Source organism: Periplaneta americana, chromosome 15 (genome assembly GCF_040183065.1).
Source record: "Periplaneta americana isolate PAMFEO1 chromosome 15, P.americana_PAMFEO1_priV1, whole genome shotgun sequence".
Taxonomy (NCBI): Eukaryota; Metazoa; Arthropoda; class Insecta; order Blattodea; family Blattidae; genus Periplaneta; species Periplaneta americana.
The window spans coordinates 13266659-13338747 of record NC_091131.1 but is presented as its reverse complement, the minus strand read 5'-3'; the positions used below and the strand labels follow the sequence as shown (position 1 = coordinate 13338747).

At 35.9% G+C, this 72089-nt stretch overlaps 2 protein-coding genes and 1 non-coding gene across 3 annotated transcripts; all 3 read right to left on the bottom strand.

Annotated features, from left to right (window-relative positions):
• Positions 1-20058: 20058 nt before the first annotated feature.
• Positions 20059-40532, bottom strand: LOC138714653 (ionotropic receptor 75a-like). The gene is made up of 4 exons (XM_069846716.1): positions 40142-40532; positions 35642-35850; positions 30502-30773; positions 20059-24785 (listed from the first exon to the last, which is right to left on the bottom strand). Exons 1-4 carry the CDS (start codon positions 40356-40358, stop codon positions 24485-24487), a joined length of 999 nt encoding a protein of 332 aa, XP_069702817.1. The 5' UTR covers positions 40359-40532; the 3' UTR covers positions 20059-24484.
• A 4237-nt stretch (positions 40533-44769) lies between these two features.
• LOC138715602 (ionotropic receptor 75a-like) lies at positions 44770-60528 on the bottom strand. The gene is made up of 5 exons (XM_069848677.1): positions 60334-60528; positions 54481-54652; positions 51457-51620; positions 46639-46932; positions 44770-45078 (listed from the first exon to the last, which is right to left on the bottom strand). Exons 1-5 carry the CDS (start codon positions 60526-60528, stop codon positions 44770-44772), a joined length of 1134 nt encoding a protein of 377 aa, XP_069704778.1.
• Positions 57004-57076, bottom strand: TRNAA-AGC (transfer RNA alanine (anticodon AGC)). The gene has a single exon. It is a non-coding gene; the product is annotated as a tRNA-Ala (tRNA).
• Positions 60529-72089: the final 11561 nt, after the last annotated feature.

The window sequence follows — 72089 nt, the reverse complement described above, 5'->3', positions numbered from 1 at the left end:
AATTTAAAAAATGGTGAACATAAACAAATGCTTAATAATAATATTAAACTGCCCCCCATTGAGGGTAGCCCTTACGGACTCAGTATATCCCCCCAAAAAAAATTATTATACATATGTAAACATAGATATTAAATTTTAAACAAGGGAAACAAAGAGAAGGGCGTGAAAAATTACAATTGCTATTAATGTGGCACCATGTGATTAATTAGGATTTTGCAGGATTTTTTAACACAGTTATCACATCCTCAGAGATGTTGGCAGAACAAACTGCCGTCGAAATTCTTCGAAAAAAGCTGGTATAGTCCCTCGAGCACCTATGAGCAAGCCGAATACCTCAACGTGAATTAAGGCATATTTCAGTTTGAAATAGTTGACTGTAGGCTCACAGATCGACTTCTTCTCAAGGTGGACCTCGGCTGACTGATGACATTCTACTGGATAAGAGAGGAAAGAACGAGATAAGCAAGATGGACGAAATGGATAACAAACAGAAGAAGGAAGGAAGGAAATAAATAAGAAAATAGAGGCAGCATGAGAGGAAATAGAAACAATATAAACGAACGAAAAAAAAAACAGAAAAGGGAACAAATATACGAAGGGAAAAAAAAAAAACAAAAAAAAGTTGAAAAATACAAGCAAAGAAGTCGAGGGAGAACCAGATGACACCCCAAAACCACCCTTATTCTAACAGAAATATTGAAATCTCAAAAATCATGTTTTAAATATACGTCAATTTGCCTCTACTGTTAGAAATTTTTTGGAGAAAATCTCTGTCTTTCCCTCTCTCATGAGTACGTTGTGAGTTGGTTGAAATGTATGGAGAAATTCGGGTTTTACTTTTTTTTTATTTTATTTAGCCTTTATTTTTTTATTTAGATCCAATTTTTGTTTTGGAATTTATTTAATGAGTTTTATTCTTGCTTATTTATTTGCTTTTAAATTATTTTATATGTAAGTTTTTGGTGAAATCATTTAATTATGCCTGTTATTGTTACTATTGCTCCAGGCTTCGAGACTTTGAACACGATACAATACGTTTACTGTGCATGTACTATAGGTTGACTCGCTGCAGGTAGTGAAAGGTAGAGATGTATTGAGGTAACAACGTTGCTATTTAGAGTATAGTACGGTAGTATTGGGAAACACACACATATGTACATTCTGAAAGTAAATATACATTACACAATGACAATGTCAAAAGAATGTGAAAAGCATTTATTCGCCTGTCTTTTATAAGCATTTGTGTTTAATTATACACAGTGTCAATGGTGGAAATAAACATGTAGCAATTTTAATTTCTTCATTTATCCTATTGGTCATATTTAGGAAGTGCAGTTACAGTACCGAATTGCAATGTACTACAAGATACATTTTTGGTAGGTTATTTTACAACGCTTAATCAACATCTGAGATTATTTAGCGTCTGAATGAGATGAAGGTGATAATGCCGGTCCGGGGTCTAACACCGATAGTTACCCAGCATTTGCTCGTATTGGGTTGAGGGAAAACCCCGGAAAAAACCTCAACCAGGTAACTTGTCCCGACCGGGATTCGAATCCGGGCCACCTGGTTTCGAGGCCAGACGCGCTAATCGCTACTCCACAGGTGTGGACACTACGAGATACATTTTCAGTGTCTCAAACGTAAATCTTTTTCGGTTATCTGCCAAACACAGTTTGTACTGTAGAAAGCTGCGCTCTACGCCGCATGACGTGATAGGAGCAAAACGAAAAAAACCAAACATCATTGCAGTCTCTAAGAGACAGTCCTTTATTCTCGGGTGACTCTATGTCCACTAATTTGCTGTTTATGTTACACAATGCTCCATATCCGTTATCTATACTAATAATAAATCTGTAGCCAAAATTTTTCTGGTAATTTTCGATTTTCCAAAAATAATTGGTCCTAACATATATAATTAACCACCCTGAAACCGAAAATCGCTTTTTTGAAATTTTTGTTTGTATGTCTGTCTGTATGTTTGTTACCTTTTCACGCGATAATGGCTGAACCGATTTATATGAAAATTGGAATATAAATTAAGTTCGTTGTAACTTAGATTTTAGGCTATATAGCATTCAAAATACTTTATTTAAAAGGGGGGCTATAAGGGGGCCTGAATTAAATAAATCGAAATATCTCGCTTATTATTGATTTTTGTGCAAAATGTTACATAACAAAAGTTTCTTTAAAAATAATTTTCGATAAGTTTTACTCTTTACAAAATTTTGATAGGACTGATATTTAATGAGATAAATGAGTTTTAAAATTAAAATAACGCCATCTAAGACGGTGCAATGAATTAAGAACAAATGACTTCGTCTATAAAGGGCCTTGGACAACAACAATCGAAACAGGGGCCTTGGACATCAACAATCGAAAGCAATTAAACATAGCCTACAGAGAATGTTTCTGTGTTTGTATGAAGTAATATCAGAAGCTAAATTAACCAATTTGTATAATTAATTATTATTTCACCATTGGAAAGTGTAGTTTCTCTAGATGGACATAATACTATAATGTTATTACAGTAACGTCTGAGTAAATCGAGGACAGGTAAGATTAAAATAGCTTCTTATGCACAGAAAATTTGATAGGCTATTTTGTACATTCGTTTTCTGTATTTCTTAAAATAATATTTATGTACACTCATTTTAATCTCAGAGAATTAACGAACAACTAGAGTGTATTGATTTAGTATGCAGTAATAGTACGTTAGCTTAGCAATCCATTATTTTATAATTGAAATTTTAACTATGCTCAATTGAATCGTGTTAAAATACATAAAATATATATGCAATAAATGCAATGCAGAAAAAAATGGGTAATGAGCGAAGCAGATTATCTTGCGCTGTTGTAAAAGTTGTTCCCTGGTTCAAACATCCTATTTTAATTATGTAATTACTTTATATTTATTTCTAACAGGTGCAGCGGAGCGCACGGGTACGGCTAGTTTAACATAAAATTGATTTCCACTTCTGTTTTACAAGTTCAGTAACCGGTGTACTTGGTGCCTCATTAATTCTCTGGGTCATTTCCTCAACTAATTTGAGGGCTTCCGGCATCTCTTGCTCTGACTTTTCTAACCGTGTAATAGTTTCAACAAAGTTTGAAAATAAGTTTGTATGAAAACCGAATTATTCGTCAAAACTTTCAAATTCAGAGCGTTTTCCTTTGCGTATTTGTTGGCATTCATTCTACAGTACCCCCACCCACTGTACGCTTTACCACTATACTCAGTACGCCGTTATGCTGATTTCCCACTAAACTGCTCTATCGGGTCCGAAGTCTCGAAGCCTGCTCATGACACAGCCTACGACAAGTGAGTGATGTTGTACAGGGACATCACTTTATTTTTACCAACATTTTTAACATTAACCTGGCTATACTCGGAAACACTGTTGCCCCCTTCCATTACAGGAGTTTGATGTTACTAGTGCAATATGTAAACAAATCATTTTACTGGGTATAGGAGGAGAGAAAAGTAGTGTATCCATTTATGTTGTAGGGAAATACGATATTACGATTTTCAGTTTCATCATCACTTTTACGGAATTTATCAAAATACAGTAGAGTAGTAACATTTTTTTTTTCAAAAACTCAACTTTTCAGGCGGCTATATTCGTTATGTAATGTCTACTTTATTTAGCATATTAATTATTGATGTTAACATACAATATAGAGAGTGCATTTAAATTGAGGGGGGTCATAAGTAAAGGGCTGTAAGTACACTTAAGTTATTTTTGAGAAAATGGGGTTTAAATATTTAAGCTTTCGTAAAATCGGTGAAATTTTTATTTAAATTTTAATGTGTGATGCGATTAAACTATCTCTTTGCAACTAAAATTTTAGATACTTTTGCTTACACTGGATGCACTTAACTCATGTTATTACAAATGTCACTAGCATTCCTTTGCTTCTAGCCACCTCAATTCAAAATAAGCTAATCTGAATTTTTAAACAAGTTGCTGAAAATTGTTGCCGCTCATTACAATGCAGGCTTCAATTCAGTACGCATATTATTAAAAACATTTTGAAGCATATTCTCTGAAATTGAATTTATCGTTTCTTGAATATAATTTTTTAGTACGATATTATTAATGTAGGTTCTTTCTTCTATAGAAAACGCAATCATATTTATGAAACACACTATACACTGCAGTGTTTACTTCACTGCTTGAAGACTTCGAATGCAACAGCGGCCGTAAGTTTGTGTGTCTGACGGGAGCAAGGACATTAGTGAAGGGGTGAGAGTGAAGTACATTCAGAAATGCAGGTACAATAAAAATGCAAGTAAAAATAAAATGATGTCCCTGTACTTGCACGAAGGGGAAGGCCTCGGCAGCGTAGTCGAGGACGTCTAGCCGCGCCGGCTTGATGAGCAGCGTGGTGGCGCCCAGCTCCACTACGCCACGCTGCAGCTGCCCGGCGATGCCCGCGTACCACTGGGTGCCGTTGATGGGGAACCCCCACGCGTCCGTGAACACCGCGCGCAACCGGAAGTTGAGCATCTCGGCGATGTAGCTGGTGAGAGCGAAGCTGCACTTGCTCATGGTGTTGAGGTGGCGGTAGCGCAGGTCCGTGAAGTGCTCCCAGGGATCGTCGATCACCTGCGACATCAGCGTTTGCCTAATCCTTCACCTTCAGCTTCATTACGATCCTAAGTCCATCTACAACTATAATCCTCATGATTCTCTTCTTAATCCTAAGTTTGAAAATAGCTATACTCTCTTCTTCACCATAATTCTAACATTCTTATTCCAGTTTTAAATCCCATCTTACTTTTACTACCCATCACATAATTCTAATTATATAATTGAATGGTGAATTTGCAAAACGACTTAAGTCCCTAGAAGTAGTTTTGAAAAACTTAAAGAAAACTTATATATTATTATAATTTACCGAAGTACATATGATATTTCATGCAGATATTCTGCGTGATCATACGATGAAAAAGTAATGGAACGGAGAAAAATTCTCTCCGGCGCCGGGATTTGAACCCGGGTTTTCAGCTCTACGTGCTGACGCTTTATCCACTAAGCCACACCGGATTCCACCCCGGCGTCGGAAGAATCGTCTCGGTATTAAGTTCCAAATCTTGGGTTCCCTCTAGTGGCCGCCCTCTGCACTACGTCATAGATAACTATGAACCTAGGACCGAAGTCCACACATGTGCTGAGTGCAATATCATACGTACTTCGGTAAATTATAATAATATATATGATATGCGTAAATCACTTCGTGATTTAAGACGGCACTAATTCCGTCGGATCCCGGCCAACTAGTCACTCATTACGAGTGCACCTCAGCACATGTGTGGACTTCGGTCCTAGATTCATAGTTATCTATGATGTAGTGCAGAGGGCGGCCACTAGAGGGAACCCAAGAGTTGGAACTTAATACCGAGACGATTCTTCCGACGCCGGGGTGGAATCCGGTGTGGCTTAGTGGATAAAGCGTCAGCACGTAGAGCTGAAAACCCAGGTTCAAATCCCGGCGCCGGAGAGAATTTTTCTCCGTTCCATTACTCTTTCATCGTATTAAAGAAAACTTATTTTAGTCTCGCTGAACCAGATATTGATACAATATAATTTTTTATATGTAAGAGAAATAGTTTTATTATAAAAATTCATACTTTTGTATTCTTCTTCAGGTCGTAAAAATTTAATTATCTTCAGGACTTAAGTTGTTCTGCAAATTAACTTCAATCCTTCATCATAATTATTAGGTTACTGACACATAACTTAAACATGTTTAACTAAATGTATTTATACGAAAATCATAAAATAACCTTATTGAAATTGTTGAACAACAATATTTTGAACAATTTGTTAATCACAAAAGCACAAACAACTCTTAGGATTGTTATAACGAGACCACAGCTTAGTTTCATCTTTCAATTCTTTGTTGTCTCCCATTCTATAATGTTTTCGTAAAATGTATGCACGTCTTCTTCATCACGATTGTACTTAAGCATTTTACGAATATCTTGAATTTTGGTTTCATTGATCGGGGATAAACAACTGTGTTGAAAAGTGTAGAGAAAGAATGATGCTGAAAATGATCAAGAAGTAGAAAGGGAATTGGTTGTGTCACTGGCTGAATAGAACTGCCTACTGAAGGATGCACTGGAAGGAATGGTAAACGTGAGATAAGTTCGGAAAGAATTACCAATGACAACAGACAAAAAAACAATTTGTCAGCTGAGTGTATGATTAAAATTACATATTATGTAAGTTTATTCAGTACTTGAGAGGAAAAACAACTTAAGTCCAGGGCATAAGTCGTTTTACCCCTTAACCAAACATTCTGCTGCTAAGAAAAACTATACAAAAGTCGTGGATTAAAGTCATTCTGCTACTAAACGATGCTCCTTGCATACAGTAGCATAATCATGTTCTCAACTCAAAACTCCCAAAATGTGGACTTAAGTCGTTTTGCAAATTCATCATTCAATTTTTTTCTTGAGTCTAATCCTAAATTTGTGAATACAGTTGAACCTGACTTATGTGTATATCAAGGGAAGATGATAAGAATACTTGTAATTCATAATTACTTAGAAATCAGAGAAAATATTGTACAGTATTACTATTTTGAACTTGACTGCTTCAAAGGAATCATAATTTGGCTCGTTTCTCTTTTCTTGTCGTCCGCTCTACTTGCACACTTTCTCTTTTGTTTCTGCGACGAAAGCTGCCCGTTCTACTTGCATCTTAGTCGACAGATATAAGGAAAATTCGCTAGGAGTTTCTTTAAAAGCAGCATATTTATAATCATTACAGTTTCGCAGAATTTAATTGCATTTTACTGAAATTTAGTACGTATAACAGCAAATTACGTATAAATGCATTACGTATACATAAGATTTAATTAACACGTTTATAAATTATTTTTGCCGGAACCTACAAAAATGTACGTTTAAATACGAATTACACAGAACAGAGTTACGTACAAAGCTGGTTCAACTGTAATTTTACTACTCGTCATCTTCATCAAAATTCTAATATTCTTATTTCTAACTAGCCGTACCCGTGCGCTCCGCTGCACCCGTTAGAATTAAATATAAAATAATGGGACATTTGATCCAGGAAACATTCGTGTTTGATATAAGGATAAATCGTTTATTATGTTACTTAATTTAAATTGTATTTGCATAATTAAAATGCGATCATTTTGATCCAGAGATCACTCATTTGGTCATAAAAATTATTTTAGGAAATACAGGAAACGAATGTACAGAATAGCCTATCAAGTTTTCTGTGCATAAGAAGCTATTTTAATCTTACCTGTCCTCGATTCACTCAGAAGTTACTGTAATGACATTATAGCATTATGTCCATCTAGAGAAACTACACTTTCCAATGGTGAATTAATAATTAATTATATAAATCGGTTAATTTAGCTTCCGATATTACTTCATACAAACACAGAAACATTATCTGGAGGCTATCTTTCATAGCTTTCGATTGTTGCTGTCCAAGGCCCCTTATAGACGAAGTCATTTGTTTTTTTAATTCATTACACGGCCTTAGATGGCAGTTATTTTAATTTTAAAACTCATTTATCTCATTAAATATCAGTCCTATCAAACTTTTTCAAGGCATAAAACTTATCGGAAATTATTTTTAAAGAAACTTTTGTTATGTAATATTTTTCACAAATATCAATAATAAGCGAGATATTTCGATTTATTTAATTCAGGCCCCCTTATAACCCCCCTTTTAAATAATGTATTTTGAATGCCACATAGCCTAAAATCTAAGTTACAACGAACTTAATTTACATTCCAATTTTCATCGAAATCCGTTCAGCCATTATCGCGTGAAAAGGTAGCAAACATACAGACAGACAGACAGACAGACAGACAGACAGACAGACAGACATACAAACAAAAATTTCAAATAATCGATTTTTGGTTTCAGGGTGATTAATTATATATGTTAGGACCAATTAGTTTTGGAAAATCGAAAATTACCAGAAAAATTTCGGCTACAGATTTATTATTAGCAGGGAACGGATTTATATGGACTAAAAATATATGAAATATGTAAATATATATGTAGTTATTTTTACCAAAATATGGAATTAAATATGGATTTTTACCAAAATATGGAATTAAATATGGACTTAAAATTATAAAAAAATGACTATGTACGTTAAATATTGGTACATTTTAATCAAACTAAACAAAAAATATAATGGACGTACCTTATCTTCCAATGTAGTTTCAACAAAACACAATTTTTATTGTCTGTTACCATAACAATAGGTTACAAACATTTCTTTCAAGTGCTGAAAAGTGAATCTTCTTCTATTGTCTCTGAGGATAGATTTATACTGACTAAAAGAGCGTTCGACGTCACAAGAAGTAACTGGTACATAATTCAATTTCACAATGTCTGCTGGGGATAAGTCCAAGTTAATCTTCACTGTTGATTCACCACTCATCACAGCAACAACCTTTTGTAGTTCTTCATATCCAGGGTTTTTTGAAAGTACAGTGTCCACCTTAGCTCTTACTGCATCTGCAACTTTACCTCTACCACGATTCAGTTGTTCCACAGTACTATTTATAATTTCAAAACTTTCAGATAGTGAAAGGTGCCTATTTTGGAGACTTTTGAGCGTTTTTATGATGCATGAAAATGTATGCTGAATGTGAGCCAAGTCATTCTTCACACTTATGTCACAGGTAACTGTTTTCGCAGTATCAATTGAGACTGCATCTTCAGAGTCCAATGCAAGGAGAACATTGTTAATAGAGTCTATATGTTCGGCATAATATTCAACTGCTTCTAGCCATGTACCCCATCTAGTTAAAATTGGCTTTGGTGGCAATGGAATTTCAGGGTACATTTCTTTCAACACGTTAACTCTACTGGGAGCTTTGAGAAATACTTTTTTCACTGATGAAATCAACAAATCTACTTTAGGGAAATTGTCTCTGACCACTTCTGCCACACGATGAAATGCATGCGCCACACAAGTAAAATGAGTCAATTTAGGATATACAACAGATAATGCTTGTCCAGCTTTGACCATATAAGGGGCAGCATCGCTAATAAAGAATAACACATTATCGTACATAATACCCTTTGGCCACAGGATACCCATAGCTTCGTTGAACAGTTTAACTATAGTTTTGTTATTGCACTTTTCTAGAACATCACAATGTAAAAGAATTCGTTCAGAATATTGTTCACTTAACAAACCGATAACTACATTACCAACAAGTCTACCTTCTTTGTCGGGAGTCTCATCAATGGAAACCCAAATTGAACTATCTTTAATTTCATCTCTTATCTTCTGTATTGTCTCATCGTAGATGGATGGAGCATACGTCTTCCTAAGTGTTGACTCATCCGGGATTGTATGTTGAGTATATTTTTCAAGGAATTCCCTGAAGACCTTATTCTTTAGTTTGTAGAGAGGAATATCAGCAGAGATGAGAGAACGGCACAGGTCGATGTTAAACTCAGATCTTACATTCGATGTTGTTGGTTGTGTTAAAAACAATTGTCTCTGCTTGGAATTTAGTTGTTTGTTGGCCTGATGTTTACTAGTTGTAATGTGTTGTTGCACCAGGAACTTTTGTGTAGATGATACTGCACACTGACACAAATTACAAAATAATATTTTATTGTCAGTTGATAAACCATCTTCTTTAAATTCTGAAATGTAACTTGTTAGTTTTGATTTTAAATTGACTGAATGACGTACTTTTGGCATATTTACCGTCTTTATAGTATGATTTACAAAACTGAACCTATGTGTACTCTGACTGGCATTTAACTGTTGAGCTGCACAACTGAAGTCTGTTAAAAATTTTAAATTAAATTAATACAGTTTTGTAACTTACTTTCCCATTGTTGATAGGACTGCTAATTTTGAAATAACTCTGATGTTAAAGGGATTACTGAACATGTGTTTAAATCTCTATTGTTGAAATGTATTTTTAAAAGTTAATGGAATTTTGTTTTGTTTTATTGTTAAACCTAATATAATATGGACTGTTTTATATGAAATATGGAAAATATATGGAAATTAACGAAAATATGTACTAAACTCTAAAATATGGAAAAATATGGAAAATAAAAGTAGGATTTTTCAACCCTACACATTGTGAAACATAAAGATAATGCAAAATATAAATTATATTAGCTTTATAAGTAAATATGTATTTACATATAAATCCTTTCCCTGATTATTAGTATAGATTGATTAAATGGCGATCTTACTTGTGTTAGTTATGTAAGCATGTGTGGCTTACAGCTGTTTCGGTGTTACTTGACACCATCCTCAGAGCCTACTAGCCTACACGAGGAAGATCGCCATTTAATCAATTATTCAAGTGTTAAAAGTAGTGTACGAAAGATTCAACATGGATTCTTATTTCAATTTCAATCTCAAATTTTATCTTATTTCTATTATCAATCATTATTATCACTCCAATTCCAAGCCTGAACAATCTCAATTTAATCCTAAAATATTTCTATTACTAGTCATTTTGAAAGGAATCTAATATATTTATCGTTCTTATTCCAATCCAAAATTTTATTCTTTTTTTATTATCCATCACCATTATCCCTCTAATTATAAACATTATCTAACTTAACTTAATCCTAAGTCTGAAAAGAGTTCCACTACTCCGCTTAAGCAAAATCCTAACACCCTTATTATTCCTACTGCTCATTCCCACTACTATTCAAAATCTTATCCTACATCTTCCTAATGCTATCATCATCTATAATGAAATCCCAAATCATATGCCACTTCTATTACATATAATCATTTCTACTGTGCTGTAATTCCAAACCTGATCAAACTAGCACGTGTCAAAATAGTTCTACTACCCGTCATCTTCACCAAAATCCTAATGCTCTCATCACCTCTAAAGAAATCCCAAATCATATCCCACTTCTATTACATGTAATCATTTGTACTGTGCTGTAATTCCAAACCTGATCAAACTAGCACGTGTCAAAATAGTTCTACTACCCGTCATCTTCACCAAAATCCTAATGCTCTCATCACCTCTAAAGAAATCCCAAATCATATCCCACTTCTATTACATGTAATCATTTGTACTGTGCTGTAATTCCAAACCTGATCAAACTAGCACATGTCAAAATAGTTCTACTACCCGTCATCTTCACCAAAATCCTAATGCTCTCATCACCTCTAAAGAAATCCCAAATCATATCCCACTTCTATTACATGTAATCATTTGTACTGTGCTGTAATTCCAAACCTGATCAAACTAGCACATGTCAAAATAGTTCTACTACCCGTCATCCTCACCAAAATCCTAAAAACCAAGATTCACCCACAATCTCCCTCAGTACCACTTACCGTGACGCCCGTATTGATCTCCATGTTGTTGAAGTTATCTCTTCGAGGCTCGGGAGGTAGAGACTCCCCAACTCTCCAATAACGGGGAGGCGTCACTGTGAGAGAGTTGTTACCCAGGCGGTACACGTCTCGAAGCAGGAACCGACTCTGATCGGTCTCGAATCCCGCTACGATTACCTGGCTGTCCAGAGGCAGCGTCAGTAATTCCAGGTCCTTCATCAGAGGGTCTATCTCAGGAAAGGCCGAGAGTAACAGCCAGAAGTGCAGCCCTTTGAAGAAACTGTATCTGGAAGCCTGCGAGAAACAGATGCAACCATTAGAGTTCAACATATAATCTGTTCAAGAAATATCAGGGAGAAGCAAGATATTTTAGGCCCGTAACACACTTGAAGAGTTTTCGCTAGCGAGAAATGTGTTGCAAGAAAATAAAAAAATTGATAACATGGATTCAAATGGACGTCCACACACTGGAAGAGATTCTCGTTCGAGGCAAAAACCTCGCGCGAGTTTCTCGCTAGAATCGGTATCTCAGCGAATTTTCTTGACACTTTTATCAAAGATGTTTGACATTTATACTCTTTATGACGATTGAATGTAGAAAAAGATATCACAGGTGGCGATGAATTGTATTGTTTTTATTTGAAAATGAGGAAAGATGGCTGATAATTGCAGTCAGAAACTTATCGAACTTGTACGATGTCACCCGTAGGCCTATTTATATGATACACGGGACGAAAACTATAAAAACACGAAACTTAAAGAAGAAATGTGGAGACAAATATCAGTTTATCTCAAAATAAATAGAGCTATATTTTATTTTGAAGAGATTTAATGGTATTAATTAAACATTTGAAATAATGTATCTATATGTCTTAACAGTTTACATAATTTTAATCACATCATAGCAAAGAATCCTCTATCATATCATGAATGGCAAAAAACTGTGGTTCACTGAACCTGAAATAACACCTAAACGTATCATCATTCAAATCGAAACCTGTGTCCAAAACTCGCCCTTATTTTCGTAAGATACAATGTGATTTTCAGATATTTATGACTTTAATTTTAGGCCTACTTTTTCTTTGTTCATGTAACTCCATTTCCTCATCACCTGAATACTCAGATTCAACATAGCGTTCGTACGTAATTTGTAAAGTACGACAATATACTTACAGGTTATATATTTAAGTACGACAATATACGTAAATACATAACCTATAATATTTCCCCCAACGAGTGATTACTATAATCAGATAAATGCTTTCTGCATGAAGGCAGTGCATAGATGATCATAGCGGGGTGTGATCTGTGATAGCGAGAACTCGCCAAGTGTGTGGAGGAAGGCTCTTCGCCTCTTTCTAGCAACACATTTCTCGCTAGCGAAAACTCTTCAAGTGTGTTACGGGCCTTAGGGAAGAACTTATGGTGTATATCGTGTGGCTCACTCCTTCCCAAATTTACTTCAATAGTGTATATCTGGAACACGTGTTCCAGAGAAATGTGACAGAGGTTCGAGAAGTATTGTGGGAATATACTTTGATGTACGATCTCAGCAAACAATGTGTGTGCCGGAAGATGATTATTCAATTATGTTAGATTACTACGAAAAGACTAAGGGTAATTCAGAAGCAAGTGATGCCGAATGAGTGACTTGAGGAGAAAAAGGTGTGCACATGAATAGGCCACTATAAACACCAAAAATATAGTTGCGATAACAAAAAATCACCAATATGCATGAACTTACCCCCACATCTTTCCACAAGTAATTTTGCCCCAACGGAAGTTGTGACGAAAAATAAAACGAGTCTACTTGCCTGGCCCAAGATTCCGAAGGCTCCCTCGCACTGCAGATCAACCACCACTCCCAGATGGCTGTACTTGACTTCCAGTAAAGAGTAGTTGGCGGTTTCTTCGTAATGGTCAATGACATTTAACTTTACGTGTCTAGCCGTCAAATATTTCATCAGTTCCAACTCATCTGAGGAAAATGGGAAAATCAAATTAAGAAATTACTATAATTTTTTACTTTAAGGAGTCTCATATTCCTCAGTTTTATGAAATTTACTATAATTATTGTAAATGTAGCTCATATTATATGAATCGGTGAGTTGGAAAAGGGGTCAAGTCCATCATTTTTCAAACTGGCATTTATTGGCGATACCTGACTGCTATGTCTGTACGCATCGTTTGGTATAACAAGAAGTCATGTCCCGTCCACAGGAGTGTGCGTTAGATTAGTATTGAGTTGGAGAAGGGGTCATGTCCAGAGTTTTTTGTCTCTCCTGAACAATTTACTTTTCAGGACGTGACCCCTTTTCCAACTCAACGATTCATATATACATAAATTAAAAACAATAGTTCATCCTTAGCCGCTATATAACTAGAGTAGTATAAACTACTATAATGTTGCTAATGTCGTCTTCAATTCTCTTGTACAATAAATTGCTGTACCTGTCTTCTTCCAGCAGGTGAAGGCCACTGCATCTCTCAGCTTGTAATGGCTTAAAAATTCACTGATAAGTGGAAACGTTGTCTCAGTGTCTATACAGAGGACATGGCTATTCAGTAAAGACAACAGAATAACGGACAACAGCCCCGCCTCTATGTTTCTCGATGAGCGCACCTGTAATAGAAGCCGAGATTATGACATTCTTGCGAGATGACATCTTTCAGATGCTGTAGATGTTGTTTGATGTGCCACGAAAATTCGTTCTTGACTATCAATGTAGATATTTATCTAAAACAGTGTAGAAAACTAGTCGAGGGAAAAATACTCGTTCAAATGGATACTTAAAGAACCATTTTAATTTTCGTCATTATAATATGTCATATGTCCTCATTAGATGGGCAGGGCATGTAGCACGTATGGGCGAATTCAGAAATGCATATAGAGTGTTACTTGGGAGGGCGGAGGGAAAAAGACCTTTGGGGAGGCCGAGATGTAGATGGGAAGATAAAATTAAACTGGATTTGAGGGAGGTGGGATATGATGGTAGAGAATGGATTAATCTTGCTCAGGATAGGGACCAATGGCGGGCTTATGTGAGGGCGGCAATGAATCTCCGGGTTCCTTAAAAGCCAGTAAGTAAGTATAATATGTCCTCATTGTACGAGCTACAAAGAATATACTCGTATGCCCCCTGGATCAACTAATGAAAAACCGAAAGTGCTTATAAAAGCTTTAGTTCAAGTCAATTTATTTGAATGTAATTTAAGATAAGTTATTTCTTTAATTTGTGCTGCTTAGAGCAGAAACGGCTTAAAGGAGAGACATATTCTGTTAAATTACCTAAATCTGGAGATCGTGGAGGTCATATTATTGGAAAGCGTTTACTGGTGATACGATAGCCAAAGAACTGTGTATTTGCTTACAGAAGTTTAGCAGTGCTCTATCTTGCATGAAGATTATATTTTCTAGATCGCGATTTCTGAGTCTTGGGGTAACGGAAGTTATGTAGCATACAAATACTGTAGTAGCAATCCCCACTTACTGACACAGTCTCTATTATTGCTATTATTGCACAGTTTTCTTCTTCGAAGAAATATAGAACAAGTATGTATTGAAAAGTGAAGCTATATATAGAGTGACTTACAAATCATGAAAACCTTTATGACTTAAAACCGGGAGGTCATTTTCACATCAAATTCTGCAATCACGTCTGTCGACTACATCATTAAGAAAGAAATGTGCTTCGTCCATCCAGAAAACTTTGTCGAGCTAAATCTCTGGCAGCAAAAATAAAGCAATATCATGTATAGTAGTGGCAAAAAAAACCGGACCGACCCTTGTAGCTGATACAAAAGAATCCTGTCCCGTGTATTGTGTCAAACTGTGGTAATTTCAATATGGATAGTGAAGCCAGAGGTATGTACTGCTATTTAATGTAAAAATACGCAGTTATCTTTGCCGAATAGAGGTAGAAATGTAATTTTGATGCCAGATGAAAATAAAACTCTCAAAGTTTTTTCGTCTGTAAGTTTCAGGCATTGAAGGAAACAAAAGACGGTAAGAATCGAATAAATGCAATAAATTTCATTGTTGCAATTAATTATACAAGATGGATGTGTTTTGTGACTAGCAAAATTTGAATCCGTGACTCTGAAATCAGCTACAAGGGTCGATCCGGTTTTTATTTGCCACTACTGTATTTTGTGCTTCTCACTTTTTTTTTTTTTAGAAAAACACTGGTGTTAGTTTAACTTATATGTGTAAAGGCAAAGATTTTTCTTTAGAATTCTCCAAATTGTACTACAACTCAACTGAAGATGCATGGACATCTTTTTAACAATACTCACTCCATAATAATTATTACTATTTATTTCATTACTTGTCAGAAGTACCTCAGCAGCAATGACATCATTTATTACTTTTGGCCTTCCTGATTTATTATTATTAGCAATAGAACCAGTTTCCTCAAACCTCCAGATTGTATCCTCTTAACTTCAAATGGAACTTGGGCCTTCTATCAAATTGTTAAGAGTTCTAAATTTCCTCACACCTGAAGGAAGACTTACATTGCTTTCGTAATAGCATTAAATCGGCTGTGTCCTAACAATTTTAAAACCATGACTTCAAACACCAAAATTCTTGTAGCAGCACTAATAAAATCATTAATTTTTTTTCATCAATAAAATGGTAACAAAATACGTGTTTTCTATAGCATACGACAATAAAGATTTTTTTTACGGAAAAAGTGGACAAATGATATAATTTTCAGAGGGAATGTAGTTTGGATTGTGAATAGTTCATATAGTACGTCAATTGCCTTGAAAACATAGTTTTTTTTTATTTTTAATTGGTTATTTTAGGACGCTTTAACAACTGCTGTGATTATCTAGCGTCTGAATGAGATGAAGGTGATAATGCCAGTGAAATGAGTCCAGGGTCCAGCGTTTATTTTAGTTGGTTATTTAACGACGCTGTATCAACTAGTAGGTTATTTAGCGTCGATGAGATTGGTGATAGCGAGATGATATTTGGCGAGATGAGGCCGAGGATTCGCCATAGATTACCTGGCATCCACATTACGGTTGGAGAAAACCTCGGAAAAAACCCAACCAGGTAATCAGCCCAAGCGGGGATCGAACTCGCGCCCGAACGCAACTTCAGACCGGCAGGAAAGCGCCTTTACCGACTGAGCCACGCCGGTGGCTCCCAGCTTTGAAAGTTACCCAGCATTTACTCTTAATGAGTTTAGGGAAAACCCCGGAAAAAACCTCAATCAAGTAACTTGTCCCAATCAGGATTTGAACCCGGACCCGCTCGTTCACGGTCAGGAATGCTAACCGTTACTTCACAGCGGTAGACTTGAAACTAATTTTAAAAGAAGATTAAAATTCGAAAGGATTTATCGATGTAGGTAACCTAAAAGCGATTATTTAACACATGAAATAAAGAAGTAGAATACTTCAAAATTAACGCAAAACGCATATTTCACTTCACTTTGTGTATGCAAGGCATACCGAAAGCCTAAACTGTCTTAACCTTATCTGTCACAGTTTCGATATGCAAGATATACCAAAAGCTTAACTAACCTTACCTGTCACAAATTCCCGCACCGTAGAAGATAGAAAAATGCAAGTTGGAAGTTTGCGTGTCGCGTGCTATAGAAAGGACCAATATTATAATAATAATAATAATAATAATAATAATAATAATAATAATAATAACAATAATAATAATAATAATAATAATAATAATTTTATCCTTCGAAGAGGTAGAAAAATTCAAATACCTTCGAGCAACAGTAACAAATATAAATGACACTCGGGAGGAAATTAAACACAGAATAAATATGGGAAATCCCTGTTATTATTCGGTTGAGAAGCTTTTGTCATCTAGTCTGCTGTCAAAAAATCTGAAAGTTAGAATTTATAAAACAGTTATATTACCGGTTGTTCTGTATTGCTGTGAAACTTGGACTCTCACTTTGAGAGAGGAGCAGAGGTTAAGGGTATTTCACAATAAGGTTCTTAGGAACATATTTGGGGCTAAGAGGGATGAAGTTACAGGAGAATGGAGAAAGTTACACAACACAGAACTGCACGCATTATATTCTTCACCTGACCTAATTAGGAACATTAAATCCAGACGTTTGCGATAGGCAGGGCATGTAGCACGTATAGGCGAATCCAGAAATGCATATAGAGTGTTAGTTAGGAGGCCGGAGGGAAAAAGACCTTTGGGGAGGCCGAGACGTAGATGGGAAGATAATATTAAAATGGATTTGAGGGAGGTAGGGTATGATGATAGAGACTGGATTAATCTTGCTCAGGATAGGGACCAATGGCGGGCTTATGTGAGGGCGGCAATGAACCTCCGGGTTCCTTAAAAGCCAGTAAGTAAGTAAGTAATTAATAATAATAATAATAATAATAATAATAAATTAATAATAAATTAATTATAGTAATAATAATAATAATCGTCATCATCATCATCAGTGGTGCTACAGCCCTTAAGGGTCCAAGATCGACCAGCATTCTGCTGACCTCACGGCCACATATCGAAGCAGAGGTGGACGATCAAAATGGTAACTATGGAAATGCAAAAACTAACATATGAAAACGTCCCGCGCCGTGGCGTCGCGATCTAAGGCATCCTGCCTAGGACTCGCGTTACGGAATGCGCGCTGGTTCGAGTCCTCATGGGGGAAGAAATTTTCTCATGAAATTTCGGCCAGTGTATGGGACCGGTGCCCATCCAGCATCGTGATGCACTTGGGGAGCTACAATAGGTAACGAAATCCGGTTGCGAATACCAGCTATAACGCCTGGGGGGATCATCGTGCCAACCACACGAACCTCCATTCTGGTTGGATGATCGTCCACCTCTGCTTCGGCATTTGGGCGTGAGGCCAGCAGCCGGCTGGTCGGTCTAGGCCCTTCACGGGCTGTAGCGCCACGGATTATTATTAAAGTTTTAAGTGATTTCGGAATGAAATTAGCCTACATATTTCATAACAAAACATAGAAAACAACAGACACACAAATTACAGTAAAATGAAACGTCACTCACGTCTGTCACTGTTACAACTTTTCCTTCCATCACAATTTCAGAAGAAGAAATAGCATCGCACCGTAAGAATGATATAACTTCGTCGAATGGCAAAGGTATTTATTCTTTCTTCTTACATTAATCTCAGGTCGGTCATATGATCCAGATTTTTGTGGGGGGGGGTGATAGATTGTATCTGTCTTGTCGTCTTGGATCATTTGTCAAACACCCCCGCTATTAATAATGAAACCAAATACATACCGAGAATACGAGGCAATGTCAAATGTAGCAACTCTTTCTAAGTTCGAGAAATAAAAAAATAAACGTTACATGATTGCTAGAAAATATCACGATTTTTTTTTTGCAAATATTGTGAAGTCATATTTTTTTTATTTATTTATAATTTACTCTTGATGGCCTCATTTCTTCTCTCTCTTTCTATCTTTCTATCTTTCTATCTTTCTATCTCTATCATTTTCTCTTTCTCCCGATGTTTACACACCATTAAATGGGACTAACTTCAATATCTGTTTACAAAACCGTACATGTCTCTCATAATTTATAAATTTATAAAAAATCTTTTTCCGATAAATCAAAGACCCTCTTATCCTCTTTGAGGACCGGTTATAAAGAGGATCTAACATAAGATTGACGGAGTTGATTCATGTGGCTCTTGTCATCTGAAGAAAGTATTTTTGAAATCACCTCTCAGACTGCGAACCTTGAGGGAAATGGTACAAAACTTTCTTTACCGTCAAAGCCTATTCTGACTAGATGGGGGCTTGGTTGTGTGCTGTCATGTACTATGAGAAATATAATAAAATCTACCACCTATAGAAATATCAACTAGTGAGAAATCCAGACACGTCACGAAAAATATTAGCACAGTAACTTGACAATCTTAAAAGCATAGGGACCTCCAACACTGGGGAGCCTTATACTTACTTATTTACTTACTTACTGGCTTTAAAGAACCCGGAGGTTCATTGCCGCCCTCACATAAGCCCGCCAATGGTCCCTATCCTGAGCAAGATTAATCCAGTCTCTATCATCATATCTCACCTCCCTCAAATCCATTTTAATATTATCTTCCCATCTATGTCTCGGCCTCCCCAAAGTTCTTTTTTCCCTCCGGTCTCTCAACTAACACTCTATATGCATTTCTGGATTCACCCATACTTGTTACATACCCTACCTATCTTAAACGTCTGGATTTAATGTTCCTAATTATGTCAGGTGAAGAATACAATGCGTGCAGTTCTGTGTTGTGTAACTTTCTCCATTCTCCTGTAACTTCATCCCTCTTAGCCCCAAATGTTTTCCTAAGCACTTAATTCTCAAACGCCCTTAGCCTCTTAGCATGCAGGCTTTCACGGCCGGTGTCTAGTTGAAACAGAGCTTCCGGGCTAAGATGCCGGTATGAAGATGTCTGCCGTAGAAGTAGACGAAACGTCTGGTAACGTCAGCACCAGTAGACCACGGCATCTTAGCCCGGAAGCTCTGTTTCAGCCCTTAGCCTCTGTTTCTCTCTCAAAGTGAAATTTAAGTTTCACAACCATACAGAACTACCAGTAGTATAAATTCTAACTTCCAGCTTTCTTGAGAGCAGACTAATCACCCATAATCACCACTGTTAGTGTATTTCAGTTCCTTTGCTCATTGGATAAGTGCATAGGTGGTAGTTGTGTTAGTAATAATAAAATACTGAATGCTAGAGTTCAAATTACAATTTATTCAGAAGTTAGTTACAGACTACAACTAAGTTTAAATTAAGTTAGTCTTATTCTAATCTCATTATTCTTAGTTACAGCTTCATGATTGTCATGTGACAAAATGAAATGTGTGACCAAAACCTCTTGTGACAAAAATGTAATGTGTGACCAAAACCTCATGTGACAAAAATGTAATGTGTGACCAAAACACTCCGAGAAAAATATAATATATGACCAAAACCCAGTCTAGTATATACAGTCACGAAGCTTGAGTTGTGAGGGTACTAGGAACTAACTGTGCCGGTACTATTTCGTATTGTCTGTGATGAGACGATAGTAGCGATCCTAGTGGTTAGCAACTAACTATGGATGCATATTTACTATGTATTGACCTTCGTGACTGTATATACTAGACTGTGCCAAAACCTCAAGGTACAAAAATGTAATGTGTGACCAAAACACCATATGGAAAAACTATAATGTGTGACCAAAACCCCATGTGACAAAAATTTAATATTGACCAAAGCACTATGTGACAAAAATTTGTGTGACAAAAACTCGGTTCCGAACAATTCGTCACAGAAAATTAGTCGCAGACACAATTCGTAACATTCAATTCGTCACAGATAGACAATTCGTCATAATTCGACACAGAGGTACAAAAATTAAATCATGATTGCCTGAAGAACTCTATATTACGTGAATTTAAATTGGTTTCAAAATCTGTAAATTGCAATTGGTTTCAAAAATGTTCTGCCTATAGCTCTTAGGTACCGGATGATGGTGCCTTCTGCCTTTTATTGCGGGTAATTTTCAACTATACGTAAAGTTCTTCCGTCTATGTCAACGCAATTCCGCTTATTTTGGGTAGTAGAGTGGCCGCCTTTCAATCTATCAATGTTCCTGTGCACTTCAACTTCAACTGTTTTCTTTTGTAATTTTCTTATTGGCTTCAATTGTAATCCGCTCCAATTCATTTTGAACAATGATAACACTTCGCGAATTTCTTCTGTATCTCGTGAACATATAGATTAGTCTATTAGTTTGTCATGGTATCTTTTAGATTTTGTGAAACGAATTTCATAGTTCCAAATTACTTCCAGGCTACTGGCCTGATGTAGGCCTACTGGCAACCATAGAAATTAATTATTGGTTGTTATACATTGTTTGAAAAACAAATTGAGCTGTAAAGGTGTCTGTACACAATGACTAACATATCAATACAACATACACTTTTATGTTTATTTTATTATTGCCAATATTACCAAATTTTTCTTCTGGCCAATATTAGCATATGAACAATTGTACACTGTTACGAATTTCAATTATATGACGAATTCTCTCTGTGACCAATATTTTGTGACGAGTTGTCCCCAACCCACCAAAACCCTATGTGACAAAAATGTGACAAAGCTTCCGCATAGAGAGCAAAACCACCTTCTTATTATCACCGATGCCGAAAATTTTACTTGCGTTAAAGTCTCCAAATATAATTTGTGCTGCATAACTCCTTTTATATAATGAGAATTTAAAAATACATTAAAATATTTAAATGTCGTAAATTTAGCGAATCTTCAAATAAGAATCATATCTGTCTCTGCTTAGCAAGAGATATCGCGATGACAATGAAAGTTCTGGATCCCTTTGCTGACGTCATCACTGATGTATGTATGCTGTATTTGTAAGGAACTTTGCACCGTGTTTTAGGAACTATTTACGACAGTAGCATTAATAATGGGATGGAAGATGGAAGTTCACATGCTTTGAGAAACTACCTCAGAAAACCTCCACAAAACTATAAAAATCTTCTACTTACATTTAACTACTGCAAACATCAAATAAAACTTATATAAAACTTAAATTAAGAAACAAATGGGATCTGTTACCTATAAGACCAGAAGCTAAGGAGATTCAAATACGTAGGAGTCGCATCTCAGAGGTGTGATGTCGTTCTGTAGACCTGAAATTAGGAAATGTATTCTTTCCAATAATCTTTTTCCCGCGAACTTATGTAACATCCTCAACATATTGCATCGAACATACTGTCTCTCACGTGACAATTTCGTCTGGGACAGTTCGACACAGGATAAGACTGTTTCAGTGTGTCCCAGACAGTCTGGAACAGAATTCCACCACGACAAACAGTCTGGTGAAGAGGGAAGGAAAATGTTGTGCGCTTCTGTCTTGTTTACTAGTGAGCTTGATTGATTTAAATATGCACTTATAACGATCACTGTTCCTGAATGTATGACCCAACTGCTGTATCCATGGCAACAATACGCAGAAAATTTCTGCCTTAGATTCGTGTGTATTCATAAACGAGACTTTGGAGGAAGACTTCCCAAAGTCGACTTTCGTAATAAAATTTAACTTTGTTAAAAGTCCTATTCATAGACAATACTTCTGAGACTTTGACTTTGACGATCATGTTCTAATGTTGGTAATCAAAATCACTGCCTTCTAAACGAATTACATTAATAGATAGTTGAAACAGAGTAGGCATTTCCACAATCAAAGCCATCTTTTGAGTCACAAATCAATGAAACAATTAAACATCGGTACATGTTAAGCAATTGTTAATAGTTCTTGCAGTTTTACATATGAATAATATTATTCGAGGGCTTATTGTGAAACTAACGTAAGTACAAAAATTGACATTTTTAGGTCTTTACACCAATCGATAATAATTTGTTCTTCTACCTGGCCACAAAAAATCGTAACTCAGTTCGAACAGTCTTGTATATAACACAATTCATAACTACAAAACGTGATGGTATAGTTTATCTGAAACAGTATTGCCTGTTAAGAATTTTGTTGTGAATAAAACATCTATTGCAGTTATGTTAGTTTCACATTAAGCTCTGAAATTATTCCATTGTAAAATAATTTTGTTATGAAGATATGGAAGGTAAGATTCTACCAATAACAGACTATGAAAGAGACATATTATCGTGCTGACAGTTGGCAGAGCTACTCCCTACATGTCTGCATAAACTACTTGAAAATTATCTGAAATCAATATGCAGAAAACATTATGACGACCGCAAGGATTATAAATTAACTGCATTTCCACTGTATAACCTATCCTCTTACTTACTTACTTACTTACTTACTTACTTACTTACTTACTTACTGGCTTTTAAGGATCCCGGAGGTTCATTGCCGCCCTCACATAAGCCCGCCATTGGTCCCTATCCTGAGCAAGATTAATCCAGTCTCTATCATCATATCCCACCTCCCTCAAATCCATTTTAATATTATCCTCCCATCTACGTCTCGGCCTTCCCAAAGGTCTTTTTCCCTCGGTCTCCCAACTAACACTCTATATGCATTTCTGGATTTGTCCATATGTGCTACATGCCCTGCCTATCTCAAACGTCTGTATTTAATGTTCCTAATTATGTCAGGTGAAGAATACAATGCGTGCAGTTCTGTGTTGTGTAACTTTCTCCATTCTCCTGTAACTTCATCCCCCTTAGCCCCAAATATTTTCCTAAGCACCTTAATCTCAAACATCCTTAACCTATGTTCCTCTCCCAAAGTGAGAGTCCAAGTTTCACAACCATAAAGAACAACCGGTAATATAACTGTTTTATAAATTCTAACTTTCAGATTTTTGGACAGGAGACTGGATGATAAAAGCTTCTCAACCGAATAATAACAGGCATTTCCCATATTTATTCTGTGTTTAATTTCCTCCCGAATATAATTTATATTTGTTACTGTTGCTCCAAGATATTTGAACTTCTCCACCTCTTCAAAAGATAAATTTCCAATTTTTATATTTCCATTTCGTACAATATTCTGGTCACGAGACATAATCATATACTTAGTCTTTACGGGATTTACTTCCAAACCTATCTCTTTACTTGCTTCCAGTAAAATAATCCTTCAAACCTAGCCTCTATAGAATTAAATAGTAAGAATCAATATTAAGCTATTAATCCTTACCTATAGCGTAAAATCGCGATCAAATAAGTTGTATTATTTAATGGTGGAACAGATAATCCTCTTTGATTATTCATCAATGAAAGTTGAAACATGACGAGGATATTTAATACTGTCTGTTTATGAAATTTATACCTCGATTTGAATTTATAATCTATAATAATACGCTAAGGAACATGAACAGCTTTAATAATCTCTTAGATGTCTTCAATATTCTCGGCAAATTCAACAATTTCCCAAATATCAGCCATTTTCCTTTCGTCACGAACGAAAGTCAAAGTCAAAGTCTAGATTTTCGGCGACTTCGAAGTAAAGTCACCATTGAAGTTTACTTTCTCAAAGTGTCGTCTGTGAATAGGGAAATGGTGACTTCGTACTTTCCAAAGTCTACTTTGGTCCAAAGCCTCGTCTATGAATACGACCCTAAATCAAACTGAACTCTTTCTCGCAACAAGAGAAACAAATGAAGGCGTCCTCTTCAGTTAAGCCACTTGTGCTGCACGTCCTGCACTGCTATGACTCTCCTCTCCTTCCGCGGTGGAGGAACAGTGCGTCCCTCCCCTCGATGCAACCTGCTCTGCGCCTTGTGGTGCAATACTTCGAAGAAGAGAACCACGAAAGAGAGCAGGATGCCGTAGGCGAGTACCACTAGAGTCGGGTAGAAGTCCTGGATGCGCACGCTCACGAACCCCTGACTGTTGTCCACGCACTTGGGCTTCTGGTTGTACCAGCGCTTGTACTCGAAGTCAGTGAATCCTACCTCAGTCAGCCAGCGACCCCTGAAAACATCGACAAAACGTTCATGCCTCAGTTTTGTGACCATTACTATTATCATCTTTTCTACCATCACAACTATACTATTGCTACCACCATCACCGTCATCTTCCATATCAAACCATATCATCATCATCATCATTATCATCATCATCAGCACTAAAATCATCAACATTATAATTTTATGTTAAATGAAGTGTCTCAGAAAGAAACCGATAAAATTTCATGGAATGTTCTTCAAATGGAAAAAAAAGTTTCATTCTTTTAACACATAAAGTTCTCGAGATATCAAATAAACATGATTACTGATTAGGCAGTGCGTTTCTGTACATCAATGATGTCAATTGATGCCCACAGGAGCAAGCGCGCGCTTTAGAGCCCAGGAGAGCCTGAGCGCTTTACAGCTGAAAGGAAAGAGACAGACGAAAGAGGTAGTATATGCCGCTTGGTCGAGCTATATTCAGGGATGGCCAGCACTGATTCAATAGATAAAGGGAAGAGAACTTATTAAAACTGTATCCATGTTAATTTTTAGATTTGTCTGATAAGTATGTAAGTTTTAATTTTAATGCTCATTTTTCACAAGTTTACTTTTTTATTCAAAAGGAATAGTTTCTCAAATTTTTTACAGAAAAATGACTTTTTCAGATATGTTTGTTTAGTAGCCTTACAGCTACTAAAACAATGTTTTTGTAAATCTAATATATCGTAAATACGTATTACTGAACATAGTGTATTAAAATGTTTGAAAATATTCGCATGGAAAATGTTTGTAAGGAAATGAATTAACAAAGCAAAAATACAGTTACACCACAAACAAAAGATATGTGCCTATGTGTTGGTAAAACGTCAGCTCTATAGCTTCAGCAGATTTCGAGATAATTTAATATTCTCATAACAGAAAGTTGCTCACCAATATCACCTAAAAGCATAATGCGATAAGAGTTTTATTATGTAATATTAGTTACAGTTAAAACATAGCCTATACCTAGACAACTTTACTTTGTACTCTAATATTGTTTTGATTAGTTTTATAAGGCTAAAGATACCATCAATGTCAATTTCAATTTATCATGTAATATTCAGTGTCTTTCTTTGGGATAACACTTTCTTTATGAATGATGTGTTTAATTCACTTAGTACAATATAGTTGTAGATATTATGGAATTTGTGTGAATGTTCCTTCTTTACTCTTTGTTATGTTATTAACGTTTAAAACACAACTGCAATATTAGGCTAAGAAGTAGGTGTTAGTATTTTTGTTTTACAGACAATATATAAAATAACAAACAGAAAGAAGTCATATAAAAATAACGACATAAAATTTCACGTTCCGTTTGAAGTTTGTGCACCACTGTTTTCTTAATCCAACAGGCTGCATATTCCTCCTAGCATACCTAGCGCCTAATGCCTACGCACGACGTCAAGGTCAGAAAAATCGCTTGCTTTGGCATCACTGCTGTACATCATACGTATTGGACATTTATTTAAGAGCTGGCATCGAACTGTTCAATTAAAGGCTGGTCCACAATTCACTGGTCACTTGTGGTAGTGTGGAAGAGAAGGCCTCATGGCCTTAACTCTATCAGAATAAATGAATTAATAAATATTTCGTACCAAATTTTAAACCAATACGAGTAAAAGAGTTACAAAATGAAAATCGAAAACTACATTAATATTGAAGAATTTTCACATTTCTCGCTGATGGAAAAAGCCACCTATTATAGAAATTCACAAGTCACATTGCTATATTGATCATGAATTGGAGATCATACTAGTGAATGACAACATATACTCGCGATATAAAACTTGTATACGAGAAGAAGAAGGGCAATTTCTACACCTGCTGTAAGTTTCATATCTATGGTTCAAGAATTAAAACAGAATCAATATCCCGAATTTAAAAGAAAACTTACAAATTAAACCAACCCTTTATAGTACATTATGCAACGAGCCTATAATGGCAGTAATTAAGACGGGAGGATGTTTATGAAACGAGCGCAAGCGAGTTTCATAATTTTCATACGAGCGTCTTAATTACCATTATAGGCAAGTTTCATACAACTTTTTATGCTCGACCATATTTCTAACTTGAAATTATTCATAAGTATTCATGTTATTGTTATGCGAGTGAGTGCAATAGCCTACCTCATAAATTGTGAGATGTGCGCAGACGCGAAAGTATTGATTTTTTTCCGGGAAACGAATGTCGACGACCTTGATATAATCTAGAGAGTAAGATAAAAATTAATCTTGATATAACGTTGAAATTGAATTCGACATTGAAAAACGAGATGACAAATTGAATTTATATGAATATTATTTACAATTAACGCTAATTATTATAGTAACAGAACATAACCTTCTGCGACAGTATTGGATTTCCAGCCTTCGTGACGTTTCCCTAGTTGTCTTTCGATTGCATATCCGAGAATAATCGAAAACCTGAACTTTAATGAATAGGTATACTTTAATGACATGCATTAAAGGACTGCTACCAGGTGTATAATTACTACATTTCGGCATGGTCGAGCATAAACATTATTAAATATAGAATATAATCTAAATTTAACAGAATAAATTCTGAAATCAGAAGTAAACAGTGAAATAATGAAACAATTGTCTTTAGAGACAATTAATATTAGGTACTCTCCACAAAACTGGCTTCATTTATACACCGAAGGATCCTTGATCTCCAGAGAACAAGGTGCCAGTGCAGGTGTTACGTGCTGTCTCTTCTCACTTTATAGATCTCATGGATATGGAACAACAAGTTTTGATGGAGAAATCATTGCAATAAGTGAAAGTCTCAGGAATCTTCTATGCCACATCAATAAATTTAAGAGTGTAGTTATATTGTCAGACTCCAAAGCAGCTATTCTATCAATAGTCTCTAAACACACACCTTCATCTCAAACAGCAGAAATAACTAAAATGCTCTCTCAATTAATATCACTCAATAAAAGAATTGTATTCCAATGGATACCATCCCATAGTGGAATCCTGGGAAACGAGAATGCGGATGCTTTAGCAAAGAAGGGCAGCACTGCTACTTACAGACCTGTTACTAAATCTACGTATTACTCTATGAAAAGATTTATTAAATCTACATACTTAGACTTCAACAAACAAAATTTGATAACACAATCTCAAAGGAAAAAATGGAACTCTCTGCATCAAAATCCACAGTTAATTCCCGATTTACCACGAAAATCGACTGTAGCTGCATTTAGAATGGCAACAGGCCACGATTGTTTGACCAAACACCTGCATAGAATTGGAATATATCAGTCCCCTAACTGCCCATTGTGCAACTCAAACCAAGAAATGGATTCGGAACATCTCAAAATCTGTGCTTCAGTGGCTGGTCATGATAATATCTTTGAAAAATATTGGAGTGCAAGAAGTCAAATGACTTTATTGTCAAACGCTTGGCATTAGAAAACAACAACAACATCTGCTGTAAGGTAAGATACACAATGCATCTCTGACTCCGCCGTTGTAGGCAGCATTTTACCGGGTCATGCTTGACTGACGCCCCGGAGCCAGACGCCGTGCTACGGCAGCCATTTATTATATTAAGGACTCTATGTAAACCCACCTCCGTGCCTACAGAGTGATTACTGGTCCTGAACTGTCCACGAAAACGCCGTGATTGTTCGGCAATTTCTCTGTCTCCCTCGCTGTGCGTGCTATCGAAACACATTACTGCAGGCGTTAAAACTATCATGCATACTTTTGTGTCGTCCATCTGGACTATTCCATCTCAAATCGACCGAGATATAGAGAAAATTGACCTTGCAATTTTTAAAAACAATGAAACTTTTTCTGTCCGTTGACAACTGTAATACAGTGCTTTGTATAAAGTTTGAGGCATCAGAACTTCATAGTGTTTAAATTAAAAATATTTTAATTCATCGTATTTTCATAAAATTAGCAACTTTAAACTGTTGTGGCTCCGAAACCCTTTGACCCAATGATCAAAATCATGGTTTATTTTGATGCTGAGAAATTAAAGTTTATATTCACATATAAACAGTTTTTCTTACTTTTTATGGAAATGGAGAAATTTAGATTTTTCCTCATTAAGACACCTTTAGCCAGGAAAAAATATTTTTAAAATATATGGTTAAATTCCGCATTGAATTATTCATGTATAACAGTCTTCAATGCACTGCAATGGGCTGCTGTTCCGGAGCTGCGTTCGGGCTTGGGTTGGATCCCCCTTTGGACTTTGGTTTCTTCGGAGGTTTTCCACAGCCGTGGTACTCAAGCCGGATGGTCTATGGCGAGTCCTTGGCATCAACACCTTTGATTTGATTACCCCCTTTGATTTGATTACCTGGTTGGGTTTTTCCGAGGTTTCCCCCACCGAAAAGGCAAATGCCGGGTAATATTTTGGCGAATCCTCGGACCTCATCTCATCTCACTACATCTCGCCAAAATGTAAAAAAATTGTACAACATTGTAAAAATTGTAGAAAATTACTAAATTGTAAAACTATAAAAATTTGTAAAAATTGTAATTGTAATATTGTAAAATGTTGACATGTTCCACATCTTAAAGCTTCATTGCTCATGTAAGATCTATGGAATAAAATAAATGAATGAATGAATGAATGAATGAATGAATGAATGAATGAATGAATGAATGAATGAATGAATGAATGAATGAATTGAAAGTACAAATAAACATATTTTTTACTGGTGCAACGTTAATAAGGAAGTATTGAAAATATCAAATAAAGAAAATAAATAATACGCGCGTGAGCTAACCAGCTGACTGTGAGGCAGGAGCTAGCCTAGGCAAGCAAGGCCAGGAGACAAACACGTGATGTTTCGTCTAGTAGCGCATAGCAGGGCTAGCTTTACCACAGGTTTTCATAAACACAGGAGTAAAATGACGCCCAATGCTCGCTTATCTCGCTTATCTCATCTCTCGGCAAGTGCGTGCTGTACTGCGCCGTTCAAGTCCAGGCGTGTGAAAATAATTTATTTAATACCCTCGAAACTTATTGCCGTGACACTAAGCAAACAATGCCGAATCCCTCTTAATAATGCAAGGTTTTTTTCTCAATATTTTTCCCATTTTTACAAATGGGCAAAGAGCCTAAAAGTAAGTAAAATCAGATTATCTGTCTCTCTGTATACAATAAAAGTAAGTATTACTTCTTATCATAACCTACCAAATGTCAGCTTCAAAATGAGCTCCCGTTCAATGTTCTGCAGTAAATGGTTCCAGAGTTCTGAGTACTGAAAGAGGCTTGTTTTTCTAAAATACGCTAAATCTGTCGCTCAACAACACGAAAACCGTTTGACTTTCATAGTATGTTTTTGCAAATGCACTGTCCTCAGCACCTTGTATAAATAGGGAAAAAAGTAGAATATAAAAAAATGCGAGGTTTTTTACTGATCGATTTCATATGGAATAGCCCATTAAGGACTATGTAAACCCACCTCCGTGCGTACAGAGTGACTACTGGTCCTGCACTGTACACGAAAACGCCGTGATTGTGCGGCAACTTCTCTGCCTCCCTCGCTGTGCGTGCAGTCGAAACACATTACTGCAGGCGTTAAAACTATTATGCATACTTTTGTGCTGTGCGGGCAAAGACGTAGGAAATATCACATCACAACGTATGTGAAGAGAGTTAGACCAATAACAGACTATGGCAAAGACTAAACTTGGACATTAATGTCCCCGTCCATCTGTTGCACTCACTTCCTGGCGATGAGCTCCTTGTAGGGCGAGCCCTTCCTGACGGGATAGCCCAGCGAGTTGGTGACGAAGAACACGATCTCCTTGAAGCGACACTTCTCGTGCTCCTCCATGGTGTCGCTTATGAACTTGTACGCATCCGCGTCTCCTTGGAACGCGTGCAGGCCTTTGCGGATGTTGGCCACCCCTACCTCCAGCGTCGTGAATGCTTTTTCAGGCGGCTGCGTGTACAGCTTCTCGAAGTACAGCCTCTTCACATCCGGGTCGTTCGTATCCTGCAACAACAGACAGTTCTCAAGCACTATCATCATAGTTTGCATTGGTGCCGTCATCGTAAATAACCTTCATTATGATCTCGTTCATATCATTAATCGTTTTCATCGGCATTGTCATCGGAGTTAGTATCGTAAAATTATTATTATTATTATTATTATTATTATTATTATTATTATTATCATCATCATCTGTCATCATTATAATCTTCGTTATCATAATTCGTCATCGTCATGTCATCGGAGTTGGTATCATCATCTGTCATCATTATAATCTTCGTTATCATAATTCGTCATCGTCATTGCCATCTGAGTTGCTATCGTCATCATCTGTCATCATTATAATCTTCGTTATCATAATTCGTCATCGTCATGTCATCGGAGTTGGTATCATCATCTCTCATCATTATAATCTTCGTTACCATAATTCGTCATCGTCATTGCCATCTGAGTTGCTATCGTCATCATCTGTCATCATTATAATCTTCGTTATCATAATTCGTCATCGTCATGTCATCGGAGTTGGTATCATCATCTCTCATCATTATAATCTTCGTTACCATAATTCGTCATCGTCATTGCCATCTGAGTTGCTATCGTCATCATCTGTCATCATTATAATCTTCGTTATCATAATTCGTCATCGTCATTGTCATCGGAGTTGGTATCGTCATCATCTGTCATAATATTCGTTATCATAATTTGTCATCGTCATTGTCTTCGGAGTTGATATCACAATCAGTCGTCATTATTATCTTCTTCTCTAGTATTATTATCCGTCGTCATCGTTATCACCTATCGTAGCCATCGTCATAATCATCGGCATTCGTATCGTCATCGTCAGTCATCATTATGATCGTTGGTATCATTCTTCATCATCTTCATTACCATGGGCGTTTATATTATCACGATTTATCGTCAGCTGTAGTTGCAATCATCATTATCATCGACGTTAGTATCATCAATCGTTCCCACAGTCATAATCATCGGCGTTGGCATAGCATATCATCGTCAGTCGTCATCGCCATCATCATTATTAGTCGTCGTCATCAGTTACCATCATCGTCATTGTCATCGGCGTTGATATCATCATGAGTGGATGTCACAATGGTTATCAATTTTGTCATCGACATTATCAGTCGTTCACATTGTTATAATCATTGCTATTTCTATAGTCGTAATCAGTTGTCATTGTCGTCATCAGTACTGTCATCGTCGTCATCAGTATTGTCATTGTCATCAGTTTTGTCATCGTCGTCATCAGTACTGTCGTCGTCATCAGTTGTCATCGTCGTCATCAGTTTTGTCATCGTCGTCATCAGTTATCATCGTCATCAGTTTTGTCATCGTCGTCATCAGTTATCATCGTCATCAGTTGTCATCGTCATCAGTTTTGTCATCGTCGTCATCAGTACTGCCATCGTCATCAGTTTTGTCATCGTCGTCATCAGTTATCATCGTCATCAGTTGTCATCGTCGTCATCAGTTTTGTCATCGTCATCAGTTATCATCGTCATCAGTTGTCATCGTCATCAGTTTTGTCATCGTCGTCATCAGTACTGCCATCGTCATCAGTTTTGTCATCGTCGTCATCAGTTATCATCGTCATCAGTTGTCATCGTCGTCATCAGTTTTGTCATCGTCGTCATCAGTTATCATCGTCATCAGTTGTCATCGTCGTCATCAGTTTTGTCATTGTCATCAGTTCTGTTATCGTCGTCATCAGTACTATCATCGTCGTCATCAGTATTATCATCATTAGTTTTGTCATCGTCATCAGTTTTGTTATCGTCGTCATCAGTATTGTCATCGTCGTCATTAGTTTTGTCATCGTCGTCATCAGTTTTGTCATCGTCATTAGTTGTCATCGTTGTCATCAGTATTGTCATCGTCATCAGTTTTGTCATCGTCGTCATCAGTATTGTCATCGTCATCAGTATTGTCACCGTCGTCATCAGTTTTGTCACCGTCGTCATCAGTATTGTCATCGTCATCAGTTTTGTCATCATCGTCATCAGTACTGTCATCGTCATCAGTTTTGTCATCGTCGTCATTAGTTTTGTCATCGTCATCATCAGTTTTGTCATCGACATTGTGAATCGCCGTTGTATCTTCATCATTTTTTCATCAGTTATCATCGCCATTATCATTGTCGTTATCATCAGCCGTCATCGTTATTATCAGTTGTCATCGTCATCAGTTGGATGGTCATCATTGGTAGTTACATTCATTATCATCGCCGTCGTCATCGTCATACCATACTCATCGTCATCAACATCATCCTCGCTGTCATTCCTCACCCTCATTATTATTACTGCAATCATTATAATTTTATTCTCACCATGAAGGTGGACGACAGTACTGCAATTACAAAACTCTGCCCGTCTTTTCTTACACGTTGTCTACGGATTTAAAGCGCTTTCAGAATAAGAAGGCATATAAGGCGGAGCTAGTTCAGGCCGGTCTATGTCGACTAGCCAGTGACAGTGAAGCGGTGTTGCCTAGTTAAATCGTCGCGAAGTCTCGCTGAAGCGTCGCGTATTAGTTTATTTCTTGCGCGCACAATACTTATGGCTAGGAATGAATTTTAAGCTATGGCATTCGATAGAGCTCCGAATTCTGAATCCAACAGTATAAGAATGGCAATTGTATGTCAACTGGTTCGCGTGTTATCGCTTTAAGACTAAACAGAGATATCCAACCTACAATATACAACATATTTTGCTCTGCAGTCCCTTTCTATAAACGAAGATAGATTCTGTTTATTTTCAAATTCAGATGTGGGCTGTTTTCTCTTGTGTGATGTGTAACTTACCGTAACAATGGCTCTTGAAGAGATTGCAATTGGCTCTGGTGTTTCATCTGTTATACGCAAAAGGATAGTCCTACACTCGCAGACGAGGAGTATTGTATTTTCTGTATTATAATTTTTTCTGAAGGACTAGCTTATGATGCAATGCGTGTTATTTTTTTTTTTAGAAACAAAGAATCTGACTGCAGAGGCGTGTGGTTTAGAAGTACATACATTATCTCGTATTCTCGGACAGGGCAAAGAGATAATTCAAATAGGTGGTATACTGTAGGCTACCTATATTTACCTCTCCTGGAAAATAACGCAAAACGTGTTAATTATTTGACGATTTTTAGAATCGTGTATTACTTCATCGTACGATATTTTAAATAGACTATATTAGTAGTATGTGTTAGCAGTGACATTATAGAACATGGAAAGCGAGAAGAAAGGTGAGAATAACCACGGATACGATTTTCACTTTTCATTGGAATATTATACATGGTATAAGACGAAATACTGCTTGGTTGATATTGCAAACATAAACACTCCTGCTTCTTTTTCGATGAATTATACGAAGAGTATTAACAACAGTCTGGCCGCGAAACCAGGCGGGTTCGATTTCCGGTCGGGGCAAGTTACCTGGTTCAGGTTTTTCCGGGGTTTTCCCTCAACCCAATATGAGCAAATTCTGGGTAACTTTCGGTGCTGAACCCCGGACTCATTTCACCGGCATTATCACCATCTAATTGAAACGCTAAATAACCTAAGATGTTGATAAAGCGTCGTAAAATAACCTACTAAAAAAATAAACAACTACAGGAATGCTAGAAACGAGGAGATTTTATAATTCCAAAACTCAGTTTCTATTTTAAAAACTTTGCGTTGTATATAATATATTACATTATATACCTTTTTTTAATATACAAATTTACCTTCAATATATTAACGATATTATTGGGTTACGATTTTCATATTCACTTATATATAACTACCTTCACTCGTAGGCTTATACTGCCCACGCCAGAGTGATAGAACATAGAACTCTGGACCTCTAGGTAGGTATAAGCTTGAGGATTAAATGAAATTTTAGATAGGCTTTATTTAACAAAGTAAAAGAAAGTAATCTTCAATTTCAATATGAGTACTGAATTAGGCCTACAGATATGCTTATATTCTTATAGTCGGATTCTTAGCCAGACTATAGAACCCAGAACCTCTAGATACGTAAAAGTTAGAGAATAAAATTAAATTAGATAGACTTATTTTAACAGAGAAAAATAAAATAATCTACAGTTTCAGTATGAATACTGAATTATGTATGATCACATATTATGCTTACGTTGCATTATAACCAGATTCGTAACGGGAATATAGAACCCTGGACCCGTAGGTAGGTATAAGCTTGAGAATTAAATTAAATTAAATAGGCTTCATTTAGCAGAGGAAAAATAAAATACTTTTCAACTTCAATATCAATACTAAATTACGTATCTACAGATACAGTAAGTTTACGTTTTAATATCGCTAGATTCGTAGGCTGCCCCTACAAACAAACTTTATCTCATCTTTCCTCTGGAGAAATAAACAATAATAAATTCAACATTGCTGTACAAGGAAGTCTGAACATAAGGATAAATATTCTCGCCCTCAATTTTTTCAGGAGAGTATTTCAACATGTCAGATAGTGCAATACAATATGCAGCATTCTTTTTTTTTTTTTTAATTAAGACATTCTTTGTCTGAAATTAGCATAGTAAATTTGTACATATCTGTCACTTTATTTCGAAAGTTAGTGCCTCTAAAATCTACTGATCTATGAAGCGAAGAAGTAATAACGATTGAGATGAATATTACTTCAGTAACAGTAATTATATTTAAATATTACACATAATGAAGGAACAGATCTCGACCCACCCGCTCGCTGCAATGAGCTGCAACCGATATTTCTGCCCTTATCTGTTGTCTCTACCTTCCACGTCTCGTGCACCGTGTGACAACGTCGCACTGCTGCTAGCACTCAATTGGCTTAGGCCATATGCCTTCTTATTCTGAAAGCGCTATAATGTTGTCAACTTACATTAACGAAGGCAGTGCTATAGGATATATTGCGCATGCTCAGCGTGAACCCGCTGTCCATGAGCTCCGGGATGGTGTTGATGGCGTTACTCGTAGTCTGCAGCAGCGACACGATGATGGCCGAGTATGACGTCAGCAGAAACACGGACAAGAGCAGCAGAAAGATGAATACGATCCTCGAAGAGGGGTTCACTGGGCTCTGAGAAGCGCCTGCAACATGCGAGTACGTGCATTACAGCGACATCAAACACTTTTTCCTTACATTTTTGTTGTACCTTGTTTTTTGACTAAGTTTTAGTTGCCATGGTAATATTTTACTTTTTGTTTTTACTTGCTTTCTGGTCCCATATGCTAGCCCATAAAGTGAACTGTCTTTCTAGAAAATCAAAATAGCAAAATGCCTGCGATATAACATGGTAACTTAAACTAAATTTGACGTAAACTAATGACGTCTAATCAGTGTATTAAAGTTAAGAAATGCTCTCCTGTAAAAGTAAGAAAAGTGACTTGGCATGTTCTTTCCGTGGACCCTTTGTAATGATATGTAAACGAATACAATGCGTTTAAATGTAAGAAAAAATATTTGGAAATACTTAAATTCACAATTTCTCATTTAAATTCCATTAGTTACTGATGATACTAAATGTTTAAACAAAACATATTCTTGTTGTAGTCTTAGCAGATTAGGGAAATTATAGTCATGAATAAAATTACGCAAATATTTCCCTTCAAAACATATTGCTATAAACAATCAGATTAAAAACCTTAACTTTGAATTCGTTTTAGCATGCATAACATGATTGTTTCTACAAATTAAAGCATTCGTAAGCTTTTTAAAAGTATAAAGGTACATAACTTCCAGTTTAAGTGAAACTGACTATATTCATCTCATAATGAAACTAAAACAAACAAATCTAACTGTTCATGGTAATATAAAGGAAAATCACTCCTATAATTAGATTTAACTACAAAATGAATCATATCTCTGCATTCTTTTTTCTTCACCATTTTCAGTATATTGGGCGTATAGCCTGAGGAGGGAAATCAGATGTTCATCTATCAATTTAGAGCAATCGTCACTCTTATTGGAGTTCATTTTCTAGAATGTTTGCTCACATATGCATGTAGAGCAGCGGTGACCAAACTGGGTATCGTGATTAAATCGTGTAATCAAAGACATTCATACTAGTAAGAGGAGTTTCCTGTACATTGTTCTCTGTCTCGCTCACGTACTGAAGGTAAGCAGTGTCGGTACCATGTCGCTCTACAAACCCTCTGTCTCTAGCAGGAACAGAAGGTTTCGTACAGGATGGGAAGAGGAATTTATTCGCTGTTCTGTCGGAGAAAATGTAATATGTTGCTTTCTCAATGGTTCAATTAGTAGTAGTATATAGAAGCGACATTACAGGGCATTACCCTGAATACACAGGCATAACAGGAATATTATTATTATTATTATTATTATTATTATTATTATTATTATTATTATTATTATTATTATTATTTATCAGAAAGTCTTACCATAATTCTTATATACGTCATCAATATATAAGCCTACATCTTCCCTTCAATGATAAAATAATTACTAACCCATATCTCCATTTTAATTTCTTTTTTAATCTTTTGATGACTATTATGAGTTATATACTAGTTATTTAATAATAATAATAATAATAATAATAATAATAATAATACTTATTTACAAAGGGCTTTCAAGGACCCCGAAGGTTCATTGCCGCCCTCACATAAGCCCGCCATTGGTCCCTATCCTGTGCAATATTAATCCAGTCTCTATCATCATATCCCACCTCCCTCAAATCCATTTTAATATTATCCTCCCACCCACGTCTTGGCCTCCCTAAAGGTCTTTTTCCCTCCGGTCTCCCAACTAACTCTCTATATGCATTTCTGGATTCGCCCATTCGTGCTACATGCCCTGCCCATCTCAAACGTCTGGATTTAATGTTCCTAATTATGTCAGGTGAAGAATACAATGCGTGCAGTTCTACGTTGTGTAACTTTCTCCATTCTCCTGTAACTTCATCCCGCTTAGCCCCAAATATTTTCCTAAGCACCTTATTCTCAAACACCCTGAACCTATGTTCCTCTCTCAGAGTGAGAGTCCAAGTTTCACAACCATACAGAAGAACCGGTAATATAACTGTTTTATAAATTCTAACTTTCAGATTTTTTGACAGCAGACTGGATGATAAAAGCTTCTCAACCGAATAATAACACGCATTTCCTATATTTATTTTGCGTTTAATTTCCTCCCGAGTGTCATTTACATTTGTTACTGTTGCTCCAAGATATTTGAATTTTTCCACCTCTTCGAAGGATAAATCTCCAATTTTTATATTTCCATTTCGTACAATATTCTGGTCACGAGACATAATCATAAATTTTGTCTTTTCGGGATTTACTTCCAAACCTATCTCTTTACTTGCTTCCAGTAAAATTCCCGTGTTTTCCCTAATCGTTTGTGGATTTTCTCCTAATATATTCACGTCATCCGCATAGACAAGAAGCTGAAGTAACCCGTTCAATTCCAAACCCTGCGTGTTATCCTGAACTTTCCTAATGGCATATTCTAGAGCAAAGTTAAAAAGTAAAGGTGATAGTGCATCTCCCTGCTTTAGCCCGCAGTGAATTGGAAAAGCATGAGATAGAAACTGACCTATACGGACTCTGGTGTATGTATCACTGAGACACATTTTAATTAATCGAGCTAGTTTCTTGGGAATACCAAATTCAATAAGAATATCATATATACTTCCCTCTTAACGGAGTAATAATAATAATAATAATAATAATAGTAAACTCCAAGAACTGAAATCAGCCTTAAATCATCGTCATGAAGAGAAAGATGACTTAAATAAATGTAAGGAAGCAGCTATCTAGTGGCCAACGAAACAGCTCGTTCTCTTAAGCCTTCCTAAGGAGGAGAGTTTTATAAAAGCGTAATGATCAAGGTGGCCGAAATAATTTGTCCAATGAAAGTTGTTAATTAATTTTGAAAACTGCGCATTTCTCGACTAAATATCCAGAAGAGAATTCAGGAAATTTCTCATTGTGTCCATGACGAATATTTAAAAAAGCAAGGAAATTTGTATATATATTTTAATTGGTTCCAGACAACAGTAGTGACATTACTGATACAGCAATGCTTACGAATTTTATTCGCGGGGTTGATGAAGAACTCAATGTCAGTGCACGAACCACCACTGGTTGTAGCTTTCATGCCATGTACCTCTCCCGTCTCCTTACTTCTTAGACTGTCTCTCACGTGTAATCACTGCCGTTCGAGCTTTGGTCACCGCTGATGTAGAACCAAACACAGAACACGTGTACCGATCCCTTGCGATTCTTTTCCGAAGTTTTACTAACGTGAACATACGTCACCATATACGTCAGTACTGACGTCAACATAGCGTTAACCGTTAGCGGACCAGATGGTGTGAAAACTTTCTCATGTTAACACAACCTTACCTAACCAAACCTAATCTAATCTAATCTAACCCAACCAAACCTAATCTAATCTAACCTAACCTAACTACAGTGGAGTCGTTATTTACTCATCCAAATTTATTTATTTATTTATTTATTATTTTGCTAATAATTGAAACATAAAATACAAAATATACAAAGAAACTTTAGCTCGCCCCTGAAAGAGTAGAACTCGTGCTCAGGGGCGGATTCCTGAATTGAAATTAATAATTATACAATACAATTTGCAATTATAGTATATAAATTTAAATTTACAATTTTTCAATTTTTATAAAATCCGTACATAACTTTTTAAATTTAATACTAGAACTATTAGAATTGACAACATTAGGATATTTAAATATAAATTTGTTATATATTCTTGGGCCTAAATTACTACTATGATTAAATACTGTAACAGTGTTGCATTTTGTTTCAAACAATCTTAAAGAATTCATACCTTTTGTTTCATAACTATGAGAATACAATTCAAAACTATTTCGATTTTTATGTATGAATTTTATTAATACAATATAATAAATTTGTCTTACGTTAAGTACATTAAAGTCTAGAAACAAATTTTGGGATGGGAAATCAATAGGTTTATGAAGACATATTTTAATTATTTTTTTGTGTAATAAATAAGATGGATTAAAATTGGATTTAAATGAGCTACCCCATCCTATAATTCCATACATAATTACCGATTGAAATAAAGTTAAATATATTGTGAGTAATAAACTTATTTGCAAGTAATTCCTCAATAAAACAAAATAATATATTATTTTACGTAATTTATTACAAAGGTAATTAATGTGTTGGTTCCATTTTAAATGACTATCGAAAATTATGCCTAAATACTTAACTTCAGAGACTCTTTAATAAGCGGACATTTACACTGTATAAGACAACAATCAGAATTATGTAATTTAATACTTAATATAGATGTAGGAGGTTTGTTACATAAATTAACAGTTCATTTTAGTGACAGAAAGTTTGGTTGAAATAGGTTCACCTTGCTGGCAGACAATGCCCAGGGAGTCCAGAGCTGCGTCGCTCCATCTCACAGGTATGTATTTCCTGTTAGGCATCATGGACTGCTCCGCCCGCATCGAGTACACTAGCGCCACCGTTAATATCGTTACAACGGCAGCATATGTGAACCACACCGTCGTGCTGAAGGGCAGCGTGTAGATGATGGACACCTCCGACAACGCTGGCTTCATGAACATGAAGTTACCTCTGTAATACAACAAACTAATGTCACTCTGGCCTCCACGATCGCCAGACTTAACCCGGGACTTCTTTCTGTGGGGATATACCAAGGACTTCGTGTGTCGCCCCCATGCCACAGAATCTGAACGACCTGAAGCGATGCATCACATAGCAGTGGAATAAATACCCGAGTACATGCTGGTATGAGTCTGGACAGAACTGGAGTACCGTCTCTACATCTGTCGTGTCACCAAAGAGGCTCAAATCAAGCTTTTGTAGTGCACAGTCTTTTCATGGTAATACAGTTGTGTTAAAACTATGGATCGATGAAAATATCGGAGAAAACCATTAAAAAATGGAAATTTTGTTTTTAGTTCTAAAAAAAAATAATGTTTCCGTTTTCAAAATCTGTGTTTATTCTGATCCTATGTAAATTTAAAGTCCCTCAGGACGAATTTAAAGGGACCAGCGAGTGCGTGGAACAACAGTCCTTTAAACTGACACTAAGCTGTTATTCTGACGGACTTTGTTCTTCATCCTAACTAATTTTACTTTTCATTCAGTTCATATTTTGCGCTGTTATGTAGGGAAAAAAAGTGTGTGGTAGACCTGTGTAGGAAGAAAGAATATCGATAGTGGGCTATATATCATATACATGCTGATACTCGTTTTATCGATTTTCCAATTTTCAACATCTTGTAACTTCAAAATGCTCTAATAAATGCAGTTTTTCTCTAATCTCAGTGAAATTTTGCACAGAAGTCCACAAAAGCGTGTGAAGTAAACTGACACATGTGCTTTCTTCTGTTACTGAAAGTATCCAAATCACCATGTGTTGAGAATGTGATAAAAAATTGAAAAATTAAAAACTAAAAAGGTAATACTTTTTTCTCAAAAAGTAATTCAGTATTTAAAAAAATGGAACAAAAATTACCTACAGGGTGGGAAAAATAAAACTGGCCGGAAAAATCTGTAATATTTATATTTATATTTATATTGTATATATAGGATATGATGGTAGGGACTGGATTAATCTTGCTCAGGATAGGGACCAATGGCGGGCTTATGTGAGGGCGGCAATGAACCTCCAGGTTCCTTAAAAGCCAGTATATATATATATATATATATATATATTTATTTATTTATTTATTTATTTATTGTTATAAGACTGTTTAAGTCTGACCTTTATTAATGAACATCACAGAAGATGCATCGAAATCACGGTTTTCTGCATTGTCAGGGTAATTTCCACGTCAGTGTTTCACACATAAATTCATATATTTCATATATATTTTCGCGGACCAGTTTTATTTTGTCCACCCCGTATAAGTAAACTAATTGGAATATCGAAGTGAAAATCTGTGTACTGCATGTCCACATTGTAAGAAATATGCGGTAAAAGTTTCAGATTAATAGGCTAAAATTGTGGAAGTTATAAATGTCACAGATCTATAGCGTAAAGTTCGCTCAGTTATGAATAAATCAGCTTTATTTTTGCACCAACCTTTTTAATCACTCTGTATCTAAAAATATAATTTAAAAAATGGCACCAAATGTAGTACAGATAATAGTATTATAGGCATGTTCATGTAGTTTAATAGTACATTATGCAACGAGCTTATAATGATAGTAATTAAGACGCAAGTATGGTTGTTTATGAAACGAGCGCAAGCGAGTTTCATAATTTTCATACGAGCGTCTTAATTACCATTATAGGCAAGTTTCATGCGACTTTTTATGCTCGAACATATTTCTAACTTGAAATTATTCAGATGTATACATTTTATTTGTATCTGACAAGATCGGAAGTGACCTTGTTCTAGGTCGTGAATTGTGAGATGTGCGCAGACGCGAAAGTATTGATTTTTTCCGAGGAACAATAATGTCATTGACCTTGATGTAATCCCGTTAAACTTGATACAACCTTGGTTATTGAATTCGACATTGAAAAACGAGATGACAAATTGAATTTATTTGACTATTATTTACAATTAACGCTAATTATTATAGTAACAGAACATAACCTTCTGCGACAGTATTGGATTTCCAGCCTCCGTGACTTTTCGCTAATTCTCTTTCGATCGCATATCCGAGAATAATGATACTTGCGCTTTTATAACGGTACAAAGCTGACTTGTCATTGGCTGAACACCTGTAAGCTGAGTTGGCATTGGCTGAACACCTGTACTTTAATGAGTTGGTTTACTTTAATGACATGCATTAAAGGTCTGCTACCAGGTGTATAATTACTACATTTTGGCATGATCGAGCATAAAATATTATTAGTAACCTTTTTTATACTTTTATGCTCGACCATGCCGAAATGTAGTAATTATACACCTGGTAGCAGCCCTTTAATGCACCTCATTAAAGCATACCTATTCATTAAAGTTCAGGTGTTCCACCAATCAGAAAATACCATTGTAGCAATATGAAGGCGCAAGTATCGATTATTCTCGGATATGCAATCGAAAGACAACTAGCGAAACGTCACGGAGGCTGGAAATCCAATACTGTCGCAGAAGGATATGTTGAAGAATCGATCCAAAATAAAATTGAAATCTCAAATACAATATTAAACTCAGTCGAAAAAAACAACACACAAATTAACATCAATTCACCGTCATCTTCCAGCCTTTCACAAAGCACATTCCTGCAAATTCATTTCACCAATTGCACAATAGATCACCTATATTTGAAATAAAGTCAGTTATGTTACTATAACAATTAGCGTTAATTGTAAATAATATTCAAATAAATTCAATTTGTCATCTCGTTTTTCAATGTCTAATTCAATTTCAAGGTTATATCAAGATTAATGTTTATTTTACTCTCTAGATTATATCAAGGTCAATGTCGACATTTGTTTCTCGGAAAAAATCAATACTTTCGCGTCTGCGCACATCTCACAATTCACGAGGTATTGCACAAGGTGAGTTCCGCTCCTCAGTCAGATAAGAATAACATGAATACTTATGAATAATTTCAAGTTAGAAATATGGTCGAGCATAAAAAGTGGTATGAAACTTTCCTATAATGGTAATTAAGACGCTCGTATGAAAATTATGAAACTCGCTTGCGCTCGTTTCATAAACATGCTCGCGTCTTAATTACTACCTTTATAGGCTCGTTGCATAATGTACTATTATCAAATATTTAAGTTCTAATAAATCTTGTTGTGGTACCTTGTAATTTTTGTCCAATTGTGAGTTTGTTTCGCTATAAAATGTTTAAAAATTTAGAGCCTGCATTTTCTGATAATATTTGTGATCGTTCACGTGCATATATCCTTATGTAGTTTAAACTTCATAAATTTTTTAATGAAAATTGTACAGGGACATCACTTTATTTTTACCAACATTTTTAACATTAACCTGGCTATACTCGGAAACACTGTTGCCCCCTTCCATTACAGGAGTTTCATGTTACTAGTGCAATATGTAAACAAATCATTTTACTAGGTATAGGAGGAGAGAAAAGTAGTGTATCCATTTATGTTGTAGGGAAATACGATATTACGATTTTCAGTTTGATCATCACTTTTACGGAATTTATCAAAATACAGTAGAGTAGTAACATTTTTTTTCAAAAACTCAACTTTTCAGGCGGCTATGTTCGTTATGTAATGTCTACTGTATTTAGCATATTAATTATTGATGTTAACATACAATATAGAGAGAGAATTTAAATTGAGGGGCTCATAAGTAAAGGACTGTAAGTGCACTTAAGTTACTTTTGAGAAAATGGGGTTTAAATATTTAAGCTCTCGTAAAATCAGTGAAATTTTTATTTAAATTTTAATGTGTGATGCGATTAAAATATCCCTTTGCCACTAAAATTGTAGATACTTTTGCTTACACTGGATGCACTTAACTCATGTTATTACAAATGTCACTAGCATTCCTTTGCTTCTAGCCACCTCAATTCAAAATAAGCTAATCTGAATTTTTAAACAAGTTGCTGAAAATGGTTGCCGTTCATTACAATGCAGGCTTCAATTCTTTACGCATATTATTAAAAACATTTTGAAGCATATTCTCTGAAATTGAATTTATCGTTTCTTGAATATAATTTTTAGTACGACATTATTAATATAGGTTCTTTCTTCTATAGAAAACGATATCATATTTATGAAACACACTATACACTGCAGTGTTTACTTCAGTGCTCGAAGACTTCGAATGCAACAGCGGCCGTAAGTTTGTGTGTCTGACAGGAGCAAGGACATTAGTGAAGGGGTGGGAGTGAAGTACATTCAGAAATGCAGGTACAATAAAAATGCAAGTAAAAATAAAATGATGTCCCTGTAGAAGTTTTAAAAGTCATATAAACGTCCCAGTGAAGATAGCGAATCCTACTTTACATCTGAAGCGGATAAGGAAGACCACAGAGTGGGGGAAGAGGTTTCAGAGCTCTCATGAACAAGATTTAGATACAATATTGTACTTGCACGAAGGGGAAGGACTCGCAGGCGTAGTCCAGGGCATCGAGGCGCGCCGGCTTGATGATCAGATTGCTGGCCCCCAGCTCCACTTCACCGCGCTGCAGCAGCCCCACGAGGCCGGAGTACCACTTGGTGCCGTTCATGGGGAACCCCCAGGAGTCCGTGAACAGAATGCGCATGTGGAAGTTGAGCATCTCGGCCAAGTAGCGGCTGAGCGCGAAGCCACACTTGCTCATGGTGTTGATGTGGCGATACCGCAGGTCCATGAAGTCCTCCCAGGGGTCGCCGATCAGCTGCGACATCAGCCTTGTCTTAATCCTTCACCTTCAGCTTCATTCCGATCCTAAGCACCTCTACAATTATAATTCATTACGACTCTTATCCTGATCCTAAGTCTGGAAATAGCTACACTGTGTTCTTAAAAGCGTTAACATATTTCAGTTTCAAATCGTTGATGGAAGTACTGTACAAAATCTCGAAATACCTGAAAACCAACATTTTCAGGAATATCACTCAATAAAAGAATTGTATTCGAATGGATACCACCCCATTGTGGAATCCTCGGAAACGAGAATGCGGATCCTTTAGCAAAGAAGGGCAGCACTGCTACTTACAGACCTGTTACTAAATCTATGTATTACTCTGTGAAAAGATTTATTAAATCTACATACTTAGACTTCAACAAACAAAATTTGATAACACAATCTCAAGGGAAAAAATGGAACTCTCTGCATCAAAATCCACAGTTAATTCCCGATTTACCACGAAAATCGTCTGTAGCTGCATTTAGATTGGCAACAGGCCATGATTGTTTGGCCAAACACCTGCATAGAATTGGAATATATCAGTCCCCTAACTGCCCATTGTGCAACTCAAACCAAGAAATGGATTCGGAACACCTCAAAATCTGTGCTTTAGTGGCTGACCATGATAATATATTTGAAAAATATTGGAGTGCAAGAGGTCAAATGACTTTATTGTCAAATGCCTGGCATTAGAAAACAACAACAACAACATTTTCAGGAATGAAATAAAACTGTTCTGTATTAAATTTGCACGACAGAAAGCAAAAGTATGGTAATAAAATTGTCTCACAATCATCTTACATAATTTTACGTATCATGATTCTGTTCATATGTCAAACAAATTTAACAGAAAATAGATTTATTCCATTCCTAAAAATTTTGGTTCTCAGGACTTACGAGGTTTTGCACGTTTGTCAGAGAAATATTCTATCCTAATTCTATTACCCACCACATTATAATCCTAGCTATATCATTTTATCAATCTCAACCTAATCCACAATCTGTGGATAGCACTACTACTCATCACTTTCACCAAAATTCTAATATTTTTACCATATCTATTTCAATCACAAATATTAACATACTTCTACTTCCAATCACCATTATTACTTTTAATTCTAAGCCTGATCAAATTTAACTTAATCCTAAATAATTCTACAATGACCATCTCGTCAAAATCCTAATATATTTATCATAAACATTCCAATTTCAAAACTTATCCCACTTGTATTACTCATTACTGCTGTTACTCATCTATTATATACCTGATCAACGTAAACTTAATCCTAAGTAAGTCCCAAAATAGTCCTACTTCTGGTCGTCTTGACAAGATCATAATATCTTTGTCCTACTTGTATTACTTACTTCATTTCAATTCTGAACCTGATCAACTTTAACTTATTCCTAAGTCCCAAAATAGTCCTAGTACAGGTCATTTTGAAGAGATCTTAATGTCTTTATCATCTCTATTCATGTCCCTAATCCTATTACTCATTATCACTATTACTTTAATTCTAAATCTAATTAGCCTCCCTCAGTACCACTCACAATGACGCCCGAATTCATGGTCATGTTGTTGAAGTTGTCCCTTCGAGCCTCGGGAGGTAAAGGATCCCCAACTTCCCAATAACTTGAAGGCGTCACCGTGAGAGAGTTGTTCCCCAGACGGTACACTTCTCGAAGCAGGAACCGACTCTGATCGGTCTCGAATCCCGCCACGATCACCTGACTGTCTAGAGGCAGATCCAGTAACTCCAGGTCCTCCATCAGAGGGTCCATCTCTGGGAAGGCCGAAAGTAACAGCCAGAAGTGCAGTCCTTTGAAGAAATTGTACCTGGAAGCCTGAGAAAAACAGTTGCAATCATTAAAGTTCAATATAAAATCTGTTCAAGAAATATCAGGGAGTCATTTTAGATTTTGCTTGTGGGGGGGCAAGAAATTTGGGGAAGACCTTATATAGTATATTCCTCTAAAATGAATTACGTTCCATACTCCAAACTGGGACAAACTTAACTACTAGCGTTAAGAGCAGCGGGCTGTGAACGCGTACAAAAATTATGGAAAAACACGAACTGACACTTTTTACAATATTTACCACAATATTTATGATAGTCATATATAAATTTTATCACTGAATCTGGAAAGAAAGCTGAATTGAATGATATACAGTTCACTTAATTTAGATTATTCATCTGTCCTAAATAATTTGTTTAATTGTTACAATTAATCGAAAATACACTAGAACATAAGCTCACATAGGTACAAATGATGTCATTGCTCCCAAATTTTTATCAGATACAGCTATAAGAAATTCACTTTTTACTTAATTGGAGAAAGATCTGTCGGTTTTGTGATATTTTAAAAAATTAGAGTTTGGAAAAAAAAATTTACAGCATGTAGGTATAAACTTATGAAACTGACTTAATTTTCAAGTTATAAAAATAAAAACTGAGTTTCACTAACACAAGGCAATATCGTCGTCGTTCTGGCAGAAATCACCAAGTCCAAAGTTGTTGTTTTGAGTTACAGCGATTTTAAAGTTTAATCAAATTTTAAAAACTTGTTTTGGCATAACTTAACCTATTTTTTTCTTCTGATTACATCTCCTACTTAATTTTATCGGCATAAATGTGAAATTGTTGCCATGTAGATACGCATTATTTCTTAGAATATCCAAAATAATGGACTTCGTAAATTTTGGACTTAGTGACTTCTGACTCAACGACGACAATATGTAAGATCTGGTAAAAATTTGGAAACAATGGCATCATTAGTTGACCAAGAAAATGTACCTATGAGATCTTATGTTTCAGTGTATTTTCGGTTTTTTTGCTACAATAGGTAATAGCTAAATTCTCTAACATAAATTTGCTAATGCTCCTTATTTTAAAAAATACTGTTCAGAGACAGAAAATTTAAAGTTTCAATTATTGTGATAAACTGTGTTTTTCTTTTTTTCCTCTTTTTTTTTTACTTTTATTCTGTTATTTAATAAAATGTCTTAAAATTATGTGGAACGCCCCCCTGAGCACGAGTACGTAACTTATTCTTTCTGGGGGTGCTAGAGTGATTATATAAAAAACAATATGTATCTTTGTTCTAGCAATAAACTGTTATTTATTATTATTATTATTATTATTATTATTATTATTATTATTATTATTATTATTATTATTATTATATGTATGTATCCAATGCCTACTCACTTCACTTTACGTGATTCGGGTTCCGAATATTGTGGATAGATGGCTGGATTGTAATCTATTTTCTAGTTGTACACCACTTCGGCGAGCCACACTGTACATGATGTGTATCTGTGGAGAGTTATATCGTGTACTAGGGTGAGTGTATGTGTAAGTGTAGTGTAGAAATGAGTGATGATGAAAATGAGGAAGGGAGAAGGGGAAACCCGGTGCCGGCACGTAGCCTACTCCTGCCGAATAGCACCAAGGGGGCCGACAGGCTTAACATCCCCGTCCGTCAGACGAATCACTATGGATTTAACCCAGGCATATTGGTGCACAATCTAGTGATTAGAAGTTGCGCACCGCCATCTCTCCTAGTTACGAGGTAGAAATTTTACGTGAAAAATTTCTGACCCCGCCGGGAATCGAACCCGGGCCGGCTAGTCTGGAGACAGACACGGTACCACAGAGCTAACTTGGCGGACCATTATTATTGAACAAATTGTAAACAACAAATTAATAAACTAAATGAAGTGAACTATAAGTTATTCAATTCAGCATTCTTTCCAGATTCAGTGGTAAAATTTATGTATGGCTACCATAACTCTTGTGGTAGATACTGTCAAAAGTGTTACTACATGTTTTGCCATAATGTTTGTATGCTCTCATAACCCTTTGCCCTTAACTTGACCATAAGTAAAACTTCAGCCGAATGGCACTGTTGCTTTCGAGACAGAAAATTTGTGTTTTTTTTTTTTTTTTGTGACTGGCTATGCAGTTGAATTTATGAGTGTGATTCCTTTTGACCATATAAACAAATAATTTAAATTTTAAGAAAGGTAATCGTAGTATCAGACTTTATCACTAGAATGTACTGTGAACAGTTTGCGAGATACAGTTCTGAATCATGAATACAACTGCAGCACAAACAAGATGCAAGTGTTTCCTGATAGTGTCTGTGCCGTGCGCGAAACATGACGTCACGTCAATATAGTCCAAGAACAGTTAACCTTACCTCCGCACGTCCTGGACCAGAATACGCCCCGTAGCCATTATACAGTTCTTCAAATACCTACTTCGAATATGCAGTATTAACGATACCTTTCTAATACCATCAGTTAAACTAGACAAAGATGTGTTCTATTATTCATGCAGCTTCTTTTAACTAATAGACAATCTAAACTGCGCTTTCTTCACTTTTTATACAATCTTGCACACTATCTCTTTACACAAGATACGGATTTCTCAAAATGTAAGCATTCAGTTACTATAGTAACGAGCTTCTTTGTTTAAATCCAGTGTTACAATTTAATTTAGAGATAATTTAATTCCGTTGTGTTGTGACCGTATTTCATCCTGAAAAACTGCAACAAATGACATACGTATTACATTTGCTTTAGAGCCACAGAAATGTAGATCACAGATTAAATCTGTACTGTTGATTATAAGATTAAATTACCTTAGGGATAACAGCGTAATCTTTTTTGAGAGTTCTTATAAAACTTCAAAAAAAAATTATATCTTTTCATTAATTCCCAAAACTAATCTATACTAATAATAAATCTGTAGCCAAAACTTTTCTGGTGATTTTTTATTTTACAAAAATAATTGGTGTTAACATGTATAGTTAACCATCCTGAAACCGAAATCGCTTTTTTGAAATTTTTGTTTCTATGTCTGTCTGTCTGTCTGTCTGTCTGTCTGTCTGTCTGGTACCTTTTCACACGATAATGGCTGAACCGATTTATATGAAAATTGGAATATAAATTAAGTTCGTTGTAACTTAGATTTTAGGCCATATGGCATTCAAAATACTTTATTTAAAAGGGAGGTTATAAGGGGGCTTGAATTAAATAAATCGAAACATCTCCCTTATTATTAATTTTCGTGAAAAATGTTACATATCATAAGTTTTTTTTTAATTATTTCCGATAAGTTTTATTCTATGCAAAATTTTGATAGGACTGATATTTAAGGAGAGAAATGAGTTTCAAAATTTATATAACAACGCCATCTAAGGCGCTGTAATGAAATAAAAAAGAAATGACTTCGTCTATAAGGGGCCTTGGACAACAACAATCGAAAGCTATTAAACATAGCCTACAGAGAATGTTTTTGTGTTTGTATGAAGTAATAGGCCTATCGATTAAAGGTTATACAAGACTTTTAAAATAACAATGTAATACATTTTCGCCGCCGCTTAGATTATAGCGTTGTTGTTCCTGCAATAACTCCTATGTGCAAAATATAAACATTTTGAGTAGGAAGAAACAACACATTTATTCATTCCATGGCAATGGTACATAGGAGATCGTGAATTCTTACATTTTCGAAAGAAAGAGATATAATTACATATCACTATATATGCTGTATCACTATTAAGTTATTTGAAGGGTTCAGAACCATAGTGGGCCAAGCGCCATTTACTGAAGACGTAGAAAACAAGGGTTAAAATTAAGTTATTACCATAATTCAATGGAAACATATAGCAAGTAAAATAAAGTATACACATTAAAACTAAATGATATGTCAATTTTCATTAAACTATGGTTGCATGTAATGAAAAATAAAGAAACACGTCAAAGGAATTATCATTGCACCAAATGAGTGGCCTCTGAACCAAAATGATCACATTTTAATTATTTAAAACAATTTAAATTAAGTAACATATTAAATGATTTATCCTTCTATCAAACACGAATGTTCCCTGGATCAAATGTCCTATTTTAATTATGTAATTACTTTATATTTATTTCTAACGGGTGCAGCGGAGCGCATGGGTACGGCTAGTATTTTAAATAAACTACTTTCTGATATTAAAAATATTGGCATACAATTCTATCCTATTAATCAAATTATATTCTGATTAATAAGAAATAAATATTTACGATTGGAAGAAAAAATATAATAGAAAAAAAGATAATTTTCATTAGTTTTAATAATTTAAAAAAATATATTGGTCTTGTAAACCAAAAATAAGGAACACCTTTTAAAACTTCAGAAAAAAAATTATATCTTTTCATTAATTCCCATAATCGTAGAATAACAGTGACCAACATAAAAAAATCACCAACAATAGCCTATATGGATTTACTCCCATATTTTTCCACAGGTGATATTGTCGTATTGAAAGTTGTGTCGACCTCTGTCGTAGACGAAAATATAAACCGAGTCTACTTGCCTGACCCAAGATTCCGAAGGCCCCTTCGCACTGCAGATCAACCACCACACCCAGATGGCTGTACTTGACTTCCAGTAAAGAGTAGTTGGCGGTATCTTCATAGTGGTCAATGATTTTCAACATTACGTCTCTAGCCGTCAAATATTTCATCAGTCCCAATTCATCTGAGGAAAATGAGCAACACTTAAATTTGTAGCTTTGATGGTTGATGAACATTTAACATGGGTTAACCACATTTTGGTTGTCTGTAACAAAATTTCTACGATTTCTGGTATCTTAAAAAGGCTTAAAAGGTCGAGGAAGTGATTTTCCCTGTGGCCGTTTACAGAAGAAGAGTACAACTGCATGGAAAGATTCATTGAAACAGATACAGCAATTGTTGCGCTATTTGTCAACATATCCTCCACTGGAATTGAGACATTTGTCATACCATGGGATCAATTTTAGTATCCTTATGTCGTAGAAGTCAGCCGCCTGGGGTCGGAACCAGTGTTTAACAGCGTCTGCACCTCTCTAGCGATTTCACGATATGACAAATGTTTCAGTTCCGATGGGGAATATGTTTAAAAAAGCTCAACAATTGCTGTATCTGTTCCAATAAATTTTTTCAGCGAAATTGTGTTTTCTTTCTGTTAACGGCCCATGCCGAACTTATTTTTTACGGCCCTCGTAATTGCGGTCGAGTGGCCAAAATTTGTATAAGCACTTCTTTTGACATTATTAACATGGCGGAAGAAAAAAAATTAACTTTTCTTATCTGTCCCCATCAGAATGTTTGCTTGTTAGCTGTCCCATGAGTGACGCCTTATTTATGTCATTTATGAGGTTTAAACTTGTCTTCGGACAGTTGACTGAACAACAAATGTCAAGAGGCTTACTTTTGTTTCATTAACTTCTGTAATCTCTGATATTCGTCAAAGAGAGATAATATAATTTGAAGATGGAATTTCGGATCGTGAACTGAGTTCACTATCGAAAAATCATTGAATAAATATTACGCAAATTGATAGTCTTGAATATACTGGATGAAACTGATTAGTGTTTTAGTGATATTTTTATAGAAATATCGTATATCGTTCAGTAACGTGAGTAGAATAGAAGTGAAATTCAGATAACATTGACATGTCAGAAACATGAAAAGATCATTTTCTCTTAAGAACACACAGGGCCGTCATCCAGGTAACACAGGGGTTTTCTCCGAGAGCTCCGGCATCCTAACAAATCTCCATCATCTTCTCGTCTCATCGCGGGTGTAGTGTAGACCAGCCTCCTATGGCGCACCCTGGGCAACGACTCTGTCGGTAAATTGGTTTTCACAACTGGCTTCATATGTGTGAATGACGAACAGTCAAGTACCCGCTATTAGTTCAAAAAAATCTTGTTTTATTTTGTTTCCGTCAATAAAACTGTTTTCATAACATACGAACTAACAAAATGTATCTGCAATAAAATTGCGTTACCATAGTAACCACAACCACGGAGCTTCTGTACAAAACAAATGATTTTATTTAATTTTTTTTATTATTTTTTTTCCGTTGTTGGTAACTCTATAGCATCTATTAGATGCTTCATGGTTGTGCTAACAGATGGAGTTACTTGTCAACAATGTGACGCTGAAACGTGTGTTCAGGTTACTGCCCAGCGACAGTCCTGATGTATTTTTATATTTGTGATGATTGCTTAATTAATATTAACCCGGCACACTCACAATCACACTCACATTCATACAAATTTCCAGACTCTAGACATCCAGCGAATTCCTCTTCTTCAAGAAAAATTCACCGAGAACCGAGCCTGGGACCTCCTGATCTGGAAGCCAGCATGCTGACCAACAGACCACGGAGGCAGTCTAATGAAATATTACATAAAAATTTGCTCGTTCAGATGATAATAATATTACCACAATCTCAATACGTAGTAAATATGCAAACATTAGATAGTTGCTCACCACTAGGATCGCTAATATCGCCTCATTACAGGCAATGCAAAATAGTACCGTCACAGTCTATTGTTTCTAGCACCCTCAAAACTCAAGCTTCGTGACTGTATATAGTAGACTGTGATATAACTATAGAATGTCACTTAAAAATGTTTTCGATGACGTCATAACTCGCACAATAGTCACAAAAATATTTTGTTTTGATAAAAACATACTTTTCTAAATAAATGTTTGGCGTGTCTGAGAATTTTGTCGCAAATCCACTCATTCAATTTTAATTTCAATTATGCGTTACTTTCATTTTTGTCTTTCAAATTATTCTGTACTACTTTTATTCCGGATCTTTATGGTCATCCTCAATGAGGGCAGATTATTCTGTTAAAAATAAAACCTATATGCAATTAAAATAATTTATCATTAGCTGCTATACAGGGTGGTCCACGAAGTTCTCTCCCGGTTTATGGAGGTGATTCCTGAGGTTATTTGGAACGAAAATGTAAATAAATTAATGGGATAGCCTTCATAATTTGAAAACGGCAGAAAAAAAACCTTTTATTTCCGGATTTCACTAACAAGAATGCTAAAATTAATTAAAATGCAAACTAATGATTGTTTATGTATCAGTTTAGAGTGGACTTAAATCACATTTTCGAAAATGTCTCCCTGAATCTCAAGGCAACGGTCTGCATGGGTGTGAACCGCACTTGTAGCATTTCGCAGCTTCAGACGTTCCTTATTGTCGCCGGGGCATCCAGAATGCGTTGAAGCAACTCTTCGAGTGTTTGTACCTTAACCTGATACACGATGTCTTTTAAAAACCCCAGATGCAGTAATCTAAGGGTGCACGTAGTTATGGCAACAAACATTCCTAGCGCTTCATTCATTATGATGCATTTCGAATATGTGTTTGTAACTCTGTAAGTATGAATATGATACCATTAATTTATTCACATTTTTTGTTCTAAATAACCTCAGAAATCACCTCCATAAACCGGGAGAGAACTTCGTGAATCACCCTGTATAAGTAGAGAAATAGTTTAGTTCCTAATGTTGTGTACAATTCCCTTTGAAGCAAATTGCTGTACCTGTCTTGTTCCAGCAGGTGAAGGCCACTGCATCTCTCAGTCTGTAATGGCTTAAAAATTCACTGATAAGTGGAAATGTCGTCTCCGTTTCTATACAGAGGACATGGATATTCAGTAAATACAACAGAATAACGGACAACAGCCCCGTCTCTATGTTCCTCGATGAGCGTACCTGCAACAGAAGTAAAGGAAATATTATGACATTCTTGCTGGTAATATAGATACATAATTCATATCCCAATAGTAGGAGACAGTATATAACATTCCACAATGAACATGCTGAGTATTTTATTAGTAACTCCGGCGTACCACAAGGCTCTAATTTAGGACTCCTCTTTTTATTTATAATTAATGACTTACCTATCTGAAGTAATAACTCAATGAAACTGTCTTTATTTCTGACGATTTAAAACTATTCAATACTATATCCGATCCAATAGTTGAAGCTAATTTGCAAACAGATATTAATAATGTTGCATCTTGGTGTAAAAAGAATTGTCTCTTGCTTAACCCAAATAAATGTAAATACATGAGTTTTTCAATGAAAATAAGTGAATAATAGTACATTATGCAACGAGCCTATAATGATAGTAATTAAGAATCGAGTATGGATATTTATGAAACGAGCGCAAGCGAGTTTCATAATTTTCATACGAGCTTCTTAATTACCATTATAGGCGTGTTTCATACGACTTTTTATGCTCGACCATATTTCTAACTTGAAATTACCGGTATTCAGATGTATACATTTTATTTGTATCTGACAAGATCGGAAGTGACCTTGTTCTAGGTCGTGAATTGTGAGATTTGCGCAGACGCGAAAGTATTGATTTTTTCCGAGGAACAATAATGTCATTGACCTTGACGTAGTCCCGTTAAACTTGACAATATTATAATATTATAACCTTGATTATTGAATTCGACATTGAAAAACGAGATGACAAATTGAATTTATTTGAATATTATTTACAATTAACGCTAATTATTATAGTAACAGAACATAACCTTCTGCGACAGTATTGGATTTCCAGCCTCCGTGACTTTTCGCTAATTCTCTTTCGATTGCATATCCGAGAATAATCGATACTTGCGGTTTTATAACGGTACAAAGCTGACTTGTCATTGGCTGAACACATGTAAGCTGAGTTATCATTGGCTGAAGACCTGTACTTTAATGAGTAGGTGTACTGTAATGACATGCATTAAAGGACTGCTACCAGATGTATAATTAGTACATTTCGGCATGGTCGAGCATAAACTATTATTTTATAAACAGCGTAGGCCTACGTTTAGAATCAATATCAACAATAATTAAGAATTTAGACGTAATACTTGACAAATCTTTAACTTTTAATTCACATAGTACGTCAATTGTTAATTCAGCTTATAAACCACTTGGATTTGTTATAATAAATTCAAATCTGTTTAATAATCTTGCAGTCCTGACTCCACTATACCTACAACATATAGTTGAAATTATTCAGAATAAAATTTTAAGATATGTGTATTTTAAATCGTTTAAAAACTCTTGCCCTATTCCGACACCAACAGTGGAGCTAAGATCAATGTTTAATATGAAATCCCTCCAACATAGGAGACCGGTATGCACAATTTTATTTCCTAGGAGAATACTCACAAACAAAATCGATTCTTCAAATATATTGAAATTAATTCCCTTTTATACTCCATTCGTTAAGACACGTGAAAAGCACTTTTCCATATTCCTAGATCAAAGAGAGTCAGTCATAAAAATTCATTCTAAATCAGTATGTTGTCCCTTTATAAGTTGAATAATCCTAATGATATTAATTTATTTTCAGAAACAGATGAGTCCACGCCTGTGGAGTAACGGTTTGCGCGTCTGGTCGCGAAACCAGGTGGCCCGGGTTCGATTTCCGGTCGGAGCAAGTTACCTGGTTGAGGTTTTTCCGGGGTTTCCTCTCAACCCAATATCAGCAAATGCTGGGTAACTTTCGGTGTTGGACCCCGGACTAATTTCACCGGCATTATCACCTTCATCTCATTCAGTCGCTAAATAATCTAAGATGTTGATGAAGCGTCGTAAAATAACTTACTAAAATAACAAAAAGGAACAGATGATATATTTAAGAAATGTTATTTAAAAATGTTAAGAAGGTGTTTTTATGGGCAGTAATGCCTGTGTACTTTCAAATAAATAAATAAAGCTATGCACCAGTTGATTATTTTTAACAAAATTGTTATATTTCATGTCCATAATTCCGGAATGAACCGACTTGAAGATTCAGCATATAAACATAAATCCTAAATGCTGCGCACATTCCACATTTTTTTTTCAATGACAGGAAATGTGTCCTCCGTGAAAATGTCTAAACCAATATTTTTTCAGCATAATATTACTTCTACTGTGCTGTGCACATTTATTATATTATTTGTTTATACTTGGTATAGTCAAATATCCGAAGACAGGTTGAACAACAACAACAACAACAACAACAACAACAACAACTTGGTATAATGGAAAAATTAAAAACGAAAAAGACCTGGAGGCGCCGGGTATCGATCCCGGTACCTCTCACATGCTAAGCGAGCGCTCTACCATCTGAGCTACGCCCCCAGATACTAATTCGCTTGTTTTAACGAGTCTGTTAATCCCTACTGGCACTTAAAGTCCTGACTGGTGAAAGTGGGCCAACCAGTCACGTTTGATACAGTTTCCTACTCTGAATACAAAACTAGTGAGTGTGATTCATGTTGCCAACTGGGACGTCCAAGAAAACGTTGGCAAGACGTGAGATCGGAAGAGGCCGAACCTGATCACTAAGAAGAAGAAATAAAGGGACAGACATTCACAAGCAGCGGGACTTGGTGGTGGTGGTGGTGGTGGTGGTGGTGGTGGTGGTGGTGGTGGTATAGTATCAGTAGTAATAGGAATAGTAGTAGTAGTAGTAGTAGTAGTAGTAGTAGTAGTAGTAGTAGTAGTAGTAGTAGTACAGACGTGGACAAATTATTAGCAAAATTGAAGATTTTTATTATATATTTTTACAAAATATGATTCTTCAATTTAGACTACAGTTGACATTTTTGTGTATTTCCAAATAATAAGCCAAATTGAAGATTTGTATTGTATATTTTTCAAAATTTAACTCTTCAATTTGGACTACATTTGATATTTTTGCATATTTACAAATTATTAGCGATACTGAAGGTTTTTATTGTATATTTTTACAAAATTTGATTCTTCAATTTGGGCTACAGTTGACATTTTGGATATTTCCAAATTATTAGCAAAACTGAAGATTTTTGTTTTATATTTTTACAAAATTTGGCTCTTCAATGCAGATGACATTTTTGCTAATTTATAAATTATTAGCTAAATTGAAGATTTTTATTATATATTTTTACAAAACTTGACTCTTCAATTTTAACTACAGTTGACATTTTTACATATTTCTGTCTACTGTAATGATGGAAATATGCAAAATTGTCAACTGTAGTTTAAATTGAAAAGTCAAATTTTGTAAACAGAATTATCATAAAAATCGTCAATTTTGTTAATAATTTGTCCACGTCTGTAGTAGTAGTAGTAGTAGTAGTAGTAGTAGTAGTAGTAGTAGTAGTAGTAGTAGTAGTAGTAGTAGTAGCAGTAGTAGTAGTAGTAGTAGTAGTAGTAGTAGATTTTATTTAAAGACGTTTTAAAGTGAATAAAGTGGCAGGCGATTGTTGTCTTCTGAAACGTACCGTTAATAAAAGACAAAGAAAACTATCTCTCGTCAACATAATATCCATGAAATGCCAACAGTTATTATAAATTACTTGCACTTTCCTTTTCATCGTAGTAATATAAATTTAATGCAAACCATTCAAACTTTCAGCTTCATAAATAAAAAGAAATCTATCCCTCAGAATTTAAATAGCAAATCAATATTCTGAAGAACGAAAAACTTTTATACACTTTACAGGTATTCATAAGGTTTTTAATTGTTGATAAGGAAAAAGTTAAAATGAAATATTTTTCTATAATCTCTCCTCTCCTCTCCTCTCTTCCCTTCTCTTCTCTCTTCTATTCTATTCCCTTCCCTTCCCTTCCCTTCCCTACCCTTCCCTTCCCTTCCCTTCTCTTCTCTTCCCTTCCCTCTCTTCCCTTCCCTTCCCTTCCCTACCCTTCTCTTCCCTTCCCTTCTCTTCTCTCTTCTATTCTATTCCCTTCCCTTCCCTTCCCTTCCCTTCCCTTCCCTACCCTTCTCTTCCCTTCCCTTCCCTTCCCAACTAGTCACAAGTTACGAACTTCCCTTCCCTTCCCTTCCCTTCCCTTCCCTTCCCTTCCCTTCCCTTCCCTTCCCTTCCCAACTAGTCACAAGTTACGAAATGTTACTATTTTGTTGAGTCAGATGCACTTTGCAGGAATCTGAAATGTATAATATTGTCTTATTACTTTATGAATTCTGTAGTGCAATAAATCTTAAAACTGTGTTTCTTTAACCAAGAAATATCTGCCGTGTTGGACCATAAGATAAAGATTTTTTGAAGTGACTTAGATTTCAAACTAGTACTGTTTCATCTTAACCAGCGCAGACTGGCTTCCGTGAATGCAAGTCACTCTACCTCATAATACGAGCAAACAGGCAGCTTTCTTGGGTCCCGCCTGGACTGAACCTATAAAACCCGGGCTCAATGGGTTCAGGCTAACAGTTAACTTGCTTTGTAGCGTCACCGGAACCCAAGCCTGACGGCAACCGGGTACGGGCGTGAGTCTTGTGTGATTTGCCGGTCTCTAGTAGATGGGGTATTAACCCGCAAACGTTTGTCTGGAGCTATTGGGAACAGGACATTTTAAGTGCGACAAACCCACAACACGCAATTCCCCAGCTATGCTTTATTTCCGGAGGAAACTATGCTGAGGACTTTATAGCCCCTTAAAATCCAAAGCCCCCAGCCAGGTTCCAATCCTGTAATCTCTGATCCAACAGTTAGCTTGATAATAATCGATGGTCGAATGCTTGTTACATGTAAAGCTGGTACATTGGACTGCAAAAGGATTGCCGAGTCGAAGTCGCTATCGATTTGAAACATTATCGTGTTACAGGGACTTTGCTTAGGCAACAATTGAAATAGAGATACACAGGAGGCATTGCATATAAACTCTGTTATTGCTCTGTTATCATTACATTATTCAGCTTGTTCGTGTATGTCTCCAATAATAATAATAATAATAATAATAATAATAATAATAATAATAATAATAATAATAATAATAATAATAATAATAATAATAATAACAACACCAATGATAATATTTCATATTTGTAATAAAATTAATATTTTTTTTTGTTAATATAATATGAAACGTAACTGGCCGTATATATCGATTGTAACAATGACAGCATCCATGGATAATAAGGAAGGCTGTGGAATATCATAATATAAACTGCAGTTTCACTATTTTCGTGTAGTACTCTATTGATGTTGTAAAATAAAAGTATATGAATAATTTAAAATCAATTCATATTAAATAATAACGTGAACATGCCATAAAAGTCGTATTTACATGTTTTTTTAACTAATATCAGGAAAATAGCTTTCCACTTCTCCATGTTTGTTAAAGTCCTCGCAAAACGATATACAGAACAGGGCTATTCAAAAAGAAAGAGCAGATTTCAAATATTTATTTCTTCCAAACTACAAAAGATAGAAACACAATTCCAACGTTCCTGGACAGACGAAAGTTTAAATTTTGAACAGTCCGGGTAGAAGTTCCAATCACGGCCGCATTGGAGCTGTTGCTTGTCATGCGCGGCCGCATTGGCGCTGTTGATTGCAGTGTTAAGGCCAATGTCAGGCATGGGGGGGGGGAATAAAAACAAGGTATTTTACGTAACCCCACAGATAAAAATCACAAGGAGTGAGGTCTGGAGACCTGGGAGGCCACCAGCGATGAAGTTGATTTCCTCCTCCTCTTCCAATCCAACTTCCTGGAATGGTGTCATTGTTGTGGTCGTTAGGATCCAATGCTTGCAATAACTGCAGTTTGTACGGCTTCATGTGCAGACGTGTTTCAGAACTCGCCATACCGTTGGTTGAGGAATGTTCAGTTCTCTGCTTGCTCGTGTTGTGGATTATTTTTGGCTCCTTTCGTAAACTGTACGAATACGCTCAACATTTTCATTCGATGTGCGAGGACGTCCCGTGCTTTTCTGTTTGCAGATGCAACCATCTTCTACGAATTTTCGATGCCACTGCTGAATCTGCTTATGACGACGCGGTTGTTTATTAAACTGACGGCGAAAAGCACGTTGAACTTCAATAATGGACCCTAGTTTTGCTAATTGCAGCACACAATAGTAATATGCGTTACAAGGGCGGTATGTTGACGTTTTCATGTTCGAGGAAAAGATTGAAAAAGCGAAACGTAGTTGAGCTTTTTTAATTTCCGAGAACATGAAAACAAACATACCGCTCGTGTATCGTACATTATTTTGTGCGAAGATCGTTTATTACATACCTGAAAGAGGAATTTCTAATTAGTTGCAATGAAATCTCCATGTTGGTTTTTGTTCAATGACGGCAACTTTGGAAAACAGATATATCTATCTTCAACATTGTTTCTATAAAATGTTTTCTGTGTTTACTATACTCCAGCAGGCCGTGATATACGTCTGTCTTTTTTTCCCCCAGTCTATAAATGCGAACTTCAAACAAACGGTAAGGTTATGTAATGATTTATTTTTCGTTTTAATATTTTAACAATATTATTTATATAACATATTGCAGTAATAACATCGGCATCTGGAATCTTGTTGATTTTTTCACGGCTTCCTTACTGTTACTTGCATTACAAATGCAGTAACTTTTGTGGTGTTGTAGAGTTTACTTAATTTTTGCAAATATTTAAAAACAATAATTAACATTGCAATTTAGGTGAAATTGCAGTGGTAAGTTTCCAATTTACAATTATTACTATGTTAAACGTCTCTAAAAATAATATGTTAAAAGCCTAAAGCAGTAAAATGAATATGGCGCTTAAGCGGTAAGAAGAGGGAAATTGTTATGTATGTTAGGTTGGGAATACTGAATGTGGTATTTCACACTTACCGCGTATTGGTTTTATGCGGAAAGCAAGCAAATACGCACGATCTCGCACAAAATGCTTTTTCCTGTTATGTCGCCATTTTAGTACAGACAATCAACAGCGCCAATGCGGCCATGATTGGAACGTCTACCCGGACTGTTCAAAATTTAAACTTTCGTCTGTCCAGGAACGTTGGAATTGTGTTTCTATCTTTTGTAGTTTGGAAGAAATAAATATTTGAAATCTGCTCCATCTTTTTTAATAGCCCTGTATTTCGTATCGGCATTTATTTTGCAGCCCAGGGTAGGTATAAAAGGGAGCATAAAACCTCTCCGTAAAGAAGAGTAATGCAATCTGAGCCAAACAAGTTATCGCATTATCCACAATTGCACAGGACCATAGCGATTTACCGATTGGAGTCACTTTATTTCCTTATCAATAAAACATGTCGCTTATTTCAGTAAACAAATGAAGACAATAACAGCAAACGCCGGAAAACGTTCTTCATATAACCCTTTAAGGGAAATTAGCGACTATAACGTTAATTTTTTATGATCATGTGGGTTTTCTGACAGACTGGCATCATTATGAATTTTAAAAACTATGCAAGGACACTTGACACAACGCAAATAAAGGATTTCTTTCATCTTTGCTCCGTTTAATAAATTATCACGGCGCCATGCTTTGTATACCGTCTTTTGTCAGTGAAATTTCAAGCGAAATCCATGTTCAAGCACGCAGACGTGAGTATAGGGCCTTGGCGTATGAATTCACAATCGTTATGGTAAATAACTTACGTCTAAACATCTTACAGCTGTCAGTCACTGTATTAAAGAGACTTGTATGAACTTCAGCTTTCTTAAACGACGGCTCTCGGTTTATCTTGACATGCATCTGTTACTAACGTGACTTGACTGACTTGTAGATAGACCATGCCAAACAGCAAGCAGACATTTATACGTTCAATAAAATACGATATCTGTAAGAAGATATTAAATATGATCCGTCATTATGTCATAAGTAGGGGGCGTTTTATTCCTTAGATGGAGATTATATGCTACCATTATACAGGGACATCATTTTATTTTTACTAACATTTCTGATATTAACCTGGCTATACCTTTGGTTCAACGATTAAGAACCGGAAACACCGTTTGCTACCCCCTTCCGCGACTGGAGTTCGATGATACTGGCGTAATATACAAACAAATCACTTTACTAGGTATAGGAGGGAAGAAAAGTAGTTCATCCATTTACGTAAAGTAGGAAATGTCGCGATTTTGAGTTTGATAATTTTCATTAGGTTTTTGTTTAATCATAATACAGTACAGTATTAACAATGAGTGTTTTTACTCACGAACTGAGCTATTCATGCGGACGTATTCATTATGCAGTGTATATTATACTGTCTACAGCATATTAGCGTACAATATAGAGAATGAAGTTAAATTGAAAAATAATCATAATATGGATATTTAAACACATTTTTTAAAATGGTGGCCGTTTATTTCGAAACAGGCTCCAGTTCTAATGTGTATATTATCGCACTATAGTCTATTGCATCTAATCCCAATTATCAGTTTCGTTCTTCGTACTAGTAACTCATGTTGAAATAATTCTGTACCTACTCTATAAAAGAGTACCTTACGTACTGTAAATAAAATCTTCACTTCTGCCCGATCCGAAAAGATAGAATTACTCAGACATGCTATCTACTGTCCGTCCAAGTGGTTATGTCGTAGGGTCGTAGAAAGGGAGGAAATAACGTGACAGTTAATTACATAACGAGCCTCTTTCATTTAAGTTATTTTAAACTTTTGTATAATATGACGTAGACGTCCAATTCCTAACAGAAATTAATGTTCTCAGAAAAGAGCTAAGACAGCCCAGCCACTAGCTGGCGAATAAAAGCTGGTGGGAGAAACCGGGATACGACGTAGGCAAATGGACTACAGTACCTGTGCGAAAATGATTCAATATTGAAAGCTCTTTCGTCACTGGAAAACGCGAACATATTTTTGGAACGTACTGTTTACTATGACCATAAGGCTACTATGACTGTATATGCGGTCTTGGTTCTGTGTGGAAGACGGTTGAACTTCATTAGTAGAAGGGGTGGGAGTGAAGTACATTCAAAAACTGAGGTACAATAAAAGTTGAAGTAAAAATAAAATGATGTCCATGTATAAATGCGTTTCAAGATATTTTCAACTAAAAGGTCAAGATTTTATAGTGCATACGTATGCATATTTAATGTATTAATGCATATTTCAGCTTGTTTTTGAGCATTCTAGTGCTTAAATCGAGATTAAGAGCGCGAAAATCAGGAAAAAAAAATGGAATATAGAAAAAAAAGCTGGCATTGAGACATATTAGATTTATATATTATTTATTGCAATCTGACAACAGTGCATTGCTATCAGCGAATTGTTGTGGGCAAATCCGTGGCAATGAGCAAAGCACTCTACAGTGTGTCGCTTAAGTCTGGGACCATACGCCAAATCTCTGATATGCAGTTTCTTCTTGTTTTCATGTATACTTTTAAAGCTTGAGTGATATTGTTTAGTAAAGAGGGACGCATTCAAGTGATTATGTTTGTTGGTAGCTGCAGTCACAGGAAATATGGATCTGGAATTTAATTGGTCGCACTCAGAACAAGCGCCGTTACACACTATTTTTGCACTGGAAATCTCATTAAAAGTTCTGGGACAAGTGAAAGACAAACTGCTCCATGGACCACCGGCAATGTTAACAGACGAGCAGACAAGTTTTCCCATGTAACTGTGTGTAATCAACACTTGTTCGGGGTGCAGCTGATTAAATTTTGAAACTTCTCTGCGGCTGCAGCTACCAGCAAACAGTATCACTTGAATGTCATTCCTCTTTACTTAAAGATATAACTCTGGCTTCAGAAGTAGGCCTACCTATAAAGTAGAAGAAACAGCATTTCAGAGATTTGGCCTATGGTTCAAGACTTATGGGACACCCTGTATAATTAAATGCATTGCTGATCTTGTGATGTTGAACGGAGCTTCTAAAACAGGCCTGCACAAACAGCGCTCAACGAGCGCGCGAGCGGGAGAGCCGAGTTTACCGCTCGCCGAAACGGAGAGGAAGATACGTCAGAATGACATAGACTTGCTATAGGTAGAGGAAAGGGAAACGATCACTCAGTTATCTAGTACAGTGCAGTGTGTAGGCCTATTCTCAGTAACTGTTTCACGTTACTTACCTACTGCTACAGTACAGTATGGAGGAATCTAAAAGACGGAACATAACATTTAACATTTAACGATTTACAGCTCGAACTTATTGATCTTCAATGTGACCTAAGGGCTAAAGATCGTTTGAATAATACTACTAGCCTGGTTGAGTTTTACAAGACTAAACATTAGCAATAATATCCACTACACAGGCTGGCTGTGAAAATGATTGCTATGTTTGGCTCAACATTTATATTTGTGAGCAACTGTTTTCTATAATCAACTTTAATAAAGGCAGACATCGAACATCTATAACTGATGTTTAATTACGATCAGTAGGCTACTGTTCCTTTCAGCTGCCAACAGCATAAAACCACAGTCTAGTATATACAGTCGCGAAGCTCAATATGTAGTAAATATGCAAACATTAGATAGTTGCTCACCACTAGGATCGCTAATATCGCCTCATTACAGGCAATGCAAAATAGTACCGTCACAGTCTATTGTTTCTAGCACCCTCAAAACTCAAGCTTCGTGACTGTATATAGTAGACTGTGATAAAACCTCGTTTTGACGTACTGATAAATAAAAATATAACAACATGATATTGTACATTTAAGTAGCTATAGAATTTCTATTATTTCTGTAAAATAAATATTTCTTTATTAATTAATAATAGTCCAAGATAGTTCTGCAAACACTGAACGAGAATTCATTTCATAAGCACTCGTAATAGTACTGCCTTTTGTGTATATTTTGTACGAGATCACCCCTTCTTCCAGTCCTCCCTTATACAGAGCGCAGCTAATATCTGCATTCCGCTCATGAGCTGTGAGCCGGCTCGGAGAGCGCAAACCTCGTGCAGGCCTGTTCTAAAAGATTCTTGAAGAGAACAGAAGTCTCGCGCCATGGCGTCGTGGTCTCCAAGGGATCCTGTCTAGGACTCGCGTTACGAAATGCGCGCTGGTTCGAGACCTCATGGAGGAAGAAATTTTCTCATGAAATTTCGGCAAGTGTATGGGACCGGTGCCCACCCAGCATCGTGATGCACTTGGGGAGCTACGATACGTAACGAAATCCGGTAACGAAAACCAGCTGTAAGGGCTTGGAGGAACATCGTGCTAACCACACTATACGCCTACCTCCATTCTGGTTGGATGATCGTGCACCTGTGTTCGACATGTGGACGTGAAGCCAGCAGCCGGCTGGTCGGTCGGGGCGCTTAAAGGACTGTGGCGCCGTGGATTTTTTTGTGGACAATAGAAAAAACTTGTTGCCTGACAATTTAGAAAAAATATGCAACTCCAGCAGAATAAATGAAGTTACTTACTTACTTACTTACTTACTTACTTACTTACTTACTTACTTACTGGCTTTTAAGGAACCCGGAGGTTCATTGCCACCCTCACATAAGCCCGCCATTGGTCCCTATCCTGAGCAAAATTAATCCATTCTCTATCATCATATCCCACCTCCCTCAAATCCATTTTAATATTATCTTCCCATCTACGTCTCGGCCTTCCTAAAGGTCTTTTTCCCTCCGGCCTCCCAACTAACACTCTATATGCAGTTCTGGATTCGCCCATACGTGCTACATGCCCTGCCCATCTCAAAAGTCTGGATTTAATGTTCCTAATTATGTCAGGTGAAGAATACAATGTTGTGTTACTTTCTCCATTCTCCTGTAACTTCATACCGCTTAGCCCCAAATATTTTCGTAAGAATCTTATTCTCAAACACCCGTAGTCTCTGTTCCTCTCTCAAAGTGAGAGTCCAAGTTTCACAACCATACAGAACAACCGGTAATATAACTGTTTTATAAATTCTAACTTTCAGATTTTTCGACAGCAGACTGGATGTTAAAAGTTTCTCAACCGAATAATAACAGGCATTTCCCATATATATTCTGTGTTTAATTTCCTCCCGAGTATCATTTATATTTATTTGTTACTGTTGCTCCCAGATATTTGAAATTCTCCACCTCTTCAAAAGATAAATTTCCAATTTTTATATTTCCATTTCGTACAATATTCTGGTCACGAGACATAATCATATACTTTGTCTTTTCGGGATTTACTTCCAAACCTATCTCTTTACTTGCTTCCAGTAAAATTCCCGTGTTTTCCCTAATCGTTAGACAAGCATCTGATGTAACCCGTCCAATTCCAAACCCTCTCTGTTATCCTGGACTTTCCTAATGGCATAATCTAGAGCAAAGTTAAAAAGTAAAGGTGATAGTGTAGCTCCTTGCTTTAGCCCACAGTGAATTGGAAACGCATCTGACAGAAAATGACCTATACGAACTATGCTGTACGTTTCATTGAGACATTTTAATTAAACGAACTAGTTTCTTGGGAATACCAAATTCAATAAGAATATCATATAAAACTTCTCTCTTAACCGAGTCATACGCCTTTTTGAAATCTATGAATAACTGATCTTAGTATTCTTATAACAGGAAAATCGTCAAAAAAAAAAAAAAAAAAAAAAAAAAAGACATTTGCTACAAATTAAATATATATATATATATATATATTTTTTTTTTTTTTGCAATTTTAACAGTGCATATTTTGTGATTTTAGTACATAAATGCTGGTTTTCAAGTGCATATGAGCTTGCATATTTTGCAGTTTTAGTGCGTATGAATCTGTCCCCTAGTCATAAGTCTCAAAATATTACAATGTAAATATCGCTAAACCACGTTTACAAACGCGATAATAAATACAGAGATCATAATGATAGAACCATAGCCTGAAAATTTAAAAAGCTTGCAGCAATACTAATAATAGTTATTTATGTGAGATATTCGTAAAGGTTCTCTTTTTTGGTACGAGTTTCACAAACGTACGAGAGCCAAAAAGATAACTTTACGAATGTATTTCATACAATGCTTTTTCTACAACAGCACAAATTTACATTAAATAAATATTTCAAGTTGAGGAGGATACAAAATCATTATGTCACGGCCGTCTAAACTCAGAACCATTAGCATCCTGTTTTATTCATGTTCACGATTTCATGGCCATCTAAACCGGCCATATAATCAACAAAGCTGTTAGAAACAATTGAATGATAAATCTTGTTACAGTGAGTACTACATGTAACTTCAGAATAATAAGGGCTAAAATGTAGATATGAATGTTTAATGTGTTACTTATTTGTGTTACGTGTAATATTTAAGTAATAAAAGATAGAAGTAATGCATTAATTTCTTACTGAATGAAGTTTGTACATTGAGTATTACATTTTATGCTCGACCATGCCGAAATGTAGTAATTATACACCTGGTAGTAGCCCTTTAATGCACCTCATTAAAGTACACCTATTCATTATAATTCAGTTGTTCAGCCAATGAGAACTCACCTTTGTACTGATTGTACCATTATAAAACCGCAAATATAGATTATTCTCGCATATGCAATCGAAAGACAATTAGCGAAAAGTCACGGAGGCTGGAAATCCAATACTGTCGCAGAAGGTTATGTTCTGTTGCTATAATAAGTAGCGTTAATTGTAAATAATATTCAAATAAATTCAATTTGTCATTTCGTTTTTCAATTCTAAATCAATTTCCAGGTTATATCAAGCCTAATGTTCATGTTATTCTCTAGATTACATCAAGGTCAATGGCATTCGTGTTTCGGAAAAAATCAATAATTTCGCGTCTGCGCACATCTCACAATTCAGGTCAGTTCCACTCCTCACTTACATAACCATAACATGAATACTTCTGAATAATTTCAAGTTAGAAATATGGTCGAGCATAAAAAGTCGTATGAAACTTGCCTATAATGGTAATTAAGACGCTCGTATGAAAATTATGAAACTCACTTGCGCTCGTTTCTTAAACAAACATACTCGCGTCTTAATTACTACCATTATAGGCTCGTTGCATAATGTACTATTCTTTGGCGGTGCGTAAAATGAATAGCAGTGCCTAAAGCGATTACTCACTTTTTTACGCACTAGTGTTTTAAAGGCTCACTAACAGTGGATAAAATGCAACTTTACACACTATCGTAGAAAAATTCCTTAATGTTAATCGATAAAATGATAACTATGGAAATGAAAAAAGTAAGAAATGAAAGATCTCACTGTTTGGCCAATACTGATGTTTTTGTTTTCTATTTAAGTTAGAAATGTATTATAATATTAAAAAAAAAAAAAAACAACATTAAAGTTCCAAACGACTTCTGAATGAATTTATATATTTCGTAACAAAACATATGAAACAAAAGACACACGAACTATAGTAAAATGAAACATTACACTCACGTCTGTCATTGTTACAACTTTTACTTCAGTTATAATTTCAGAAGACGAAATAGAATCTCACAGTACAACGAATAGCAAAGATATTTCTTCTTACTTCTTATATTAATCTCAGAAGAGTCACATGATCCAGATTTTTGTGGGAGGAGTGGGTTGTATCAAAGTCTTGACTTCTAGCATCACATGTCAAATATTCCCGCTATTAATAATGAAATCAAGTTACATACCAAGGAATGTGAGGAAGTAGTCAAATGTAGCTGCTCTTTAAGCTCGAGAAATAAGAAAATATACGTTAAATTATTGTTACAAGATTTTAAAAAATTCCCTTTTGTGAATATTGTGAAATTGTATATTTTTTATTTATTTATGACATTTCTTGGGTGTCACATTCTCTCTCTCTCTCTCTCTCTCTCTCTCTCTCTCTCTCTCTCTCTCTCTCACGTTCTCTCTCTCTCTTCTCTATTTGCATACCACAAGTGGGGCAAATCTCAACCACAAAAGATGTCAATGTCTGTCATGCAATTTATAAATTTATGAAAAATCTGTTCTTTTTTTTTTTTTTTTTCCAATAAATCAAAGACATTTTAAGAAGGGTACTCTCTTTGAGGACCGGCTATAAAAGCGGATCTAAACGTAAGATTGTCAGAGTAAATTCACGTGGCTCTTGTGGGTCCCTATCACCACGGCATGGCGCGTCCTCAGGTTGCGGATAGAGGAGACGGCCTCCAGATATGGAGGGTAGCTGCGAATATATTGAATAAGCAGTCGTGGACAGCCGATAAGGGGTGGTCCTCCAGCTTGGGGGTTGGGCGAAGGGCTAACAAGCCATCACCGTAAAAAACAGCTTGTTGCGAATCCCTACAATAAGCCTCGGAATAGTAAATCCCGAAAAGACTAAGTATATGATTATGTCTCGTGACCAGAATATTGTACGAAATGGAAATATAAAAATTGGAGATTTATCCTTCGAAGAGGTGGAAAAATTCAAATATCTTGGAGCAACAGTAACGAATATAAATGACACTCGGGAGGAAATTAAACGCGGAATAAATATGGGAAATGCCTGTTATTATTCGGTTGAGAAGATTTTATCATCCAGTCTGCTGTCAAAAAATCTGAAAGTTAGAATTTATAAAATAGTTATATTACCGGTTGTTCTGTATGGCTGTGAAACTTGGACTCTCACTTTGAGAGAGGAACAGAGATTGAGGGTGTTTGAGAATAAGGTTCTTAGGAAAATATTTGGGGCTAAGAGGGATGAAGATACAGGAGAACGGAGAAAGTTACACAACACAGAACTGCACGCATTGTATTCTTCACCTGACATAATTAGGAACATTAAATCCAGACGTTTGAGATGGGCAGGGCATGTAGCACGAATGGGCGAATCCAGAAATGCATATAGAGTGTTAGTTGGGAGACCAGAGGGAAAAAGACCTTTAGGGAGGCCGAGACGTAGATGGGAGGATAATATTAAAGTAGATTTGAGGGAGTTGGGATATGATGATAGAGACTGGATTAATCTTGCACAGGATAGGGACCGATGGCGGGCTTATGTGAGGGCGGCAATGAACCTTCGGGTTCCTTAAAAGCCATTTGTAAGTAAATAAGGCTCTGAAGGTATTAACAAGTTTTGAAAATTCTGTGGATCTTTTTGCACAAGAGGAAAGATTCTCAGCTCGTGTACAAATTATACTAGTACAAAAAAGTCCACGCCAACTGAAACTTGAATACATAATTTTGTTACATAAAAAAGACACATTTTTCAGAATAAATTTATTCTAATGTCATAATAAAACATGTTCAAAGAGGTCAGAGTCTCTAGTACAGTAGAGGAGGCCAGACCTGTTCTATGACCGTATGATGTGCCGTGGCTAATTACAATGGATATGGAGGGGGAAGATAGATTTTAGTACGAGATAAACTTCTATGTCGATAGATTCGTATAATATTAACCATCATGAAACAAGCTATCTTTATAATAGCTCATTCTTTCCCCTCTCGCACAGCTCACATGCCAGGTCTCACCAGCGAATAGGGATTATAAAGAATGGACACTTCGTGTCGGTACCTTTGATGTAGCCGGACTGACTTCAATGACCTTCAAGCCAGCTAGAGCGTCAGATTCTGCTTTCTCCCTAGAGTTCCTTTATAATGAGAGTTGTGACGTTGACCCCAACAACAATTAAAATATGTAATGATTTGATAGCACTGAAAATGGAAAAACAAAACTCTTATGAGAAGTAAAACCATATACCTATATTATATTATATACAAATATTATACGAATTTGATACATAATTTTATAATGTATTATATTATTTTATAATATAATTTATTATATCTGAAATATAAAAAATTATTATTACAACTAGTTCGTCACTGAGAAATAAGGAAGAGCTGTTAACTTGAATTTATTTGAAGCAAAGCGTTACTGGTTTATGGAATAAGGTAGGCGATGTTTGGATCCTGTGTCTCAACTCTATTCTCAATTATTATCTTAGCCTATGCTCGATTACACTAACCTCTAGCGCTTGAAAGTAGAACTAAACGCTGGCGCACAGAGAAACAAAACACAGGAAAATTCGCTCAGTGTCCATTCTTTATAATCCCTATTCGCTGGTCTCACCTGCTCATCTATAGTAGTAGATCAAAAATCGATTTTTAATTTCGATAGTAATAACATTCTGTTTCTGCGGTGGCAAGTCTTATAATAATCGAGCAAGTCATCGAACTATTGAACTTGCCGCGGAACCCGAGAACAGCTCTCCATACACTGCCTAATCACTGTGAGTTAGGTTGATTTTACACAGTTTTACTTATTTTAAATGTATAAATCAATTGAGCGAAAAGAAACAAAACATCCTACAAATAACATAATTATATCCTTCCCTCCTTTATACCTTTCAGACATTGCCAAACTTTCATTATTAGGACTGGGTTTTAACAAATTCACAGATTGATAACTTGAAAAGTATTTAAAAGAGGACTGTTGGGTTTCCACTGGCATATTTCTTTAGTCTGTGGCTACTACTACAATGTCGGTCTATTTTGAGACACCCGATGTACGCTACATAAATATAAAA

Coding starts and splice junctions, on each gene's coding strand:
- LOC138715602 (XM_069848677.1), bottom strand. CDS start 60,528: ATGGCGAGTTCTGAAACACGTCTGCACATGAAGCCGTACAAACTGCAG. Junction 54,653..60,333: donor ATTTTTATCTGTGGGGTTAC/GTAAAATACCTT, acceptor CTTCTGTTGCAG/GTACGCTCATCGAGGAACAT. Junction 51,621..54,480: donor CACCTGCTGGAACAAGACAG/GTACAGCAATTT, acceptor CATTTTCCTCAG/ATGAATTGGGACTGATGAAA.
- LOC138714653 (XM_069846716.1), bottom strand. CDS start 40,358: ATGTTCATGAAGCCAGCGTTGTCGGAGGTGTCCATCATCTACACGCTG. Junction 35,851..40,141: donor GGGCATTGTCTGCCAGCAAG/GTGAACCTATTT, acceptor CGCATGTTGCAG/GCGCTTCTCAGAGCCCAGTG. Junction 24,786..30,501: donor AAGGAGCTCATCGCCAGGAA/GTGAGTGCAACA, acceptor CGATGTTTTCAG/GGGTCGCTGGCTGACTGAGG.